At 43.9% G+C, this 72089-nt stretch overlaps 1 pseudogene and 1 gene segment (V, D, J or C); both read right to left on the bottom strand.

The window, feature by feature from the left end:
* Positions 1–25225: 25225 nt before the first annotated feature.
* On the bottom strand, positions 25226–61214 carry LOC106802492 (immunoglobulin heavy variable 4-61-like). The segment is given in 6 exon segments: positions 25226–25273; positions 29835–30090; positions 43369–43373; positions 51625–51651; positions 60724–61037; positions 61123–61214. Coding segments are annotated over 6 exon segments (696 nt in total).
* Positions 61215–67475: 6261 nt separating this feature from the next.
* LOC147913787 (immunoglobulin heavy variable 4-38-2 pseudogene) lies at positions 67476–69580 on the bottom strand (annotated as a pseudogene).
* Between the last annotated feature and the right edge of the window lie 2509 nt (positions 69581–72089).

The following is a 72089-nucleotide window of genomic DNA, read 5'->3' as shown; positions in this document are numbered from 1 at the left end:
CATAAGACGTGTGCATAGGTAGAGGTGTCCTGATGTCAGTTGCCAATGGTGACCCCACCTGACACAGGCCTGGTCTGCACTAGAGCTTTCGTGACCTGAAATTCCATGTGTGCATGACTCGGGGGCTCAGCAGGAGGCTGAGGTCAGCTTCAGACCACCTCTCTGTGACCTGCCCTGGTGTGTCCGTGGATGGACACATGAGATGGACATTAGGGGATGAAGGGGGTCAGGTGCATTGATTGTCACACATTACTGAGCCTCCACTCTGTGCCTCCCACTGTGGAGAGAGCTGGGAAGAGTGAGCAGCTTTCTGCTGGATGGAGCTCATGTTCTAGGTCAGGTTTTGTGAGATTTCAGACAGTAGAAGGAGAGGGTCATGGTGGCTGGGTTTCTGTGGGATACTCGAAGGATAGCACAGGGTGGGCAGGATCTGGACTCTGTCCAGCTGGTTTTCCATGTGGAAGCGGAGAAGTATGTGTTACAATGCTGCCACTAGGGCTGCATTCAGAGACCCCCACCCAAAATTCTTCCCAGCAGGGTTGTAATGGACTTTCATCTCTGGCCTTGTTCCTGTCTGCTCCATGTGGAATCTGACAGCTGTGTCTGGCCCTCAGGCAGGCTGCTTCTCCATCCTGGAGGCTGACGGATGGGGAAAGACTGGGAACAACTCTGAAAACCAAAGTCCTGCAGAGTGGATGAGGAGTGAGAGGATCAGCTGTTCCAGGGAGAGCAGGACTCTTAGGGGGCAGAGTCCTGGTTACACTATGTGGGCACAGATGTGTGCCTGTCTGAGGGAAGAGGCTCATGTAGGGACAGAACTTTGCCTGTCTGAGGGAAGGGGCTCATGTGGGGACACAGCTGTGCCTGTCTGAGGGAAAGGGCTCCTGTGGGGACATAAGTGTGCCTGTATCAGGTAAGGGGCCCATGTGGGGACACAGCTGTGCCTGTCTCAGTGAAGGGGCTCATATGGTGACAGATATGTGCGTGTCTGAGCTAAGGGGCTCATGTGGGGACAGATGTGTGCCTGTCTGAGGTAAGGGGCTCATGTGGGGACAGATGTGTGCCTGTCTGAGGGAAGAGGCTCATGTGGGGACAGATGTGTGCCTGTCTGAGGGAAGGGGCTCATGTGGGGACATAAGTGTGCCTGTCTGAGGGAAGGGGCTCCAGTGGGGACAGATGTGTGCCTGTCTGAGGGAAAGGGCTCATGTGGGGACACATGTGTGCCTGTCTGAGGGAAAGGGCTCGTGTAGGGACAGATCTGTGCCTGTCTGAGAGCAGAAAGGATGAGGACATCACATGGGGAATGTGGGTTTCCTGGATGCTTCTCTTGGAGGGAAATTCTTCCCAATCACAGAGTTGGAGAGAAGCCTCAGGATGATGTCTTTTCTAAAGAAAGAAGTTGTGTCACATGGGCACCTGGTGAAGTATTGATCCCCAGTGACTGGAAACATCTTGTGTGGAAAAACAGAATTTATTTACTTCTTCTTCTCTTGCAGTGAGAATGTGAGAACACAGAGCCACAAATAACAAGGCAAAAGTGTCTCTGGGGACATCAGACAGCTAGAAGAGGAGAGAAAATCCACGATCACAACAGGAAGCCTTTTGTCAGCCGCTCTGTGCACCTGCTCCTGGGGTAATTTCCCTCATTCACTATGTCCTGGGCGCCCCCTTGTGGTCCTGAGCCCCTCCTGCAGGGAGGTTAGTATCTGGGCTCACACTGACTTCCCCTCACTGTGTCTCGGGCCCAATAATACCAGGTCGTGTCCTAGGTTCTCAGGCTGTTCATTTACAGATACAGCGTGTTCTTGGAGTTGTCACTGGGGATGGTGAATCGGCCCTTCACGGAGTCAGCGTAGTTTGTGCTGTCAACAATACTAATAATGGATGAGACCCACTCCAGCCCGTTCCCTGGAGCCAGGTGGACCCAGCTCATGGCATAGCTACTGAAGGTGAATCTCCTGTTCTCCATAAATTACCTCCTAAAATAGCAACAAGGAAAACCCAGCTCAGCCCAAACTCCATGGTGAGTGGTCTGCATTCAGTCCTGATCACCGAATGGAACACCTGGGAATCCCGTGGCTGGGGCTCCTCTCCAGAGCTGCAGGGTCAGGGCTGGGCTGGTTTTCATCAGCTGAGGGAGGGCCCTATCTGCATGTCCTCTGACTGTATAGCAGGCTCTGGGGTTGGACGTCTTAGAGAGGACAGTGCCCAGAGAAGATGAGCGAGTCCTGGGAGAGTTTGGTGGCAATTACAGTGTTCAGGAAAATGTGAGCTTAGTTATGTGATTGTAACACAATGAACACGCTGTTGGTTATATTGTTTTATGTTTACATATGTACACAAATCATGTGCTGTGTCAATTTTAATTCTATTGTGAAGATACAAAAGTACAAAGAAGCACACGTGGGCTGTGCAGTGTGTTGATGAGCACACACCTGAAATGTTTCTGGGCCTGTGCTCCTCACTGACTTGACTGACCCCCTGAACCAGTGCAGGACAGAGCTGGATGTGCCCAGTGAGGGTTGCAGACCTCCTTTCTGTAAGGAGAACACGTGTGATCTGGCTGTATTGTGGTGTTACCTAGAGGCTGTATGGAGAGCAGAGTTCACGCAGATGCGTGGGAGTCTGACATTTCCCATAGCGTATCTGTGTTTCTAACTCTCCTTGTCTTCCAGTGTATGCATTTGTTTATTTGTAACAAACGTACCGTGTATAACTGACACATAATGAACTGCACGTATTTACATGTATATTTTAAAAGTATTGACATATGTGTACACCTGTGCAACCATCAGCACAACTAAACATGGGCAAATCTTTCACACTGAACCATTTCCTATTGTTCCTCTATTGTTCCTCCCTCCCACTCTGTCTCTCTTCCCACCCAGACCCCAGGCAATGCATCCATGTTGGGTGAATCAGGCAGGCACTGATTTTAACGCTGAGCAGTATTCCAATGTATGGATACACCTCAAATTTATTTCCCTTTTGAGTGGCATCTGGATGGTTCTCAGTGACTGGCTATAAAAAGAAATAAGCTACTCAACATGAAGCTGCAGAGAGCTGAGAGAAAGTTGGTTTTATTCTTTTTTATCATATAAGTTTCAGGTACATGACATTATAATCTCACATCTGTATACACTACAAAGTGATCCCCCCAAAACTCTAGTTACCATCTATCACTCGACAATTGACCCCCTTCAGCCCCTACAACTTCTTCTTCCTGTTAAACACTGAGGTCTTCTCTGTATCTATGAGTTTGTTTTTCTTTTGCTTTGTCTGTTCATTTGTTTTTTTAGATTCCAATTTTGCAAAATCATACAGCACTTGTGTTTGTCCTTCTGGCTTATTTCCCTTAGCAGAATTCCCTCAACATCGATTCCTGTTCTTACAAATGGCAGGATTTCATTGTTTTTCATGCCTGGGTAGTATTTCTTTGTATATATACCATATCTTCTTTATCCATTCATGCATTCATGGGTACTTAGATTGTTTCCATATCTTGGCTACTGTGAATAATGCTGCCATGAACATAAAGGTATGTATATCTTTCTGAATTAGTGTTTTCATATTGGTAGGAATGTAAATTGGTACAGCCACTATGGAAACAGTGTGAGTTTCCTCAAAAAAATAAAGATAAAACTACCATATGATGCATTCCACTATTCCACTACTGGGTATTTGTCTTAAGAATACCAAAACACTAATTCAGAAAGTTTTTCTTATTCTTAAAACAAAAACAAAAAAATCAAAAAAGCTGGAAAATCTGCAAAGTAACATTATCTTCAACACATCAGAGAATTGAATACACAGAGCAAACAACAAAGAAGAAATCTGGAAATACAGGTGCCTGCAGTGAGAAACAGGACATGTCCATTAGCTCACCTGGGTCAGAGATGGCCAGATGTCATATGATAAAGAAAGAAGATGAAACTAGTAAGATTTAATGAATTGCTAGAAGACAAGTATATTGATCACGGTTCTTCAGAGAAAGAACAACTAGGAGACATATATCCACCTGAGAGCCTCAACAGGAAACCCCTGATCCAACAGGAAGCCCCTTTTCCACCCCTCTCTGCACCTGCTCCTGGGTCTGGTCTCTGTGCTCTGTGCATCTTGAAAGCCCCCTGGTGGTCCTGAGCGCCCTCTTCAGCCCAGCGCCTCCTGTCTCCCTGCAGGGAGGTTTGTACCTGGGCTCATACAGGCTCTCACACAGTAATACACAGCTGTGTCCTCAAGGGTTCTGAAGACCAGCTGCAGGGAGAACTGGTTCTTGGATGTGTCTCTGGAGATGGAGATGAGGTTCTTGAGGAATGGGATATGTGCTGTGCTACCATCAGCATTTCTACACCCCATCCACTCCAAGCCCTTCCCTGGGGGGTGGCAGATCCACATCCCTTCATACCCACTGGTGATGGAGGATCCAGAGACAGCCCAGGTGAGAGAGAGGGTCTGCGAGGGCTTCACCAGTCCTGGCCCAGACTCCCGTAGGGTCAGTTCAGACAGGACACCTGGGGACAAGGAGGATCAGTCCTTGTCAGTCATGTGCAGTCACATCCATCCCCAGTGAATCAGGTCTTACTTCTGAGTCACTCACCTTGGGGAGCCATTACCACGTAAAGGAGAAGACCCAAGAGTCTCATCTTCTTCTAGACCACAGCTCTGCCTTCCCCAAAGACCTCGGCCCTGTCTGAGGAGAGAGCTGTGAGCTCCCACAGTCCAAGAGTGGATTTTACCTCGAGCTTAAAGATAAATTTGCATGTGGGGAGCCCTATCCTTATAAGTGGGGAGGGACAGAGGTCAGGCTGTCCCTGGACCTTCCTGTATTCTTTATCTTCTCTCCTGGGATGTGGATCTCATAACCCCTGAGAGCTCTCTACATGGTTACATTCCATAACTTGAGTTTCAGACCCCTTCGTGCTCCCTCCATCCTGGGCCTTTGTGGTGGGGAAGGATGTCATATGGTGAAAGCATCAGGTGGGCCCACAGGTAGTTTCTTTCTACCACACGCACCATGTCCCACCATTTCTTCCTCACACCCTGTCCTTCATCTGCATCATCTTCCCTCTAATCTTATATGTATGGCTCCATTAGTGAGAGTGGAGGAAAAAGCACTTTCCAGGTCAATCTCAGTAACACCAGGTACCGCGCTTGTGTTAATTTGCTCAGCACTGAAGCCATATCTCATCCAGCAGCTGCATTTGGAGTCACCACCCGGTTAATCTTACACTAACCCACTGTCATCCTCTAATATCGATTTCTCAGGTACAGGCCACACAGGTGAGTTGAGTGAGGATATGGGAGGAATCACCCTGGATCTTTAGAGTCCTGATTGTGACACGAGTCTCTGAATGCCCTCTTTTGGTGTCCTGAGTAGAGACAGTTTTAGTGACTTCCACTTGGTCTTTTCTCCCATTATAGTCCTCACTCCACAGGTAGGGGAAACAAGGGGAGGATTCTGTGAGTTTTGGATTATGTCTCATGAAGATCTTATGAACACCAATTGTGCAATCTGTAACTGGAGAAGGAACCACAGGATGAGTCCAAAGACCCTCTGGGTCCACTGTGAGAAAGACCTAAGCTGAAACTCCATTGAGCCCCTGATCTTGATAAGCCCGTATTTTGACTGGTGGACCACGGTGATATTTCAGATATTCTGAAAATAGTGTGAGTTCAGAGACAATGATTAGTAATCCTTGAAAGTCTGAATATGTCCTGTTCTTTGTGCACAGTCACCGTGGTAAAGCCCACAGTTTCTTTGAGGAAGACTGGAAGAAAATTAATGGCACACCTTTCTAGTAGTGTAGCAGCATCGTCCCTCAGGGAACCTGGCCTCCTCTTCATTCCAGGTTTGCTTGGTCTGCAAACATTCCCATTCCTATCTTGAAATTTAGATTGACTTCATAAAGTATGTCATATACTTTAGCTCATGAGATCATTATAAGCATGGAGGGACTGAGGTCAGTGTCCACTGTCCTTCCAGGGCCTCTGGGGGCATTTCTTCTCCTGACTGTAGGTGTTTTTTCAGTCTGTGTTGGGGACGGGGGACATTGTCTTTGAGCCTCTTTTTAAACAGATTTGAGGATTCTCCAATTTTCTGAGACCAGAGTTACCTTCCTTCAGGCGTCCACCCCTCCATCCCCACCTTGGCCCCAGCCTAAGTCTCCACCATCCACTCAGGATCCCCATCTTGACTCCTCCATGCTGAGCCCTGCACAGCTCCTGCTCTCTTTCCTGTAATTTCTTCTGTAATGTGGTTCTTATCACACTGAGTGTTTGTTACCTTGTTATATTGTTGTGATATGTGAGTTACAGGTGGGCTTGTGCTCCATCCATCTTGTGCACTTGTGATTGGAGAAGACGCCATATTTTGAAAACTTCAAGTGGTCCCACAGGTATCTTTGATCCATCACTCACCTGAACCCAGCATATATTCATTACACACTCGGGATATGCCCCACCCAGGGTCAGCATTTATTCACCAGTAGCCACATGAGCAGGAATGTGAAATCCTAGCTCCCTTATCTCTGGTGTGTAAACTGTCAGCCCTGTTCACCCCCCAGAGTCCCTCTGCAGGGCGGGCTGAGGCTCCTATCTGGGGATTTGTAGACATGAGACCTGTGCTCATCTCCTTCCACTCACCTGCCCTGTTGACCTCACACTCTTGATTGTTTCTAGTGGGAATAAGTCTTAATAAATTATTAGTACAAGAACCCATTTCTCCAATTCTGCATCTCAGAATTGTCCCAAGAAACAAGGCGATTAACAGAGTGAAGGGAATGTGGCCTGGAGGGAATTGTTTGATAGAAAAATGTCATAACAATTATGTTGACACAGCACAGAGTCCTTTGATAAATACGTGAGGAGATGATTATATTCAAACAACCACCTTGTCAACAATGAATGGCCGCTACCCTGGAAGGTAGTGGAATCTAAGTTTAGGTCTCTAATAATCAATTGTGAAGACGACATTCATAGTTCTGAAAGGCACAGACTGAAAAAATAAATGCTAAGCTGGATGAGTAGACTCCACATACATATGAAGGTACATTCAGGGGTCATTGCAAAGATGGTTCAGTGGTTTGGCATCATGGTTAATCATTTCACCAAATCATAGAAATGCATAAAGCTATCTATGTAATTAAAAGTCCTATTTTTAGGACTATCATGTACTATGCAAACAGATGTTTTGATGCCAAAGTTGGCATATATATATATATAAATTATATATATTATATTTTATATAATATAATTTATATATTTATATATAAATTATATTATATATCATATAGTTATATATGTTAAACATATATATCTATATATATATAACTGTAAAGAAAAGGAGAGCCCTCATGACCGTATTCACCTCATATTGAGTACTGTGACTTTAATTTTATCTGAGTAGCTACATTTTTTGTATAGGCAGCTGGGAGAAACCTCATTCTAGAAGTTGGAGGATGTGTAAATTTGTCTAAGGCTCTGTGCGCACATTTCCCTTTTGACAAGCCTACCACATATGTCAGAGAACCCAAAATAGTGTTGTCAGAGAGAATCACACTTTTAAGTGGAGAAGACATGAGAATAAAAACAAGGACTATTGTAAAACTGAGCATCTTCCTAACATTGAAGTGATAATGGTACGGGAGTAATTGTCTCATATCCTGAGTATCTGCTGTTATATGAGACATTGTGGCTCAGAGGGAGGAGAATAGACACAGGCTCAAGGCATCGATTTGTTCATAGGAAAGGAAACTGCAGACCCTGACAGCAAACCCCTCACACTCCAGCCTCCCTCTTCACCTGCCCCACAGTCAGGGTCCTGTGGTCAGAGTGAAGTGCCTCCTGCAGACCAGTGCCCCCCTCTCCAAGGTTCTTCCTGCTGCCTCTTCCAGGTGGTCTCAAGGTCCTACATCTCAGGGTGTCCTTGTTCTGGGGTGTTCAGGAGCAAGAGCTCTGTCCTCGTGTGTCATTATCAGTGTCCCTCTACTTGAATATTTACGGCTACTTTAAAACTCATGCCAGGCAACTCTTCTGCCAACCAAGACCATCTTTGTCTCCATCATCTGTGGTCCTCCTTCACATAAATCCCTGTCATTCCTTGAGGAATTACCAAGGAGTTTACTGTCCTTTGGAGACAATACTCTTAATAATTTGTAAAGACTCAAGAACCTATGTCGATCAAACTTCCCTAAATCTATCCATCAATAAGGTTGATTTCAGTCTCTTAATGACTGTAACATTCAATCCATCTCAGCCACTCAACCCTATAGTCCTACATTAGAAATTGTGGTTTTCATTAACAGTATATATCTATGAATTTATCTGTCCATTATCTAAGTATTTATAGAAAAATACACTATCTACAGTCACTGAAATATCACAGTTAAGACTGACCAGAAGACATTGTGCTGAGCCAAAATATTTGAACTTAATTTTATTAATAGTTACATATAAGGAGATAATTAGATTTTATGGAAGTATAATATAAATATGGTAAGCAAAAACAGTCATATAAGCATAGCAAAAATCTAGTTAGACAATACTTCCACCGCCCCAAAGAAATACATCATTTCCACTTCTAGTCAATTCCTTCTCAATTCCACAGCCCTTGGCAACCACTGATAATCTGTATGTCCATTTAGTTTTGCAGATTCCATTGTATATGGATGGAGACAAACAATGTGTAGACGCTGGAATTGGATTCCTTCATGTAGGGAAATGCACGTGAGAATCATCCGTGCTCATGAATGTATCATCTTCTGCTGATTTTTAGTACTAAATAGCACCCCATTGTTTATTCACTCATGCATTGGAAGACACTTGGTTTCTTCTACTCTGTGTTGCTTATAAATAAGGCTACCATAAACATCTGCATACAGGTTTCTGTGTAAACATAATTTGTAAGTTTTTTTAGTGAGATTTGCTTAACTTTCCAAAAATTGTACATACTTAAAGTATACACCTTGATGAGTTTGGAGATGAGTATACACTCATGAAACCATCACCACACCAATAACATTAACATAATAATCACCTCCAAAAGTGTCCTCCCTCCCTCTTTTTAGTGATAACAACAGTTAATGTAAGACTTATCCTCTTAAGGAAATTGTAAATATACCGTGCAGTATTGTTAACCATAGACACTGATGTCAGTTCTTATCTCCTCAGATATGTAACAACAATTGGAACGGTTGGGAAGCATGGAATTTGTGTGTTAGATCTTATTAGAAAGCGGCAGACTTTCCCAAAGTGCGGGGGCCTCTTTGCATTCCCACCAGCAGCACCTCACCCCTTACCAGCCCTCAGTTGACATGGGGGAAATGATTACGTCCTTTATCCTCTGCTACAAATCATGTGGATCCCTGGAAAACACAGTCGTGCCTCAGGGAGCTCCTTGTTCAGAGCTCCTGAGCAACCAGGACACGAGCACCAAGATTCCTCTCTAGACTCTGGGTTCAGCTACCACTATTATTGGATCATGCTTCAGGCTTTGATTTGGGAGGGTTGTCACACTCTGAGCTGTGTGACGGCATCTATAAATGAGTGGATCTAGTGTGTGAATTCTTCTGGACATTCCGCATGGTCTGTTGTTATCTCATCACACAGATAATCCCATATTTGTCCAGGACACCATGTGGGCTGACTAGAGGAGGCTAGCTTCTATAGAAAACAGATCTAAACAGGTGAAATGGCTTACACGACAGAGTGAATTACTCCTGTTCACCCTGGAGTAGGGATCCTGGCCCATCCCCACGAGTACTGAATATAGAAATGTACTTCAGAATAAAAGAGGAGGCTCCTTTTTGGGAAGTTCAAAATGCTCCTTATTCTATGTAACCCAGAGAGAAATCCAAACGCATGGGATTACCTAAACTGTAAATTTCTATCCTTCTCATCCTACCTACCCGCTCTCTACCCATTTTAAAACATATATCCCCAAATATGTCAAGGCATTACATCAAAGACTGAAGCCACCAGAAGAACCAACTATGTAGTATCAGGACCCAGAGTAAAATAAATAGGAAAAGTCCATTCTTAAAAATTAAGAATTTACTGACAGTGAGAGCAGAGCATTACACTTCTAAGTAAGGCAAAATTCCTCTTTCTGAGTTCTCTTCAGTTGAATGGCTTTAAAACACTCCCAGATCTTTAGCCCAATTCTGAAACAAGAAAGTCTGTTCTTTTTCTCTTGTAATAACAAATCGGGCCTTATCCCGTCAGATGTCCTGGTTAGGGATTGTGGAAGTGGTGTGTTCCCTAGTGGTCACTGGAGCCACTCAGGCTAAATGATTGTGGCATATACATCAAGATTTCCTGCCACCCACCTAAGACTTTGGGAGGAAAGACCTCACATTTAAGGTGAGTGCTTTGGGAATGTGAAGACAGACAATGAGAACACCTTGCAGCATTTACAATGTCCTTTTTAATTACAATAATTGGGGTATAGCATGTTGATACAATTTGTGAAAGTTTTTTTGTTGTTAGCTCTTTTAATTAATAATCAACTCGATTGGCACTGTTAGATAATATGAGTATAAAGAAAAGACAAAAATAGTATTTTAAAATATTTATATAAAAATAATAGTTATTTTTTATTCATTATCCAACTTTTTTTTTCAGTTTAACTGACTTTTTTTTTAAATTTTTTGTTTATTGCAGTAACATTGGTTTATAACATTGTATACATTTCAGGTATACGTCATTATACTTCTATTCCTGCATAGAGTACATCATGTTAACCACCCAAATATTAATTACAACCCATCACCACACACATGTACCGAATTATCCCTTTCGCCCTCCTCCCTCCCCCCTTCACCTCTGGTCACCACCAATCCAATCTCTGTCTCTATGTGTTTGTTTATTGTTGTTATCTACTACTTAATGAAGGAAATCATATGGTATTTGACCTTCTCCCTCTGACTTATTTCACTTGGCATAATACCCTCAATGTCCATCCGTGTTGTCACAAATGGCTGGATTTCATCATTTCTTATGGCTGAGTAGTATTCCATTGTGTATAGATACCACATCTTCTTTATCCATCCGTCCCTTGATGGGCACTTAGGTTGCTTCCAAGTCTTGGCTATTGTGAATAACGCTGCAATGAACACAGGGGTGCAAGTATCTTTACGCATTGCTATTTTCAAGTTCTTTGGATAAATACTCAGCAGTGGAATAGCTGGATCATATGGTAGTTCTATCCTTGATTTTTTGAGGAATCTCCATACTGTTTTCCATAGTGGCTGCACCAGTTTGCACTCCCACCAGCAGTGTATGAGAGTTCCCTTCTCTCCACATCCTCTCCAACACATGTTGTTTCCTGTCTTGTTAATTATAGCCATTCTGACGGGCGTGAGGTGATATCTCATTGTAGTTTTGATTTGCATTTCCCTGATAGTTAATGATTTTGAACATCATTTCATGTGCCTGTTGGCCTTCTGTATGTCTTCTTTGGAGAAATGTCTGTTCAGGTCTTTTGCCCATTTTTTAATTGGGCTGTAATTTTTTTTGTTGTTGAGATGCATCAGTTATTTGTATATTTTGGAGATTAAGCCCTTATCAGATGTATGGTTTGCAAATATCTTCTCCCAATTGTTAGGTTGTCTTTTCGTTTTGTTGATGGTTTCCTTTGCTGTGCAGAAGCTTTGTAATTTGATGTAGTCCCATTTGTTTATTTTTTGTATGTTTCACTTTCCCGGTCAGACATGGTGCTTGAAAATATGTTGCTAAGACCGATGTCAAAGAGCGTACTGCCTATGTTTTCTTCTAGAATTTTCATAGTTTCAGGTCTTACATTCAAGTATTTAATGCATTTTGAGTTAATTTTTGTGTATGGTGTAAGGTAAGGGTCTACTTTCTTTTTTTTTTTGCATGTGGCTGTCCAGTTTTCCCAACACCATTTGTTGAAGAGACTTTCTTTTCTCCATTGTATGTTCTTTGTTCCTTTGTCAAAGATTAGCTGACCATAGATGTGTGGGTTTATTTCTGGGCTTTCAATTCTATTCCATTGATCTGTGTGTCTGTTTTTGTGCCAGTACCATGCTGTTTTGGTTACTATAGCTTTGTAGTATATTTTGAAATCAGGGAATGTGATACTTCCAGCTTTGATCTTTTTTCTCAGGATTCCTTTAGCTATTCAGGGTCTTTTGTTGTTCCAAATAAATTTTAGGATTCTTTGCTCGATTTCTGTGAAAAATGTTATTGGAACTTTGATAGGGATTGCATTGAATCTATAGATGTCTTTAGGAAGTATGAACATCTTAACTATGTTAATTGTTCCAACCCAAGAGCATGGAATATCTTTCCATTTCTTTGTGTCTTCTTCAATTTCTTTCAGCAAGGTTTTATAGTTTTCTGTGTACAGCTCTTTCACCTCTTTGGTTAAGTTTTTTCCTAGGTATTTTATTCTTTTTGTTGCCATTGTAAATGGGATTGTATTCTTAATTTCTATTTCTGCTACTTCGTTGTTAGTGTATAGAAATGCAACTGATTTTTGTGTGTTGATTTTGTATCCTGCAACTTTACCATATTCGTTTATTACTTCTAAAAGTTTTCTGGTGGATTCTTTAGGGTTTTCTATATATAAAATCATGTCATCTGCAAATAGTGACAGTTTCACTTCTTCCTTTCCAATTTGGATCCCTTTTATTTCTTTCTCTTTCCGGCTTACTCTGGCTAGGACTTCCAGTACTATGTTAAATAGCAGTGGTGACAGTGGGCATCCTTGTCTGGTTCCTGTTCTTAGAGGGATAGCTTTCGGTTTTTCACCATTGAGGATGATATTAGCTGTGGGTTTCTCATATATGGTCTTTATTATGTTGAGGTACTTTCCTTATATACACATTTTATTTAGAGTTTTTATAATAAATGGATGCTGTATCTTGTCAAATGCTTTCTCTGCATCTATTGAGATGATCATGTGATTTTTATTCTTCATTTTATTAATGTGGTGTATCACGTTGATTGATTTGCGAATGTTAAACCATCCCTGCATACCTGGAATAAATCCCACTTTATCAGGGTGTATAATCTTTTTAACGTATTGTTGTATGTGATTTGCTAGTATTTTGTTGAAGATTTTTGCATCGATTTTCTTCAGTGATATTGGCCTGTAGTTTTCTTATTTTGTGTTGTCCTTGTCTGGTTTTGGTATCAGGGTAATGTCAGCTTCGTAGAATGAGTTAGGGAGCATCCCCCCCCCTCAATATTTTTGAAGAGTTTGAGAAGGATAGGTATTAAGTCTTCTTTGAATGTTTGGTAGAATTCACAGGGAAGCTATCTGGTCCTGGACTTTTATTTTTGGGGAGGCTTTTGATTACTGTTTCGATCTCCTTACTGGTGATTGGTCTATTCAAATTCTCTACTTCTTCTTGATCCAGTTTTGGAAGCTTGTATGATTCTAAGAATTTATCCATTTCTTCCAGATTGTCGAATTGGTTGGCATATAGCTTTTCACAGTATTCTCTTATAATCTTTTGTATTTCTGAGGGGTCTGTTGTAATTTCTCCTCTTTCATTTCTGATTTTACTTATTTGTGCCTTCTCTCTTTTTTTCTTGGTGTGTCTAGTTAAAGATTTGTCAATTTTGTTTATCTACTCAAAGAACCAGCTCTTGGTTTTATTAATATTTCTATTGTTTTTTGTCTCTATTTCATTTATTTCTGCTCTGATTTTTATTATTTCCCTTCTTCTATTGATTTTGGGCTTGGTTTGTTCTTCTTTTTCCATTTCCTTTAGGTGCATTGTTGGATTGTTTATTTGAGATTTTTCTTGTTTGTTGAGATAGGCCTGTATTGCTATAAACTTCCCTCTTAGAACCGCTTTTACTGTATCCCATAAATTCTGGCATGTCGTATTTTCATTTTCATTTGTCTCCAGGTATTTTTTGATTTCTTCTTTGATTTCTTGGTTGACCCAGTCATTGTTCAGTAGCACTTTGTTTAATCTCCACTTTTTTTTGGCTTTTCTGATTTTCTTCCTATAGTTGATTTCCAGTTTCACACCGTTGTGGTCAGAAAAGATGCTTGGTATTATTTCAATCTTCTTACATTTATGGAGACTTGTTTTGTGGCCTAATATGTGATCAGTCCTGGAGAATGTTCCATCTGCATTTGAAAAGAATGTGCATTCTTCGGTTTTTGGATGGAATGCTCTGTATATATCTGCTAGGTCCATCAGTTCTAGTGTATCATTTAAGGCCAATGTATCTTTATTGATCTTCTGTTTGGATGATCTATAGTTGGTGTAAGTGGAGTGTTAAAGTCCCCTACTATTATTGTGTTACTATTTCTGTTTTTATGTCTGTTAATAATTGCTTTATATTTTTAGGTGCACAGACATAGGGTGCAAGACATTTACAAGTGTTATATCCTCTTGTTGGATTGTTCCCTTGATCATTATGTAATGCCCTTCTTTGTCTCTTTTTACAGTTTTTGTTTTAAAGTCTGTTTTGTCTGATATGAGTACTACTACCCCAGCTTTCTTTTCATTGCCATTTGCATGGAGTATCTTTTTCCATCCCTTCACTTTCAGTTTGTGAGTGTCTTTAGGTCTGAAGTGTGTCTCTTGTATGCAGCATATATATGGGTCTTGTTTTTTTATCCAGTCAGCCACCCTATGCCTTTTAATTGGAGCATTTAGTCCATTGACGTTTAAAGTAGCTATTGATAAGTATGTACTTACTGCCATTTTTTAACTTTTTTTTTCCTCCGTGTTTTAGTAGTCCTTCTCTGTTCCTTTCTTCTTCTATACAGAATTGATGGTCTCTTTAGTTTGACCTCTGTCTGCAAGCTCTACTCATTAACTCCTCTCCTCCCTCCTTTTATGTTTTTGATATCATATCTAACCTCTTTTTTGTGCATTTGTATCCTTTGCCCTCTTATCATGGAAATAGATAATTTTTCCTATTTGTGGCCTTCTCTTTTCCCCTTAAATCAGCCCCATTTAACATTTCTTGTAGCACTGGTTTCTTGGTGACAAACTCCTTTAATTTTTGCTTGTCTTGGAAATTTTTTATCTCTCCTTCCATTTTGAATGATAACCTTGCTGGGTATAGTATTCTTGGCTGTAAGTTTTTTCCTTTTAGCTCTTTAAATATATCATGCCATTCTCTTCTAGCCTGTAAAGTTTCTGCTGAGAAGTCAGCTGATAGCCTTATGGGGTTTCCTTTGTATGTAACTTGACTTTCTCTTGGGCCTTTTAGGATTCTCTCTTTATCTTTAATTCTAGACATTTTGATTATGATGTGTATTGGTGTGGGCCTCTTTGTGTTTATCTTGTTTGGGGCTCTCTGTGCGTCCTGTACCTGGATGTCTGTTTCCTTCCTTAGGTTAGGGAAGTTTTCATCTATTATTTCTTGAAATAGATTCTCTGCCCTTTTATCTCGCTCTTCTCCTTCAGGGACACCTGTAACACGGATGTTAGTGCCCTTGATGTTGTCCCAGTGGTCCCTTAGACTGTCCTCACTCTTTTTAATTATTTTCTGTTTTACCTGTTCAGCTTGGGTAATTTCTTATAGCCTTTCGTCCAGCTCACAGATCCATTCCTCTGTATCCTCTACTCTGTTTTTGAGTCCCTCTAGTGAATTTTTCATTTCCAGTATTGTATTCTTCATTTCTGCTTAGTTCTTTTTTATATCTTCCTTTTCTTTGTTGACATTCTCACTGAGGTCATCTATTCTTCTCCCCACATCAGTAAGCATCCTTAACACTATTTGTTTGAACTCTCTGTCAGGTAGGTCGCTCATTTCTGTTTCACTTAGTTCCTTTTCTGGGGTTTTGTCCTGTTCCCTTACTTGAAATGTATTCCTTTGCCTCCTCATTTTGCCTCTTTCCCTGTGCTTGTGACTACATATTAGGTAGGTCGGCTACGTCTCCTGCTCTTGGATAGGTGATCTTATGTAAGTGATGGCTTAGGAGGCCTGTCGTGTGCTTCCCTCAGTTCTCAATGTTCCAGGGGTGACCCCTATGTGGGCTACATGTCTCCTTCTGTTGTGGCCTGTTTGCTCTCCCTGTAGGCACCCAGGGAGGCTGAGTTATGCTCCTGGCCAGCTGTTGTAATGCTCAGCTCCTTGTAGTTGTTGTGAGCCCTTCAGTCTCTTTATCATGCGTGGGGAGCCCCAGCACAGTTGGCTGCAAGCTCTAATACCACATTTGTCTTGCAGTGTTTCTTTTAAGTGAGTAGACCCCCAGCATGGCAGGTTGTTAGGCTGAGGGCCTTACACTTGCCGTAAGCCCCTAGGCTTTAAGTCTCTTGTCAGCTCTCTGAGGATTGCAGCTGGGTGTGTCTGGCCTTGGGCACAGGAACACCCAATTGTTTCATGCTTTGGAAGGTGGGGCAAACCCCTTATGTGGGTCTTTGAGGAGCATAAGTCTTCTGCAGCTGACAAGCCCTGCCGCCCACAGGTCCACATACACAGTCAACACAGTCCTGCTCTGTGTGCACACCCTGACCTCCCGAAGCAGACCCAGTCTCTCCATGGTGGGAGCCCCACACACTCCACCACAGCAACACACTCTCAACTTGCTCCTTGTGCACGCCCTGCCCCACTGAAGGCAACTCAGTTGCCAGGCTGCAGAGAATCCAGTCACCAATATGCAGACCCACAAGTTGCCTAAATGCTTGTTGTTGGGTGGGGCCAGTCTCTAGGGTGGGCTGCCTGCACTGGCTGAGCTGGATTAAATGGGTGCTCTAGCGGGTGGGGCAGACCCTGGGCTAGCAGGCCCCAGGGAGAACTCCAATGGCATCCGTGTCAACATGCCCACACCAGGCCACAACAATGGTCGCTGCTAATGTCCCAGTCCCTGGAGATGTCTCACCTCTCACGGAGATGCACTCAGGGCCTACCAGGTGTGTCTCTTTTCACTGAAACACTGTGAACCTTTCTTTCTGTTGATTTTAGGTTGCTTTCTGAAACAGTTGAGTTTGCCTGTGGGCCCTTTAAGAGCCGATTTTAATGTCTTTGTGAACCAGCTCTTCTGCGGGTACTCCCCAATGTTTTAGTAGCAGGCAAAATCAGATATTATGCCACTCATCTCGATCGGGCTGGGTCCACAAAATGGCCACAGCAGGGTTGCTCCCTGGCTCAGGGCCCCGCTCCTCCAGGGAGGGCTGCATACCTGTGGGCTGCTCCCGGGCGGCCATGAGGCGCTGCTTGTCAAGGTGGCGTTTCTCTTCTCCAGAAGGGAGTTTCTGCCTCTTCTACCTCAGTTATGATTGTCCTTTGTTGCAGAAGTTCCTCTTATCCAGTTTTCAGTTCTGTCTCAGTGGTAATTTTTCCACGAGTAGTTGTAAATTGGCTCTGTCCGTGGGAGGAGGTGAGTTCAGAGTCTGCCTACACCACCATCTTGACTTCTCCTCCTCTCCAACTTTTTAAATATGTACTGAGCTCATTTGTTTTTGCTGTATTTAAACATTTTCTCCTAAACATACTCAGTCATGGATTCAATCCCAGTCCTGCTGCATGTTTTTTTTCCACAACTTTAACTCACAAGCATCTGACCTTATTGGGGAAGCACTATGTGTAGAGATCTCTGAATATATGGAAAACGTGAAGATTGGGTGTCCCAGGTGAATGCTCATTAAAGGTGAACTTAGCAGAGAAGTGTTTTATTCATCCAGTGGGTAGGATGACTAGTGCTGTAGATAGCAGTAAGCCTCTTTCCCCAGCCACCCCTGCCATTGTCCCATGGGCTCATGAACAAAGTGTCCAGAGAGGCAGGATGGAGGTTATGCGTGGGCTCAGCAACATGGACTTCCACTCACCAAGTCCCCCTGCATAGGATCATAGTTGAGTGACCAATCTGCCAGCAACAGAAACCAACACTGGGTCCCTGGTTTGTCACCATTTCCTGGGGTGGTCAACCAGATGCCTCGTAGCAAGTCGAATAAATTGTATTGTGTCCATTATGGAAGGGGCTGTGTTTTCTGTCTACTGGAATAGACACTTGTTCTGGACATGGATTTGCCTTCCTTGCTTGTAATATTTTGGTAAAACTATAAGCCTTTAACTTCAGGAAAGCAATATCTATCATGTGGAATGCATATTGCACACATATTACATCTCAATAAGGAGCTACCTTCACAGCAGCAGACGTGTGACAATGGGCTCATGTTCATGGCATTCACTGCATGGATGAGTAATAATCATACAAGAAAAGGGACCACCTCATGTTTTCTGCCGTTGGCAACCAAAACTCTCAGCAATAGAACCATATGTAAACTACAGGCCTTTACTTATGGCAGAACTTGCCATCAGCCAGTTGCTCCCCTCTGCTCACCATGACCCGGGACAGGCTCTGGGCTGTTGGTGTGGAGGAATCACAGTGGAGCAGCTTGCTGACAGCAAGTTCAGGCCCAGCCTGTGTTTCAAAGGGATGGCTGTGTGCCAGGACAAGGCCTGAATCAATGAATTTCCCCATTAGTACTGCTTTTTTTTTGCATCCCATAAGTTTTGCTGTGTTCTGTTTTCATATTCTTTTGTTTCCAGGCACCTTTTGATTTCTCCTTTGATTTCTTCATTGATCCAACAGTAATTTAGTAGAATATTTTTAGTCTCCACATATTTGTGACTTTCTCAGTTTTTTCTTGTAGCTGATTTCTAGTTTCATACAATTTTGGTCAGAAAAGATGCTTTATGTGATTTCAATATTAATTTTATTGAGGCTTACTTTGTTTCCCAGTATATGGTCTATCTTTGAGATTGTTCCATAGGCACTTGAGAAGAATGTGTATTCTGCTGTTTTGGGATAGAATGTTTTATATATATTTAATAAGTGTATTTGTTCTAGTGTTTCATTTAAGGCGCTGTTTCCTTGTTGACTTTCTGTCTGGATGATTTATCCATTGACATAACTGGGGTGTTGAGGTCTCATACTATTATTGTGTTGCTGTCACTTTGTCCCTTTAGGTCTGTTAATAGTTGTTATATATACTTTAGTGCTCCTGTATCAAGTCCATATATATTAATAAATGTTACATCTTTTTGGTGGAATATCCGTTTTATCATTATATACATCCCCTCTTAGTCTCTCATTCTCTTTTTTATCTAGTAGTCTGCTTTGTCTCATATGCATATGGCTATGCTTGCTTTCTTTGCTTACCATTTCCTTGGAGTATCATCTTCCATCAATTCATTCTGACCCTATGTTGATGTTTAGAGCTGAGATGTATTTCCTGGGGACAACATATTGCTGGGTCTTATTGTTTAATCCATCCAGCCACTCTGTGTCTTTTTATTGGAATATTCAATCAATTTATATTTAGAGGGATAATTTATATATGCAGTTTTAATACTGCCATTTTATCTTTTATTTTCCGGTTGTTCAATATTTCCATTGTTTCTTTTCCTTTGTATTTCTGTCTACCATTTCAGTTTGATTGTTTTCTGTGACATTTTTCTGTTTATTTATGACTTGTGTATCTGCGTTGATATTTGGTTTTGTGGTTACTGTAAGGTTTGTATAAAAGATCTCATATATGAGATAGTCCATTTTCTGATAGCCTCTTATCTCTGTTAGCCTATGCAGTTTCCATCTTATCTCCCACCTCTTTCCCTTCTATGTCTTTGTAATCACAAATTATTATTTTTTGTGTTGTGAGTTTGTGACCAAATTGAAGTGGTTGTAGTTAATTTTTATGCTTTCTTTCAGTTTACCCTTTATTTCATAATTATGTGTTTACTAATCCGTTCTGCTATAGAGTTTCAGTTTTCTGAATATGTCTGTCATTTTAACTCCTTGCTCCAAGTTTGTAAACTTTTGCTTTTTTGTTTCAGGTGTGAGGGCTCCCTTCATCATTTCTTGTAAGACAGGTCTAGTGGTCATGACCTCCCTCAGCTTTCCTTGTCTGGGAAAGCTTTTATTTCACCATCATATCTGAAGGATAATTGTGCTGGACAGACTATTCTTCAATGGTAGTTTTTCCCTTTCAGTATTTTGGATATGCCATTCCATTCTTTCCTAGTCTGTAAGGTTTCTGCAGAGAAATCTGCTGAAAGACAGATGGAGGTTCCTTAGGAGGTTATTTTCTTCTCTTTTGCTGCCCTTAATATTTTTTATTTGTCATTGACTTTTGAAAGTTTTAATATTATATGCATTGGACAAGCTTTTTGTGCACTGAGGTATTTAGCTGTTCTCTTAGCTTCATACACTTGATGTCCCTTTCATTCCTCTGGTTTGGGAAGAGCTCAGCTATTATTTCTTTGAATAAGCTCTCTGCTACTTTGTCTCTCTTTTCTCCTTCTGGGATACCTATAATCCTTTTGTTGCTTTTCCTAATTGAATCAGATACTTCTCAAAGAATTTCTTCATTTTTTTCTTTGTCACAATGTCTACCCACATGACAAGGCTCATCATCTTGGAGTCAGCCCAGGACCCCACAGCATCCTATACAATGATGACTTTACCTAGTGAGGGCTCCCCAAGACCTGCTGGCATCTTTCATGGGTTTTATATGAATGAAATGTGTTTTAATTCTGAAAAACAAAATTAAGTGAAAAATAAAAGATTGCAAGCAGCCAAACAGAACAAAAACGTCTGGAAAAGCCTTATTGAAATTTGGCCCTAAGGTGCCCTCTTCTGTCCCTCCTAACCTGTGACACACAATGAGGCACCATCAGTCATTACCATGGTTCTCAGGACATCACACCTGCAGAGCTCGTGGAGGACAGCAGAGCCTCATACATAGTTAATCCAGGATTTTCTCCTTGAAATTAGGACACTTGTGTGTCTCCAGTCAGAGGCTGCAGTTCCTCAAGAATGGACACCTCTCCACGATGTGAATGATTTGACTCATTTCCGCACAAATCCCCCATGATGGAGGACTATAAATCTGGAAGAAACATTTCTTAAGCGCATGTGGCTTACACACAAATGCTTGTTCAATAAGTGAAATGTGTTCCTTCCTCATAGTGATGGCATAACATGAACAATTAGTGGTTTCATCGTCAGGGATGGAGGGACTGTACATAAGAAGAGAGTCCGGGAGAGCAGTGGAGGGAGGACCAGCCAGCTCTTGGACAAATGGTCATCTGGGGCAGTCACCTCATGCAGCAGTGAGTCAGCCCCAGGGTGCTGTGTCATCATGCTGGAGCCACAAGGACACAGTCCACAGAGACCTGGACGCCATCCCACAGAGCTCAGAGCACAGGGTGTCCATCCTCAGCTCTCCCCAAAACCACAGGTGAGGGAGGTGACACTGTGACAGTGGGAGTAGAACAGGATCAGTTCTATGTCCACCTTCCTTTGACCAAACACACATAATATCCAAGCTACTCACATGCACTTGCATTTCCCAGAGGAGTCCAAGCACACAGGACAGTGGGACGGTCCTGGTCAGTGGAGACTGAGAAAGTCCCATCAACTTTTCCCAGGTGCTGCTGGAGCCACAGCCTGAGACACACCTGAGCTCCAGGTAAAGGGTCTGCCCCCAGGAATTAGACCACAGAAACCACGTCCCCCATTTGGTGAAGCAGAAGAAGTAAAGTGAGATGTGAGAAAAAAGCCCAAGGAGTTAGAGAATGGACTAGCAGAATAGGCGTGATCGAGATCAGTTCTGAGTCTGATGTGCACGGTTGAACATGGGGAGCAGGGTCAGATATGAAATACATTAGGTTTTGTAGGTCACTGACCCTGGTCCAGACTGTCTCTTGGCTGTAACCTGACACCCACAGACCATTCTCTTCAGGGAACCCCACTGAGGTCTCTGTTCTGAGTCTCCATGAGAAAGAATGAGCAGGTCCCCTGAGCGTTCTCAGGACTCTGCTCCTGGTGACCACTGACAGAGTCATTTCTGCCTCCACAGGTGACACTCTGCATTTGTGCAGATGATACAGTTTTTCTCATATTACAACAAACTTCTGTAATTGAAGGATAAGTGTCAAGCACAGAGGAATGATTTCAGAGAGGTTCCCTGAGAATCTATAAGAAGAAGCCCCAGACCCTGACAGGAAAACAGCCCTGAACTGTGAGCCTGCGCCTGCGGCTGACTCTGTGTCTGGAGGCCCCGAGCGCCCCCTGCAGCCCAGCCCCTCCTGAATCCCTGCAGGAACGTTTGTGTCTGAGCCCGCACTGACTGTCATTGGGGGATTGAAACCACACGAGCCCCTCCTGTATGTGGAATCAGTCACCCTGAACCCACCACTGAACCATAATTAAAACCATAAGCAGGCCTCCTTTCCAGGCTTTATCAATGCATTTCCCACTTGTGGAAAGGCCTTCCCGCACTTCCCAGAGACTGCAATCATGAACCTAACAGATGTTTCAGATTCCCTTAGTGTGTGTGTTTGTCATCAGCCTGGACATACACACCAAGCCCTGGTGGCAGTACCTCTGCCTTGGCATGGTGTCAACTGCTGTTGGTGCCATGAGCGTGGTGTCAAGTCAGTGACCACCACTGAGAGTCTTTCTTCTCTGGCTTTGGATTCATAATGTCTCTGTTGCCTGATGTCCAGACTGCACTTTATGCTGCTGCTTGCTGGCTGGTTGTGCACTGAGCTGTGCTGTGCTGCATTGTGGAATTAACACAAACTCTTTCATAGATTTACCTGACTTACTTCAGAAGCTTTGATAATTGATTGGAGTTTAGGCACAAGTGTGTCTGTAAGAGACTCTGCCTTTTGCCAACGTGAGAATGTTTTCCTTCTATTACAACAGACTTTTCTAACCAGAGAACACAGAGGTAAGCACAAAATCACACATCCAGAGAGACTGTCTTGAGGAAACTGTTATATGAAAAGGAAGCCACGACAGGAAACCAGCCCTTAACTTCCATGTGTAACTGCCTCTGTGATGGTCCCTGAGCTCAGGGCCATGAGCGCCCCCTGGTGGTCTTGAGCCCTTCCTGCAGGGAGGTTTGTGTCTGGTCTCACAATGACTTCTCCTCACTGTGTGTGTTGCACAGTAATACACTGCTGTGTCCTTGGTTCTCAGGCTGTTCCTTTGCAGACACAGCGTGTTCTTGGAGTTGTCTCTGGAGATGGTGAATCGGCCCTTGACCGAGTCTGCATAGTATGTGCTACCAACAATACTAATAATGGATGAGACCCACTCTAGCTGCTTCCCTGGAGCCTGGCGGACCCAGCTCATGGCATTGTCATCAAAGGTGAATCCAGAGGCTGCACAGGAGAGTCTCAGAGACCCCCCAGGCTGCACCAAGCCTCCCCCAGACTCCACCAGCTGCACTTCACACTGGACACCTGCAAACACAAAGACATCCTGGTCAGGAAACTCTCACACAGCCACTGATTCTCTGACTCATATCCTCTCTCATACTCAATGTCTCTTGTTCTCCATAAACTACCTCATAAAATAGCAACAAGGAAAACCCAGCTCAGCTCAAACTCCATGCTGAGTGGTCTGTGTTCAGTTCTGATCCCTGAATGGGAACAACTGGGAATCCCGGGGCTGGGGCTCCTCTCCAGAGCTACAGTGTCGGGGCTGGGCTGGTTTTCATAAGCAGAGGGAGGGCCCTATTTGCATGTCCTCTGACTATGCAGCAGGCTCTGTGTTGAGCACCCTAAGGGAGGACAGTGCTCCACAGTGGAAGCTAGTGTCTTTGGGCAGTTTGGTGGCAATGAGAGTGTTTGAGAAAATATGATATTTTGATATGAGATTCTTCTGTGATAGACTCTTAGAACCCATCATTTTAATCATTTTTGTATATCCACACAAAGCATGTGATGTAGCTATCAACTTTACCTCCCTTTCACAGATGAAAAACTGCAAAGGGAGCCATAGGGGGTTTGTGTGATGTGTCTGAGAGCATATTTCAGGTGAGAGTGAGCCCAATATCTGGGCCTGTGGTCCTAACTGGGCCTGACTGCCACCCTGAACCAGCTCCATGACAGAGCGGGATGTGCCTGGTGAGGTTTGCAGAACCGCCTTCTAGTGATCAGAACATGGCAAAATAAATTTGCCATTATAGTGCTCACTGAAAGAATGTAGAGAGTCTCTAATGTATCTGGTGTCACTCTATGACTCTATCTAATTATTCATTCATTTATTTGTAATAATTTTAAGGCGGTATAATTGACGTACAATAACCCACACCTATGTTAAGGATACAATTTGGTGAGTATTGACATATGTGTACACCTGTGTGACCATCACCATAATCAAGGTTGTGAAGGAATCCATCACCATTGAAATTCTCTCCTTGTTCCTCTGTAATTCCTCCCTCTCGCAACTTCGCTTAACCCAACTTGTAGACAGCCAACTCCTGTTCTTTGTGTTACATTAGATTACTTTTCCTTTACTAAAATGTATATAAATGGACCATATGTATTTTGTGAATTCATAGGTATTAATTAATAGGTTTTCATTAATACATATATCAGTTCACATCTATTGATATGGCATCTCTTTGTTATGCTTATAGTGTGAAGTAAAGTTCCAAAATTATTTTCTCCATGTGTATTTCCATCTATTCCAATCCCAATAAACAGGTATATTTAAGGTTTATGTAGCACAATTGAATGTCAATGTCATTCTTTCCAAATATACTATTTCAATGTGAGAGGGTATTTATTTCTATGCTGTGTTGGTTAATTTCACATTAAAGCCATAACAATAGTTTTCAAGTATACGTGATGCTAATAAATTTAATAAATGATGAGATAAATATTCACTTTTAGGTTTTTATTCTTTATTAGTTGAATAAGCACATTGTAAATTTCATAAATTGATAATAGAATATTTCCAAGTCAAAAAGTTTCTTTTCTTTTGTTTTTTTGGATAGACTCACCCTGAACTAACGTCTGTTGCTATTCTTCCTCTTTTCTTTTATTTCCCAGGGCCCCAGTGCGTGGTTGCTTATCCTAGTTGTGAGTCCTTCTATTTCTCATATGTGTGTCACCAGGACAGCGTGGCAACTGACAGAGGGGTGGTGTGGTTCTGAGATCTGGAAATGAACCGGGGACACCAAGCAGTGAGAGCATCTGGGCTGGCTCTAAAAGGTTTATTTTCAGATGGAATTCTTATACAGTCGTTTTCAAAACAAACTCTAGAAGTTATGAGGTTATCAGCAGTCCCGAGGGCTGTAGAATGTCCAGCAACAGGGAACTGGAATCAATCTAGGATTTCCAGGACACATTCACTCTTGAGACCTGCTAGAGCGAGGTCTGAAAGTTTAAAAGAACACGAGGGGTTTCTACTTCAGGATCAGATCACTAGGGCGCCCCACATTGCATATCGGGGGCAGCATGTACAGCAGATGCCCACCCTGCTCTACAAGGAGAAGGGTGTGGGTGAGGTGGAAAGTCCCGTCTGCAGCACCTAGAAAAGGCGCCAGAGGGTGGGTGGTTTGCAGCTGCAGCAGGGTGCTCTAAGGAGCACCGAGAGCTGCCTGGGCGTGGCTGAGGGCAGTGAGAACGAAGAGAAGTGAACCCATTGACCGACATGGAGAGGATGACACGGATTGAAAGACTTGCTGCTCCACTGCGTGGACAACAGAGAAGATAAAATACTCTGAGAAAAGACTGATGGAGGAGAAACTGTCTGAGGTGTAGACCACCAGGAGCCAACACGAGCCTTTAACGTGGTGTTTCGTCTCCAAGCAAAGGACTATAAATGAATGTCTTGTTCCTGGGATCAGTGTGTCTCCCAAAATGCTGCTCTCAGTGAATTCATAAAAACTTCTCCGGGGCCGGTCCCGTGGCTTAGTGGTTAAGTGCTCACGCTCCACTGCTGGCGGCCCGGGTTCAGATCCAGGGCTCGCGCTGATGCACCACTTCTCCGGCCATGCTGAGGCTGCGTCCCACATACAGCAACTAGAAGGACGTGCATCTATGACATACAACTATCTACTGGGGCTTTGGGGAAAAAAATAAATAAAAAAAAATTAAAAATAAATAAAATAAAATAAACTTCTCCGACCTCCAGGTTCTCACTATTAACGAGTCCTGGAAACCTCCTTTTAAATGTGGTTTTGACTTCCTTGAGTTAGATGAATTCTCTAAATAGATTAGGATAATGAAAGAAACCATAGCAGTACTTGTCCACCTCCTAATTAACATTGTTTCTTGAAAAAGAGAGACTAAGACCTTCAGAGGAAGCCCCTTCCCTGCCCCCTCTGCACGTGCTCCTGGCCTGGAACCCTGTGCTGGGTGGTCCTGAGCGCCCCCTGCAGTGCAGCCCCAGCCCTGCAGGGAGGGCCCTGTCTGGACTCACAGGGCATTTCCCTCCCAGTGTCTCTAGTCCAGTATGAAATGGCTGTGCCCCGGCTTCAGAACGTGCTGCTCAGGACACTGTTGACACCACCAGGAGTGTGAGCCTGGTACTAGGGCTGAGGACACACATGGAAATAGTTACCCCCTAACTACACTTAAGCCTGCAACTGGGGGTCCCCTGGAGACACTCCACCTGCTGGAGGGGGGACCGCTGAGAAAAGAGAGGAGGTGTTGTCAGCTGACTATGGCGAGGCAGCAGTTGCAGGTGTATGAAGAAATGCAAAAAAGGAAAAAAACAACACCACTGATGAAAGATAAAAAAAAATGACAAATAACAACGAGTCATTCTGAATCTCTGCACTGGAAGACTAAATAAAGATAATATACCTATTTTATTCTGTTTAATACTTTTACACCCAGAAGAATGATGGTGATATGTCTTATTTGTCTGTGAATAGCACACTGCGTCATGCTGACTGTGCAGGGTCTATATTTTCTCCATTGTAACTGGAGAGTTGTCTCAGCCTTCAGTTGTGAGTGTTTATCCTTGTACACTGATAGTGGGCTGACTGTACAATGCAGGGTCCCATGGCCTTGTGGGAGCAGCTCTTAGAAATTTCTTCCCAGAGGATTTCTTCTGTATAAATGCAAACTGAAAAATAGAAGCCATGCGAGTTAAAGGATGCTGGCACATTGCTAGAATTCCCCTCAGTCATCACACATTGATCTAATTAATCATCATTAATATGACCAAAATTTCGCCCAGAGGAAAACCAGTCAGGTTTGCTGGTTTCCAGTCAGCCTCATCAGGTTCTAAAAGCAGTGAGGGTCTTGGCAAAATATGAATTCACTGGGCAGGTATCAGCTTCACTTGTGCTAAGAGACAGTGTATTCCTGCTCTGTGCCTCTCTCAATGCACCAACATAGCACTGGGTCTCCCTCCTTGTGTAACACATCCACTCATGTGTCCACCCTCAGCCACCATTTCCCCTTCTCTTGATTTGACACTGATTTTAACCCTAAGTTTCCAACTTTGGAAGAGGTGGTACAGATACCCACTGGAAGCAATTCCACTCTAGCAAGGCCATTCCCCTCTGTCCACTCCATCCTCATGGGGTAGACTTACACAGATACAGAACAAGTGGGATATCTTGACCACCAGGCAGTGGAGCTGCATTCACTGGTGACCTCGCTTCTGTCAGATAGTGTGAAGGAGCAACACCTCCCCTGAGAAGCTTAGGACTTCTGACATGAAGGTTTAAAAAGCATATTACAGCTTCTTGCTTAGGAACCATCCTTTTACTTGGCAGCCACATCAGAGAACAGGAGGTAAAGTTGAAGTGGTGAGGGGAGAATTGTGCAGTCATACCAGCATCCTCCCCCACAGCTCCTTCCCCAAATACCCCTAAAGAGTGGGGGAGTCTATTGAGTGGGAACCCTCTCGTGCCCTCCCTCATATTGAGTGTGAAGAAGATATCATGGGTCATTATCCACATCTCTATCACTCTTTGCCTCCTAATTATCCATTTGTTTATTCGTAATAGTTTTAAGAAGGTATGATTCCCACGTCTTCCCTTAGCCCAACTTGTAGACAGTCCACTCCTGAAATTTGTCTTTCTTTAGTTTAGTTTTAACTTACTGAAATGTATAGAAATGGACCACACAGTGTGTATTTTATTTGTCTGTATTCTGTCACACAACATCATGCTGGTGAATGCAACCATTGTGTTGTGTGTGTGAGGCATTCATAGATTGTAGTGATGGGAAGTATTCCAACAAATGATTACAGCACAATGTGTTTATCTATTAAACTTCTGATTGGGATTGGGATTGTTTCCAGAATCTGAGAAGTACAAGCATAGCTGTTGCTCAGCTCTGGGATGTTCACAACTGAGGAAAAGTTGTTCCTCTTATTACAGCAACAACAACAACTATACTGGATAAAGTACAAATTAGTGACCTAATTGAACACACCAGATAATTGACGTTATAGTGCAAACAACAAACCTTACATCTGGAGAGAATCAATTAGTTTCCAGGAGAAACAGTATGGGAATAACAACTTTTCTGCTGCAGAGACCACCAGATGTCTTACAAACTAGTACAAGAATAAATGAGAAATATTTAATGGATTACTCGAAGCAGAGTGTGGTGAAGGTGCTATTTTGTGATAGTCTCAGGTCCACATAATTAGAGAGATATCTATTCCCTTTAAAGCCTGTTCCTCCAGGATTGAGGACACAAGCCAAGAGCTCTTCCCCCAAGATTGTTCTGTCTGGGAGAGAGGAACAGCACCTACTGCTGAGATGCACCCAGACCCACCTCTTCGATCACCGCTAAGTACTAAGTAATTAATCTGCAGGGAGAAAAGCACCAAAACTAGTATCCTAAGGATCTAGTGGAAACCAATAGGAACTGGGAGAGGAACAGAGGCACCTCCCACAGAGGACATTTCAGCTCAGACTATGGTGTGTCTTTTCATCCTCTTTACCGTGTCTTTTATGGAGCAACAGCTTTAACTAAGTCCAACTTAACGTTGCTTTCAAGGTTCATGCTTTTGCATCATCATATTTCTGTTTGATATTCCATTTTTCTTCTGAAACCTCTTAAAGTCTCATATTCCCCTTTCAGTCCCACTTCAGGTCTCTGGCATCATTGTTGAGCTCTGTTACTGAGCCTCATTCTGTGTCAGCACTTGGTGGGGGATCTGGGAAGAGTGATCAGGGCTCCATCCTGATGGAATCAGGGTCTAGGACACTGGTAGAATTGAGGAATATAAAACAAGGGTGAAGGTTGGGTGGGTTTCTGTGGCAAACTGGAGGGAAGCAGACAGTGGGCAAGGATCAGGTCTCTGTCCAGCTGGTTCTCATTATCCATGTGGATTCTCCTGTGGAAACTGAGAGACATGGCCCAAGGGCGGCTTTCACAAACCTACCCAGAACATGACCCAACATGTCTGTGATGGGTTCCTACAATTTTGCATATCTTCCTCCCTGTTTCATGGGAAAATGTGAGAGCTTCTTCCCCTCAGGTGGGCTGCTTATCCATCCAGGAGACTGAGGGGCAGCTCTAGAATGAGATAATCCCTGATCATCAATGTCCACCCAAGTGGATCGTGAGTGAAAGCATAAACTGTGGCAGGGAGAACAAAGAACCCCACGGGGCAGATGTCCTAAGGGGATGCTCACGACATGTGGAGTCAGTGTGTGCCTGTCTGAGGGCAGAGAAGATGCGCTCAGCACACAGACTGCCTGGACTTTGCTGGTGTTTCTCAGGGACGATGAGAATCCCTCAGGGTGTTGTCTTTGTAAAGATAGAACAACAGGACCTATAGGAAGTTGATGAAAATGTCCATCATCACTGGTGATATCGCATCTGCAAACAGACAATGTTATTTTCTTATTTGCTGGCTGCACTGAGAATATGAAAAAGTAGAGCCAGGGGAACAAAACATGAATTGTCCCTGGGGGCAGCTGAGAGCTTGGAGAGGAAATCCCTGATCCCACAGGAAGCCCCTTTCACACCATCCTCTGCATCTGGCCCTGGGTCTAGTCTCTGTGCTCTGTGGGTTCTGAGTGCCCCCAGTGTCCTGAGTGCCCTCTGCAGCCCAGCACCTCGTGTCTCCTGCAGGGAGGTTTGTGTCTGGGATCACAGTGACTTCCCCTCACTGTGTCTCCTGCACAGTAATACACGGCTGTGTCCTCAGTGGTCATGAAACTCAGCTGCAGGGAGAACTGGTTCTTGGACGTGTCTCTGGAGATGGAGGTGCGGCTCTTGAGGTATGGGTTGTAGTAAGTGCTACCACTATAGCTTATGTACCCCATATACTACAGGCCCTTCCCTGGGGGCTGGCAGATCCAGTTCCACTCATAACCACTGGTTGTGATGGAGACTCCAGTGACAGCACAGATGAGGAGCAGGGTCCTCGAGGGCTTCACCAGTCCTGGGCCTGACTCCTGCAGCTGCACCTGGGACAGGGCACTTGGAGGCAAGGAGAACTCGTCTCTGTCAGTCACATGCAGTCACAACCATCCCCACATACCCAGGTTTGACTTCTGAGACACTCACCTTGGGGAGCCATCACCAGGCAAAGGAGAAGACCCAACAGTCTCATCTTCTTCTAGACCACAGCTCTGCCTTCCCCAGAGACGTCAGCCCTGTCTGAGGAGAGAGCTGTGAGCTCCCCCAGCCCGAGAGTGGATTTTACCCTCGAGCATGACGAGAAATTTGCATGTGGGGAGACTTGTCCTTATAAGTGGGGAGGCACTGAGGTCAGTGTCCACAGTCCTTCCAGGGACTCTGTGGGCATCTCTTCTCCTGATTTTATGTGTTTTTTGTGTCTCGGATGGGAGGAAACTTGGTCATTGAGGTTCTTTTTAAACAGATTTGAGGAGACCCCCACCTTTCCAAGGCCAGAGCTGCCTTGTTTCATGCCTCTGCCCCTCCATCTTCACCTTGGCCCCTGCCTAACCCTCCGCCATCCACTCAGGATCCATGTCTCAACTCCCCCATGCTGAGCCCAGCACAGCTCCTGCTTTCTTTCCCTGGAATCTCTTCTGTGATGTGGTTCTCGTCACACTGAAAGTTTGTTACCTTGCTGTATTGTTGTGACATGTGAGTTCCAGGTGGGCCTTGTGCTCCATCCGTCTTGTGCACTTGTGAGTGGAGAAGACGCCACATGTTGCAAATTTCAGGTGGACCCGCGGGTATCCTCAATCCATCACTCACCTGAGCCCAGTGTATGTTCTTTACACACTCACTGGGATATGCCCCACCCAGGGTCAGCATTCATTCACTATTAGCCACATGAGCAGCAATGTGAATCCCCAGCTCCCTTGTCTCAGGCATGGAAACCCTGAGCCCTCCTCACCCCCAGAGCCCCTCTGCAGGGCAGGCTGAGGCTCCTCTCTGGGGATTTGTAGACATGACACCTGTGTTCATCTCCCTCCACTCACCTGCCTTGTTGGCCTCACATCCTTGACTGTTTCTACTGGGAGCGATCTTTATAAATTGGTTGGACAAGAATCAATTTCTCCTATTCTGCAACTCAGAATTGTCCCAAGACACAAGGCTATTAACAGAGGGCGGGGAAGTGGGCTGGAGGGAATTGTTCAGTAGGAAATCTTCATAACGATTATTTTGATGCAACACAGGCCTTTGGTAACTATGCAGGGAGGGGATGATTTTCAAACAACTGCCTTGTCAAAGATGAATGGGGACTACACTGAAAGGTATTGCAATATAACTTTAGGTGTCTAATGAGAAATTGCCCAGACAACATTCATAGTCCTGAAGGGCACAGGCTCATAAGGTAAATGCTGAGCTAGATATGTAGAATCCACATACTCGTGAAAGCACATTTAAGGGTCATTGCAAAGACAGTTCAGGGGTTTGGTATTATGATTCATCACTTCATCAAAATCATAGAAATGCATAAAGATATCCACAATCACTACATTTTTCAAAGTCATATTTTCACACAGAAATGGATGCTTCAATATCATCTTTGGCAAATATGTACACATAATTGTGAAAAAGCAGAGAGTCCTCATGACTGTATTCCCCTCATATTGAGTACTGTGACAGTAATTTTATCTGTGCAGCTACATTTTCCACATAGGCGACTGGGAGATGCCTTGTTCTAGAAGTTGGAGTCTGTATAACTTTGTCTAAGGCTCTGTGCACACACTTCCCTTAAGACAACCCACACCATATGTCAGGGAACCCTAACTAGTTTTGTCAGAAAGAATCACACTTTTTTAAATGGAGAACAGATAAAAATAAAAACAAGGATATAAAAATAAAAACAAGTAGTATTCCATTGTATTGTACTACTCAGCCATAAAAAAAGACAAAATTATCCCATTTGCAACAACATGGATGGGCCTGAAGTGTATTATGTTAAGTGAAATTAGCCAGAAAGAGAAAGACAAACACTGTATGATCTCACTCATATGTGGAATATAAACCAACACATGGACAGAGACAACTGTACTGTGGTTACCAGGGGCAGTGGGGGTGAGGGGTGGGGGCTGGGCACAAGGGGTGAAGGGAGTCATATATATGGTGATGGACAAACAAAAATGCCCAACCCAAAATTTCACAATGTTAAAAACCATTAAAACATCAATAAAAAAATAAAAATAAAAACAAGGACTATTGTAAAACTGAACATCTTCCTAAAATTGAATGATGATGGCACGGTAGTAATTGTCCCATATCCTCAGTTTCTAGTGTTATATGAGAGATTGTGGTTCTGAGGCAGGAAAGTAGAGACAGGCTCAAGGCGTTGATTTGCTTATAAGAAAGGAGACTGCAGACCCTGACAGCAGACCACTCACTCCCCTGCTTCCCTTTGCAGCTGCCCTTCAGTCAGATCCCTGTGGTCAGAGAGTCAGGTGTCTCCTGCACATGACTCACCTCCCACCCTCCAAGTTTCTTGCTGCTTCCTCTGCTAGGTGGCCTCAGGGTCCTACATCTCAGGGTATCCTGGGCTCTGGGATGTTCCAGAACAAGAGCTCTGTCCTTGTGCGTCCTTATCACTGTCCCTCTACTTGAATATTACAGCTCCTTTAAATCTCATGCCAGGCGACCCTCTGCCAACCAGGAGCATCCTTGTGTCCATCATCCGTGGTCCTCCTTCAGGTAAGTCCCTGTCATTCCTTGAGGATTTACCAACGAGTCCGCTGTCCTTTGGTCAACAATACTCCTAATAATTTGTAAAGACTAAAGAAACTACACAGATAAAATTTTTCAAAATATAGCCATCAATAACCTTGATTACATTTTCTTAATGATTGTAAGTTCTAACCATCTCACCCACTCAACCCTATAGTCCTACATAAGAAATTGTTGTTTTCATTAACTGAAGTAAATATGTGTCTATTTATAGAAGAATACAGTATCCATAGTCATTGAAAAATCACCAAGGTAATACTGACAAGAATATTGTGTTGAGACAAAACATATTTATCGTATAAACAAGATAATTAGTCCTTTAGGAAAGTATAACAATAATATGGTAAGTAAAAGCAGTCATGTAACCGACGTCACAATGAAGTTAGAGGGTCCTTCCATCACCCCAACAAATACATTATTTCCACTCCTAGTCAATCACTTTTCAATTCAACGATCCTTGGCAACCACCGATGATCTGTATATCCCTTTAGTTTTGCAGATCCCATAGTGTATGGATGGAGACACACAGTGTGTAGACTCTGAACTCGGATTCCTTCATGTAGGGTACTGCACATGAGATTCATCCATGCTCTTGCATGCATCATTTTTTTCTTAAGACAGCTGTTAATATCTGCATACAGGTTTTTGTTTAAACATAATTTTTAAGTTTTTTTATTGAGGTATGATTGAATTACTCCAAAATTTACATAGTTAATGTGTACACCTTGATGGGTTGGAGGTAAGTATACACCATGGAACCATCACCTCCACCAAAAACATCAAGAAAATCATCACTTCCAAAAGTTTCCTCCTTCTCTCCTTTTTTTGTGATAGGAACATTTAACATAAGACCTATCCTCTTAAGGAAAATTTAGCTATAGAGTGCAGTATTGTTAACTATATGCACAATAGTCCTTATTTCCCAGTTATGTAACAAGAATAACAATGGCTGTGTCACATAGAATATGCATGTTATATCTTATTAGAAAGGGGCAGACTTTCCTAAAGTGGGGGCCTCTTTGCATGCCCACCAGCGACACCTTGCCATATTCTAGTCCCTAATTTATATGAGGGAAATGATTACATCCTTTATCCTCTTGTACAAATCATGGGGATGCCTGTAAAACATCGTCCTACCTCAGGGAGCTCCTTGTTCAGAACTCCTGAGCAACCAGGACACGAGTACCAACATTGCTCTCTAGACTCTGGGTTCAGCTACTATCTATTATTGGATCAGGCTTCAGGCTTTGATTTTGGGGAACTGTATCACTGTGTGCTGTCTGATGGCATCTATAAATTAGTGGATCTAGTCTGAATTCTTCTAGACTTCCATATGATCGTTTTTCATTTGATACCATAGATAAACTCATATTTATCTAAGACATAATGTGAGCAGACTAGAGTATGCTAGCTTCTATAAAAAACTTCTAAACAGGTGATATGGCTTACATGATATAGTGAATTACCCTGTTCATCTTGGATTAGGGATCCCGGACCATCCCCACAAGCAGTGGATATAACAATGTTCTTCAGAATAAAAGAGGAGGGAGGGCGGAGTCAAGATGGCAGCGTAGGCAGACTCTGAACTCACCTCCTCCTGTGGACACAGCCAATTTACAACTACTCGTGGAAAAATTAACCCTGAGACAGAACTGAAAACTGGATAAGAGGAACTCCTGCAACAATGGACAATCCTAACTGGGGTAGAAGAGGCAGAGACTCCCTTCCGGAGAGGAAAAACGCCGCCTTCACAAGCCGCCAGCTTCACGGCCGCCTGGAGCAGCGCACAGGTATGCAGCCTCCCTGGAGGCGCGGGGTCCTGAGCCGGGGAGCGCCCCCGCTGTGGGCATTTTGTGGACCCAGCACAATTGACACCAGTGGCATAATATCTGACTTTGCCTGCTACTAAAGCATTGGGTACCACCCCCGGAAAACCCGGTTCACAAAGAAACTAAAACTGGCTCTTAAAGGGCCCACGCACAAACTCACCGGTTCCAGAAAGCATCCTAAAATCACCAGAAAGAAAGGTGCACAGTGCTTCAGTGACAAGAGACTCACCTAATAGGCCCTGAGTGCATCTCGGTGAGGGGTGAGACCTCTCCGGGGACTGGGACATTGGCGGCGGCCATTATTGTGGCCTGGTGTGAGCCTGCTGACACAGATGCCATCGGAGTTCTCCCTGAGACCTGCTAGCCCAGGGTCTGCTCCACCCGCTAGAGCACGGATTTAATCCAGCTCAGCCAGGGCAGGCAGCCCACCCTAGAGACTGGCCCCACCCAACAACAAGCCCTCAGGCAACGTGTGGGCATGCATAGATTGGTCACTGGATTCTCTGCAGCCTGGCAACTGAGCTGACTTGAGCGGGGCAGGGTGTGCACAAGGAGCTGGTGGAGAGTGTGGGGTGGTGGCAGAGTGTGTGGGGCTCCCGCCTTGGAGAGACTGGGTCTGCTTGGGGAGGTCGGGACGCTCACATGGGGCAGGACTGTGTTGACTGTGTATGTGGACCTGTGGGCAACAGGGCTTGTCAGCTGCAGAAGACTTGGGCTCCTCAAAGACCCACATAGGGGGTTTGCCCCACCTTCCAAAGCCTGAAACAATTGGGTGCTCCTGTGCCTGAGGGCAGCCCCACCAAGCTGCAATCCTCAGAGAGCTGACAACAGACCTAATAGGCTAGAGTTTTACAGCAATTGTAAGGCCCTGAGCCTAACAACCTGCCACACTGGGGGCCTACTCACTTAAAAGAAATACTGCAACACAAATGTGGTATTAGAACTTACAGCCAACTGTGCAGGGGCTCCCCACACCTGATAAAGAGACTGAAGGACCCACAACAACTACAAGCAGCTGAGCATTACAACAGCTGGCCAGGAGCATAACTCAGCCTCCCTGGGCGCCTATAGGGAGAGCTAACAGGCCACAATAGAAGGACAGACGTAGCCCACATAGGGGCCACCCCTAGAACATTGACAACTGAGGGAAGCACACTGGAAGCCTCCTAAGGCATCACTTACATAAGGTCACCTATCCAAGAGCAGGAGACGTAGCTGACCTACCTAATACGTAGACACAAGCACAGGGAAAGAGGCAAAATGAGGAGGCAAAAGAATACATTCCAAGTAAGGGAACAGGACAAAACCCCAGAAAAGGAACTAAGTGAAACAGAAATGAGCAACCTAGCCGACAGAGAGTTAAAACTAAGAGTGTTAAGGATGCTCACTGATCTGGGGAGAAGAATAGATGAACTCAGTGAGAATGTCAACAAAGAAATGGAAGATATAAAAAAGAACCAATCAGAAATGAAGAATACAATACTGGAAATGAAAAATTCATTAGAGGGACTCAAAAGCAGAGTAGAGGATACAGAAGAACGGATCTGTGAGCTGGAAGAAAGACTAGAAGAAATTACCCAAGGTGAACAGGTAAAAGAAAAAAGAATTAAAAAGAGTGAGGACAGTCTAAGGGACCTCTGGGACAACATCAAGCGCACTAACATCCGTGTTATAGGTGTCCCGGAAGGAGAAGAGCGAGACAAGGGGGCAGAGAATTTATTTCAAGAAATAATAGATGAAAACTTCCCTAACCTAAGGAAGGAAACAGACATCCAGGTACAGGATGCACAGAGAGCCCCAAACAAGATAAACCCAAAGAGGCCCACACCAAGACACATCATAATCAAAATGTCCAGAATTAAAGATAAAGAGAGAATCCTAAAAGCCGCAAGAGAATGTCAAGTTACATACAAAGGAAACCCCATAAGTCTATCAGCTGACTTCTCAGCAGAAACCTTACAGGCTAGAAGAGAATGGCATGATATATTTAAAGTGCTAAAAGGAAAAAACTTACAGCCAAGAATACTCTATCCTGCAAGCTTATCGTTCAAAATGGAAGGAGAGATCAAAATTTTCCCAGATAAGCAAAAATTAAAGGAGTTTGTCACCAAGAAACCAGTGTTACAAGAAATGTTAAAGGGACTGATTTAAGGGGAAAAGAGAAGACCACAAATAGGAAAAATTATCTATTTCCAAGATTAGAACGTAATGGACACAAATGCACAAAAAAGAGGTTAGATATGATATCAAAAACATAAAAGGAGGGAGGAGGGTAGTTAAAGAGTACAGGTTTCAGACAGAGGTCAAACTAAGGTGACCATCAATTCTGTATAGAAGATGTAAGGAACAGAGAAGGACTACTAAAACACTGAGAAAAACAAAAAAAAGTTAAAAAATGGCAGTAAGTACATACTTATCAATAGCTACTTTAAACGTCAATGGACTAAATGCTCCAATTAAAAGGCATAGGGTGGCTGACTGGATAAAAAAACAAGACCCATATATATGCTGCATACAAGAGACACACTTCAGACCTAAAGACACTCACAAACTGAAAGTGAAGGGATGGAAAAAGATACTCCATGCAAATGGCAATGAAAAGAAAGCTGGGGTAGCAGTACTTATATCAGACAAAATATACTTTAAAACAAAAACTGTAAAAAGAGACAAAGAAGGGCATTACATAATGGTCAAGGGAGCAATCCAACAAGAGGATATAACACTTGTAAATATCTACGCACCCAATGTAGGTGCACCTAAATATATAAAGCAATTATTAACAGACATAAAAACAGAAATAGACAGTAACACAATAATAGCAGGGGACTTTAACACTCCACTTACACCAATGGATAGATCCTCCAAACAGAAGATCAATAAGGAAACATTGGCCTTAAACGACACACTAGAACAGATGGACCTAGTAGATATATACAGAGCATTCCATCCAAAAACCGAAGAATACATGTTCTTTTCAAATGCACATGGAACATTCTCCAGGATTGATCACATATTAGGCCACAAAACAAGTCTCCATAAATGTAAGAAGATTGAAATAATACCAAGCATCTTTTCTGACCACAACGGTATGAAACTGGAAATCAACTATAGGAAGAAAATCAGAAAAGCCACAAATACATGGAGATTAAACAAAATGCTACTGAACAATGACTGGGTTAACGAAGAAATCAAAGAAGAAATCAAAAAATACATGGAGACAAATGAAAATGAAAATACGACATGCCAGAATTTATGGGATACAGCAAAAGCGGTTCTAAGAGGGAAGTTTATAGCGATACAGGCCTATCTCAACAAACAAGAAAAATCTCAAATAAACAATCTAACAATGCACCTAAAGGAACTGGAAAAAGAAGAACAAAGTCCAAAATCAGTAGAAGAAGGGAAATAATAAAAATCAGAGCAGAAATAAATGAAATAGAGACCAAAAAAACAATAGAAAAAATTAATAAAACCAAGAGCTGGTTCTTTGAAAAGATCAACAAAATAGACAAACCTTTAGCTAGACTCACCAAGAGAAAAAGAGAGAAGGCAAAAATAAGTAAAATCAGAAATGAAAGAGGAGAGGTTACAACAGACACCTCAGAAATACAAAAGATTATAAGAGAATACTATGAAAAACTATATGCCAACCAATTCGACAATCTGGAAGAAATGGATAAATTCTTAGAATCATACAACCTTTCAAAACTGGATCAAGAAGAAGTAGAGAATTTGAATAGACCAATCACCAGTAAGGAGATCGAAACAGTAATCAAAAACCTCCCCAAAAATAAAAGTCCAGGACCAGACGGCTTCCCTGGTGAATTCTACCAAACATTCAAAGAAGACTTAATACCTATCCTTCTCAAACTCTTCCAAAAAATTAAGGAGGGGGGGAAGCTCCCTAACTCATTCTACGAAGCTGACATTACCCTGATACCAAAACCAGACAAGGACAACACAAAAAAAGAAAATTACAGGCCAATATCACTGATGAACATCGATGCGAAAATCCTCAACAAAATACTAGCAAGTCGCATACAACAATACGTTAAAAAGATTATACACCATGATCAAGTGGGATTTATTCCAGGTATGCAGGGATGGTTTAACATTCGCAAATCAATCAACGTAATACACCACATTAACAAAATGAAGAACAAAAATCACATGATCATCTCAATAGATGCAGAGAAAGGATTTGACAGGATCCAGCATCCATTTATGATAAAAACTCTGAATAAAATGTGTATATAAGGAAAGTACCTCAACATAATAAAGACCATATATGAGAAACCCACAGCTAATATCATCCTCAATGGTGAAAAACTGAAAGCTATCCCTCTAAGAACAGGAACCAGACAAGGATGCCCACTGTCACCACTCCGATTTAACATAATATTGGAAGTCCTAGCCAGAGCAATCAGGCAAGAGAAAGAAATAAAAGGGAACCAAATTGGAAAGTAAGAAGTGAAACTGTCACTATTTGCAGATGACATGATTTTATATATAGAAAACCCTAAAGAATCCACCAGAAAACTTTTAGAAGTAATAAACGAATATGGTAAAGTTGCAGGATACAAAATCAACATACAAAAATCAGTTGCATTTCTATACACTAACAACGAAGTAGCAGAAAGAGAAATTAAGAATACCATCCCATTTACAATTCCACCAAAATAATAAAATACCTAGGAATAAACTTAACCAAAGAGGTGAAAAATCTGTACACCGAAAACTATAAAACATTGCTGAAGGAAATTGAAGAAGACACAAAGAAATGGAAAGATATTCCGTGCTCTTGGATTGGAAGAATTAACATAGTTAAGATGTCCATACTTCCTAAAGCCATCTATAGATGCAATGCAATCCCTATCAAAGTTCCAACAACATTTTTCACAGAAATAGAACAAAGAATCCTAAAATTTATATGGAACAGCAGAAGACCCCGAATAGCTAAAGGAATCCTGAGAAAAAAAGAACAAAGCTGAAGGTATCACACTCCCTGATTTCAAAATATACTACAAAGCTATAGTAACCAAAACAGCATGGTACTGTCACAAAAACAGACACACAGATCAATGGAATAGAATCGAAAACCCAGAAATAAACCCACACATCTATGGACAGCTAATCTTTGACAAAGGAGCCAAGAACATAGATCGGGGAAAAGAAAGTCTCTTCAACAAATGGTGTTGGGAAAACTGGATAGCCATATGCAAAAAAATGAAAGTAGACCCTTACCTTACACCATACACAAAAATTTACTCAAAATGCATTAAATACTTGAATGTAAGACCTGAAACTGTGAAAGTTCTAGAAGAAAACATAGGCAGTACGCTCTTCGACATCGGTCTTAGCAACATCTTTTCAAACACCACATCTGACCGGGCAAGAGAAACAATAGAAAAAATAAACAAATGGGACTACATCAAACTAAAAATCTTCTGCACAGCAAAGGAAACCATCAACAAAATGAAAAGACAACCTAACAATTGGGAGAAGATATTTGCAAACCATACATCTGATAAGGGCTTAATCTCCAAAATATATAAAGAACTCATGCATCTCAACAACAAAAAAACTACCAACCCAATTTAAAAATGGGCAAAAGACCTGAACAGACATTTCTCCAAAGAAGATATACAGATGGCCAACAGACACATGAAAAGATGTTCAAAATCACTAACTATCAGGGAAATGCAAATCAAAACTACAATGAGATATCACCTCACGCCCGTCAGAATGGCTATAATTAACAAGACAGGAAACAACATGTGTTGGAGAGGATGTGGAGAGAAGGGAACTCTCATACACTGCTGGTGGGAGTGCAAACTGGTGCAGCCACTATGGAAAACAGTATGGAGATTCCTCAAAAAATCAACGATAGAACTACCATATGATCCAGCTATTCCACTGTTGGGCATTTATCCAAAGAACTTGAAAACACCAATTTGCAACGGTACATGCACCCCTGTGTTCATTGCAGCCTTATTCACGATAGCCAAGACTTGGAAGCAACCTAAGTGCCCATCAAGGGACGAATGGATAAAGAAGCTGTGGTATATATACACAATGGAATACTACTCAGCCATAAGAAACGACGAAATCCAGCCATTTGTGACAACATGGATGGACATTGAGGGTATAATGCAAAGTGAAATAAGTCAGAGGGAGAAGGTCAAATACCGTATGATTTCCTTCATTAAGTAGTAGATAATAACAACAATAAACAAACACATAGGGACAGAGATTGGATTGGTGGTTACCAGAGGGGAAGGGGGGAGGGAGGAGGGTGAAAGGGATAATTCGGTACATGTGTGTGGTGATGGGTTGTAATTAGTATTTTGGTGGTGAACATGATGTAGTCCATGCAGAAATAGAAGTACAATGATGTACACCTGAAATTTTTACAATGTTATAAACCAACGTTACCGCAATAAACAAAAAATTAAAAAAAAAAAAAGAATAAAAGAGGAGTCTGCTTTTGTGGGAAGTTCAAGAAGCTCCTAATTCTTTCCAACCCGGAGAGAATTCCACACACATGGGGTTACCTAAACTATAAATCTCAAGCCTTCTCATCACACATACTTGTTCTAACTCTTTGAATGCATATATCCTCAAATACAGCAAGGCATTACATCAAAGACTCTTTTAACGGATCTGAAGCTAAAACTGCAAGAAGAACTGACTATGCAATTTCAGGGCCCTGTGTAAAATAAATAGGAAAGGTGCATACTTTTTTTTTTTTTTCGTAAGGAAATTGGGCCTGAGCTAACATCCATGCCCATCTTCCTCCATCTCAAATGCGGGACGCCACCACAGCATGGCTTGAGGACTGGTGTGCAGGTCCGTGCCCAGGATCCAAACCTGAGAACCCCGGGCTGCAGAAGCAGAGCACATGAACCCACACCACCACACCACCGGGCCTGTCCAGAGGGTCCATTCTAAAAAATTAAGAATTTAATGACAGTAAGAGCAGAACATCACACTTCTAAGTAAGGCACAGTTCCTGTTTTTGAATTCTCTTTGATTGAATGGCCTTAAAAGACTTCCAAGTCTTTAGCCTAATTCTGCAACAAGAAAGTGTTTTCTTCTTCTCTTGTAATACCAAATTGGGCCTCATCCCATCAGATGTCCTGGTGAGGGATTGTGGAAGTGCTGTGTTCCCTAGTGGTCACTCGGAGCCACTCAGGCTGCATGACTGGCACATTCATCAAGATTTCCTTCCATCCATCAAAGACTTGGGGAGGAAAGAGCTCATATTTAAGGTCAGTGTTTTGCTCTAAGAAGAGAACAGGAACGTGAGGACGTATAATGCGAACACCTTGCAGCATTTACAACATCCTTTTTAGTTGGAAAAATTTGAGGATAGCTGGTTGATTCAACATGTGCAAGTTTTTGTGCAGTTAGCTCCTTATGGGTACCATCAAATTGATTAATACTTTTTGAGCATGTTAGTGAGCATAAAGAAAAGGAAGAAAATAATATTTTTAAAATATTTCTATAAGAATAGTAATCAGTTATTTTTTATTCGCTATCCAACTTCCTAAATGCACTTAGCTCAATTGTTTTTACTGTATTTAATAAATTTTCTGATAAAGATACATTCAGTCGTGGATTCCAGTCTCAGTCCTGCTTCATGTTTCTTTACATAACTTTAGCTCACACACATCTGACCATATTTAGGGAATAGATATGTGGAGAGATCTCTGAATACACAGAAAACGTGAAGATATGGGTGTCCCGTGAGAATGCTCTTTAAAGGGCAACCACAAGAAGGGAGTATTTTATTAATCAAATGGGTAGGATGACCAGTTCTGAAGATAGCAGTCAGCCTCTTTCCCCAGCCACCCCTGCCATTGTCCAATGGGCTCATGAACACAGTGGCCATGGTGGCGGGGATGCAGGTTATGTGTGGGCTCAGCAACATGGACTTCCACTGACTAAGTCCTCCTACATATGACCATGGCTGAGGGCCCAATCTACCAACAACAGAGACCAACTCTGGGTCCCTGGTTTGCTGCCATTTCCTGGGGTGGTCAAGCAGCTGTCTAGTTGCAGGCTGATTACACTGGACTGTGTCCATCATGGAAGGGGAAGTGTTTTCCTTTTATTGGAATAGATATTTACTATGGATATGGATTTGCCTTCCTTGCTTGTAATGCTTTTGCTAAAACTATTAGCCCTGAACTTAGACAATTCATTATCCACCATGTGCAATATGTACTGCACACATATCACATCTCATCAAGGAACTACCTTCACAGCAGAAGAAATGTGGTAATGGGTCCATGGTCATGGCACTCACTGGTCTTACCATGTTCTCCACCATCGTGAAGCAGTAGGCTTGATGGAACTTTGAAATGGCCCTTTGGAGACTCAGTTACAGTGACCACAAAGTGAGAAAAGCTTGCATGGCTGGGGCAAGGTTCTCCAGAGGCTGCACATGCTCTAAGTCAGTGTCCAATATATAGTGCTCTTTCTCCCATAGGGGGGATTCACAGGCCAAGGAATCAAGGGGTGGCCATGGGAAAGGAAACCCTCACTATCACCCCTTGTGGACATTTAGCATAATGCTTGCTTCCTGTCTCTGCAGACTTTTGTTCTGCTGATCTAGAGTTCTTAGTTCCAAAGGGAGAGAGATTTCCACCTGGACACACAACAATAATTCCGTGTAACTGGAAGTTAAGACTGCCACTTTGAGCTCCTAGTGTCTGTGAATGAACAAGAAAAGAATGGGGTTACAGTGTTGGCAGGAGTAATTGATTCTATTTATCAAGAGAGAATCGGACCATTTTTCCACCATGAAGGTAAGAAAGAGTGTGTCTGGAATACAGGAGATCTCTCAGGGCATCTATTAGTATCACTGTGCCCTGTAGTTAAAGTCAATGGAAAACCATGACAACCTAATTCAGGCAGGATGAGTTATGGCCTAGACCCTACAGATAAAGAGCCAAGACACTGAGGTGTCTGCTGAGGGCAGAGAGAACATGGATTGAATAGTGAAAGGAGGTAGTTATCCATACAAGTTACAACCATGTGACCAGTTATAGAAATGAGGATTGTAACTGATAGGAATATATTTTCTTATTTTGTTACTAATATGCTCATATACATAAACAACTCTTCTCAAACTATATTTATCAATTCTTAATGAATAGGAAGATAAATCTGTATTTCCTTCCTTCTCTTATTTACTTACCACCTAACAGAAGTTGCATTAAAAGCAGTTAAGGGGCCGGCCCCGTGGCTTAGTGGTTAAGTGTGTGTGCTCTGCTACTGGCAGCCCGGGATTCGGATCCCGGGCGCGCACCGAAGCACTGCTTCTCCGGCCATGCTGAGGCCACGTCCCACATACAGCAACTAGAAGTATGTGCAACTGTGACATACAACTATCTACTGGGGCTTTTGGGGAAAAAAAAAGGAGGAGGATTGGCAATAGATGTTAGCTCAGAGCCGGTCTTCCTCAGTAAAAAGAGGAGGATTAGCATGGATGTTAGCTCAGGTCTGATCTCCCTCACAAATAAATAAATAAATAAATAAATAAACAAATAAATAAATAAAAGCTGTTAAGCTCACATCACAGTGAGTAAGTGACAAAATATCAAGGAGAATAGTGGTCACACCCACGGAATTTACATCCTTTTATTGGGAAAGTTTTAGCATATCTTTGCTTGTATGGTGGATGGCTCTATCATGTTAGGCAGAAGTAAAACTTTGTTATTGTGTTTATCAGGATGTTAGGTGTAATTTAGGGACAAGTATATGGGTCCCCAGTCGACAAGGGGTGCATCTTGATGGTCACTTCTACGAGTCAGCTGTTGGGCTGTAGTACCTAGTTATTCAACTATCCACTAGTCTAGGTCTTTCTGTCAAGACCTTTTGTGGTGTGGTTAACACCTACATCAGCTGACCTTGAATGAAGGAGATTCTTTTGGGTTATGTGGCTGGATCTCATCCCATTAGGTAAAAGGTCTCAGGGGAATGGCTGAAGTTTCTCTGGAGAGGGAGAAATATGTCTCAAGACTGCACCATCAGCGACTGCCTGAGAATTTCCAGCTCGCTGGCCTGACCTACGGATTCTGAACTATCCAGACCTCACAAGTATCTAAGCCAACTCATTGAAAAATACATATAGTTATGTAGTGCATATGTCTCCTATTGATTCTGTTTCCCTGCAGAAACTTGAATGAAAAAATAAGAATTTTTAAAACTTGAAAAAATACGGATTTTACAAAATGTCACAATATTTTATATTTTATTCAATTTACCACATTTGACTAAGGCACCTATTATTTCTAAACTCCATTCGTACCTTTCCCTACAGAAACTTGTTCCAGGGCAGTCTGTGCCTCATTCCATCCAGATATCTAGAGTTCACCATCCCCACTTCCTCATTCTTTTCCAACCAACAGTTTAGCCATGTTTCAGGAAGTCAGGATGTTTCTACAATCACCGCTTCTGATGTAACTGAGGTGATGGATCAAGACAAAACTCAGGCTCAAGAACTAATAGAAACACACACAGAATTCATGCAGTGTTGTTATTTTTAGGGCTATAGTGTGTTACAGAAAAATGACACAATTAAACCAGAAATGAGAAAAGACACAGGGGGTGAAATCCAGGAGAAAAAAGGCACAAGCTTCCAGGTCTCCTCTCCCAGTGGAGTCTCATGGACGTGTTTTAATCTCCCAGCAATGACAGGTGATGACACGTGCAGAGAGCAGTCCTGCAGGGGGAGTGATGTCATTAGAGTGGCAGATTGTGGAGTCCTAACCCTTGCTTCTCACAGAAACACTGATATAAAAAACAAACACTTACATAAAAAACTCAGAACAAAATACCTTTATGATAAATCCAGATTCCAGTTAAAAAAATTGCAGCAGCCAGGATGAGTACAAAGTATAGAAAATGAACACCAATATAGGTGAGAGGAGAAAATTCACTTTGTCCACATCAGACTCTGCTCCAAACTAGCTTAGCTCAGAGCCAAGAGTGTCATCTTGACCCACGGCCTCATCTGTGGTCTGGGATTGTTCATCTGTCTGCCCATCCTCTTGACCTATTGATGTGCTCCCTGAGGGGCTGCATCATCTCTCATCTCGTACTGAAAGACTGCTGGACTCTGGATGCCTGGGTCAGATAAGAACAAAGAAAAGGCTTGGAGGCCCTTCTACCCTGACACTGCTCTGTGAGACTGGAAAGGAGAGGAAGACAGGGAGGGAAGTGACAGTGCCTGACCTGCACCCTCCCAGTGAGCTACGAGCAGGGCCAGTAGCTATATCTCACCATATGGACCAGCAGAGCCCAGAGGCCTGGGAAACCTGGGGGCAAAGGAGGGGAGGCCATCCTCCTAAAACCAGCACTGAGGCTGGGAAAGGGGCTGTTTCTTCACATACACTGGCACCCAGGCAGCCAACAAGGAACACGAGGAATCAAGAAGACATGACACAAGCAAAGGAAAAATACAAACCTACAAGGCCGACCCTGAAATGGCGATTATGATTTGCTTGATAGGAAATCAAAGTAAGCATTTAGAGAACCTCGGTGAGTTACAAGTGAACACTGATAGACAACTAAGCCAAATCCTGAAAACGATACAGAAACAAAATGAGAATTTCAACAAAGATAAAAAATATGAAAAGAGAACAAAACAATAATACTATAACTGAAGAATACCATAACCAAAGTGAAAACTTGAGAAGGGGGGTTCAAATGAAAACATTATCATGCAGAAAAGAGAATAAGTAGATTTGAAGAGAAGTGATGTAAATTATTCCATCAGAAAAGAAAAGAAAAAAACAAAACAAAACACTGAAGAGGAGTGAAGAAAGTCTAAGGGGATTATGAGACACCATCTAGCAAATCAACCCACACATTAAGGGGGTCTCAAAGGAGAAGAGAAAGGGAAAGTGACACAAAGCCTACTTAAACACATCTGAGGAGGGGAGTGGACATAAGGAACAGGAAGGCCAGAGATTCCCAAATGAGATGGATATCAAGAAGTCTCCAATGAGACACATTATAATCGAATTGTCAGAAATCCAAGACAAAACGAGGATTTTTAAAGAAGCAAGAGGAGGTCAGGTCATCACGCAGAGGGATTCCCCGTAAGTGGAACAGCAGAGTTCTCTGCAGATGCCTGCAGACCAGGAGGGAGTGGGATGATATATCCAAGACACTGAAAGAAAAATACTGCCAACTGTAAATACTACACCCAGCCTCAGTGACCTTCAGAAATGAAGGAGAGACAAAGAGTTTCCCAGATAAACAAAGCTGAGGGGGTTCGTCATTCCTGGATCTGTCTGACAAGAAATGCCAAAGGAGTTCTTCAAGTTGAAACAAAAGGTTCCTAATATCAACATAGCATGTGAAAGTACCCAACTCACTGGTTAAGGCAAATATGTAAATAATACACAGTATCTTGTTATTGTAATAATTATGCACAGATCAATTTTAACCCTAGTACAAATGTTAAAAAACTTAGGTACTAAGAATAGCAACAACTACAATAATTAGTTAATGGATAAACAATACAAAAATGTAAATTATGACATCAGTAACACAATGGGGTGAAATTACAGTTATTGTATGCAAGTGAGGTTAAATCGTTATCAGCTTAAAATAGACTGTTATTGCTAAAGATGCTTTATGTAAGCCTCATGGCAATCACAAATAAAAACTGTGAATTCAATACACAAAAGAGTAAACAGAAAGGAATCAAAGCATACCACTCCAAAAAAAAATCGTCATTCCTCAGAGGAAGACAGCAAGAGAGGTAGAGTGAAACAAAGAAACACATTTTTTCTTTGTTGGGGGCAGATAGATCAGCCCTGAGTTAACATCCATTGCCAAGCCTCCTCTTTTTGCTGAGGAAGATTGGTCCTGGGCTAACATCCGTGCCCATCTTTCTCTACTTTATGTGGGACGCTGCCACAGCATGGCTTGACCTGTGTTGCATCAGTCTGAAGCCGGGATCTGAACCTGCAAACACTGGTCCACTGAAGCGGAGCAAGTGAACTTAACCGCTATGCTACCGGGCTGGCCCTCAAAATAAATTCAAAACAGACAGAAAACAATTAAGAAAATGGCAAGAGTAAGTCCTTATATGTCAATGATTGCTTCAAATAGAAATGGATTAAATTCCCCAATCAGGGAACATGGAGTGTCCAAATTGATTAAAAACAACAAGAAAACGAAAAACACAAGATCCAATCATATGCTGTCTACAAGAGACTCACATCCGATTTAAGGATACAGCTAAACTGAAATTCAAGGAATAGAAAAAGATATTCCGTGTAAATGGTATTCAAAGGAGAGCAGGGTTGTCTATAATTAGACAAAAATTTTAGCCAAAACTGTCACAAGAGACAAAGATGATCATTATATAATGAAAAAATAATCAATCAATGAGGAAGACATACTAATTACAAATATATATGAGCCCAACATTGCAGCACCTAAAGATATAAAGTGAATATTAACACAATAGAAGGTAGAAATAGACAGTAATATAGTAATAAAAGGAGAATTCAATGGCCCACCATCAACAATGGATACACCATCCAGACACAAAGTCAACAAGGGAACCTTGGACTTGAACTATTCTTGAGACCAGGTGGCCTAACAGACATTTACACATTCTTCTTAAGCACACATGGAACATCCCCAGCCTAGATCACGTCTTAGGGCACAGAACCAATCCTAACACATTTAAGAAGATTGAAATCATATCAAGTACCTTTTCCAACCACAATGGTGTGAGACTAGTAATTAATAACAGGAGAAAAGTTGGAAAATTCACAAATATGTGGAAATTAAACAACACACCCTGAAAATCAAGAGGTCAAAGAACAAATAAAAATGAAAAATGAAAAAAAATTCTGGATACAAAAGAAAATAAAACACCATATACCAAAACTTTTCTGATGAAGTAAGAGCAGAACAATGAGTTAAATTTTGTGAAAACTAACTGCATTAAGAAAGAAGGAATATCTCAAATACTTACACCTAACTTTGCACTTCAAGGACTTAGAAGAAAAACATTTGCCCAACGTTAGCAAAAGGAAAGAAATAATCATTTCAAATTCTCAAACTCATAGAAGCAGAGAATAGAATGGTGGTTGCCTGGGGCTAGGCAGAAGGGAAAATGCAGAATTGTTGCTCATTGTGGATAAACATTCAGTCATGAAATATAAATCCATTCTTGGGATCTGCTGTATAACATGGTACCTATAGTTAATTACATGGTATTGAGCAGTTTAAAATATGTTGAGAGGATAAATCTCGTGTTAAGTGTTATTACCCCCCCACACACATACTCACCAAAGAACATAAGGACATTTTTGAAGTTATGCTTATATTTAGTATCTTGTTTGTGGTGATGGTATCACAGGTGTATGCTTATGTGTAAACTCATAAAATTGCATAAATTAAATATAAGCATTTTTGGTATATCACTTACAGCCAACCATAGCCTTGATTTCCAGGGTCATGTAGGCATTTAGAGACTGTATGATGCCCTCTGATAATCAGATTCAAGCTCCCTAGAGAATAATCAGGTATTCATTATAGAGCACCGTAGGATCATACTGGTACAAAATGCCCCAAGGCATCAGCATTAAACAATCCTTAAAAGGCAGCTGTTCCGAGGCTTCAGAGGTCACGTCCCAGGAGCTGACCAAGGGCCAGAAGTGAAGACAAACCTTTCTTTGGAATTTTTACAGTTAGAACAATGCAGGGCTGCTGTGTTAAGACTCTCCCACATGAAAGTCCAGATGACATGACAGTGCGTCTGTCAGAGTGGGGCCTGTCTCAGGAGAGAGGAGAGAGAAGAGATGGGCAAGGGTGGAATTCAAGAGCGCCCCTCATGGAGTGGAGGAGGTCGACTGACAGCCTGTGGAGGGACCAGCACACAGACCAGAGCCATGAGATCAACCAGGACAGTGGTGTTCCCAAGAGCCAAAGCAGAAGGGGCCACGCTGGGGTGTGTGGGGCAGTGGCCATGCACCACCAGTGGGCCGGGTGCAGTGGGAGGGAGAGTGACAGGTGTGTAGACTCGGGACGGGGCAGGGAATGTGGGCATTCCCACAGGAAGCTGCTTCAGAAACAAGCTTTCCCATGTCTCCTGCCTGGGCTTCCATCAATGCCGCAAAGAACAATTTGAGTGATTTTTCCCACCCTAACAAATTGACTGAATCCCAGAGTGAGGAAGATGTGGGGGGTTCCTAGGAGAGAAAACAGTGACATGACACTAACACCTCCTCGCCCTCACGCTGCCCTGCCTGTTCTCTGTCCTCAAAGCTTGGAGGATCCAGTCCTTGTTTTGTAGTGGGAGCTGTGCACAGTTCACAGGATCCTAAGATGTCCTGACTCACTTAGTGAAATCTGCAATGAATCTGGCATTTCCTAACAAGCTCTCCGTCTACTTCTCAACAATGTATTCACGAGATTTATACAGTAAATGAAGGAAATCAAAGGCATTACCAGTTTTTGAAAGGGAAATCTCACAACCTTAGCCATGTTGAGAAGGCTTTCTCTAGTTTCATCACCAAAGGAGTAGAGAGACAACACGACTGTCGGCATTCGAGTTCTGGACACGAGATTAAAATTCCCACATTGGCATATTACAGTAAAAATGAGGAACCCTACAATTTTCCATTTCCTGAGTTTCCTAGATAAATTCAGCAAAATGCAAAAATAGATTGTGACACATAAAAGGCAGCACTTTTCTCTGAACAATGTTAAAACTGAAGAGATGAGAAAATATATCAGGAGAACATAGACTGAATTGTTACACACATTGATGATGATGGTGAGGTGGAGAATGGAGCTGATAATGAGAGAATAACGGTATCCTAACTCTGCACCCATGTTCAGACCTGAGCAGCATTCACCGGTAAGGAGGCAGCTCAAGGTCTCCCCACTCCAGGGAAATCCTGACTCTATAAAACTGCAGCTGGGGTCTGTGCAGGCTCTGAGGGTCCAGGACCAGCTACCACCTCCCATTCTGCAGTCATGTGCATCTCAGTTCTTCCAACATGGGGACAAGGAAAAGTGCGGGTGAGGTCCAGTACTGTTCTACTCAAGGTCTCTGCATATGAGAGAAACCAATGAGTGTGCGGAAGGAGAATTATCACCCCACACTTACAGCTCCTCATGAGAAAGGCAACTCCGGGCCAGGACATGGCACAGATTAACGAGTAATGCATTTGAGGTTAATGTGGAAATTACAATTGTTTGCAGTCTTTGTGTTTACCTCTTTATGCCAAGAGAATCAAGTAGAAGCATGTTTTCTTATATAAAACCCATAAGCAGTGTGTCAGCCCTGAGAATGCACCTCCCTCACCTCCAACTGCAGGGCCACCATGGACCAGGCTCCCAGCTGATGCACGCTGATCCATCACCTGTTTTGATCTGAAGATGGGCATCCTAGAGGGAGCCCCAGACAGTGACTGAGCTCAGCAGGGATACTGAGGCAGGTCATTGCTGGTAGATGTGGGGCCCCTTGTTGGGCACCTTTGTCTCCATGGCAATCCCATGGTCATGCTGTACCTTCCTTGGTCAGCATGGAAGTTTCAGAATGTTCCACCCAACCTTCTGTCCCTCTCTCCTTCAATAGGGTCAGACTTGCATCTTGAATAACAGCTTCCACAGCTGCACCTGGCCTCTTCTATTTGCTCTCACAAAAATGAATGTATTCCTGGGGCTGGCCCGGTGGCATAGTGGTTTAAGTTCGTGTGCTCCACTTTAGCAGCCCGGGGTTCCCAGGTTCAGATCCTGAGTGTGGACCTAAGCACTGCTTATCAAGCCATGCTGTGGCAGGTTTCCCACATATAAAGTAGAGGAAGATGGGCATGGATGTTATCCCAGGGCCAATCTTCCTCAGCAAAAAGAGGAGGAATACCAACAGATGTTAGCTCACGGCTAATCTTAATCACACACGCACATACACAAAAAAATAATAGGTGTATTCCTTAAAAAAAATCCAAAGAGACTTAATACAGTCCCCATGTCTGCTTCTCCAGAAGCCCCTAATGGAGGCAACATTTCAGCAGAGTTGTTGATAGTGTGAACTTGCCTCTATCGGCAAATTTGAAGTACAAAATAATGTTGCCACTGGTCAGTTTCATGTGTCAATGGCAGGGCGATAGTCTACAGTTGTTCAGTAAAACACTAATCTAGGGGTTACCCTGAAGATATTCTGAAGATGCTAGCAAAGTATCTCATCAGGTGACTTCATGTCAGGAAAATTGTCCCACTAACCTGGCTGGGCCTGATTCAATCAGAGAACAGGAGAAGATGGAATTACATGGTGGACAGCAGATTCAGCTATTCCCAAATTTCCAGCCTCACCTCCATGATGGCCGACTCTGTGGACATTGGAGATGACTGGCCAGCCCTACAGTCATCTCCCCCAGTGCTCACAGCCCTCTGGAGTGCCTGTCAACAGCCCTCCCCAAAGTTAGAGGTGAGGGAGATGACTCTGTGACAATGTGAGCAAAGCAAGATCAGTTCTACATCCACACCCCATTCTGAACAAACGTTGTCCCTGGCCTACTCATGTGCACTTGCATTTCCCAGAGGAGTCCACACACAGAGGACAGGGGGAGGGTCCAGGTCAATGGTGAGAGAGAAAAATCCCATCAGCCTTTCCCAGGTGCTGCAGGAGCCACAGCCTGAGCCACACCTGAGCTCCAGGTAAAGGACCTGAGACCTGGGATTTAGATGATAGAAACCACATCCTCCCTTTTCTGAAAGCATAAGAAGTAAAGGGAGGAGAGAGAATAAAGCCTTGGGAGAAAGCAAGAATATGAATTTGCAAAAACAGAGGACTGATCAGTGCTGAGTGTGACATGCACAGTTTTGCATGAGAAGGAGGGACAGATGTGGAGTCACTAGGCATTACGGGTTGTCACCATCCTGGTCTCTCCCTTAGTTCCAGCCTGAATCCCAGTGAGTGTCCTAACAGAGAATCCCACTGAGGTCTCTGTCCTGAGTCAGGCTCGAAGAGACTCACCATTGTACTCCCTGTCCTCAAGATTCAGATCCTGGGGACCACTGGCAGAGTCACTTCTGTCCCCACAGGGGACACTCTGCATTTTGTGCAGGTGAGAAGGTGTCTTCCAATTACAATAACAACAGAAAAAAATTTGTATTCAGAGACTTCAAGGGTAGGCACAGAATCACAAACATAGAGAAGTTCCCTGAAGAAGCTGTAATGCGGGGAGGAAGCCGAAGACCACAACAGAGCCCAGCCCTTAACCTCCTGCACCTGCTCCTGGGGCTGGTCATGTGCTCAGTGAGTCCTGAGTGCCCCCTGCAGCCCAGCCCCTCCTGTCTCCTGCAGGGAGGTTTTGGTCTGGGCTCTCACTGACTTCCTCTCACTGTGTCTGTTGCACAGTAATACACGGCCGTGTCCTCGGTTCTCAGGCTGTTCATTTGCAGATTCAGCGTGTTCTTGGAGTTGTCTCTGGAGATGGTGAATCGGCCCTTCATGGAGTCTGCATAGTATGTGCTACTACCATCATAGTTAATAACTGAGACCCACTCCAGCCCCTTCCCGGGAGACTGGCGGACCCAGTACATAGCATAGCTGCTGAAAGTGAATCCAGAGGCTGCACAGGAGAGTCTCAGAGACCCCCCAGGCTTCACCAAGCCTCCCCCAGACTCCACCAGCTGCACCTCACACTGGACACCTGCAAACACAAAGGCATCCTGGTCAGGAAACTCTCACATAGCCACTGAATCTCTCACTCACATCCTCTCACATGGTCAATGTCTCTCGTTCTTCATAAATTACCTCTTAAAATAGCAACAAGGAAAACCCAGCTCAGCCCAAACTCCATGGTGAGTGGTCTGTGTTCAGCCCTGATCACCAAATGGGAACACCTGGGAATCCCGGGGCTGGGGCTCCTCTCCAGAGCTGCAGGGTCAGGGCTGGGCTGGTTTTCATCAGCAGAGGAAGGCCCCTATTTGCATGTCCTCTGACTATGTAGCAGGCTCTGCATGTGGACACCCACATAAAGGGCAGAGTCCCAGAGTGTGGAGTGTCTAAGGCCGATGCTTTAATATAAGCAGGTGAACCTCCTTCACTTTAACTTGGTCACACTTGGCAGGGGGAATTCAATGAGTGTGTGTTTAGATGTGAAGGGAGAAGTGGAAATTACCAAATGCTAAGCTTGTGCTCACATTGTCTTATCTTCGTTAGGGGACATTCTGCATATCCTTCAAATCTATTAGAGATGCCCATTGACAACCTTGACCTAAAGTTATGTTTTATGGCTCATACCTCAGAATTGAAAGTAAAAGTTATCAATTATGAGTCATTCAGGTTTTCATTTGTGCACAGTCCTTGACCTGACGTAAAGTGCCCCAGACTGCAGGACTTATTGCATTTACTAGAGCTTGAATGTAGCTAAAGACCAAACAGTGAACATGTATGGTGAGAGCAGGTACATTTTGGAGGAGTGCATGGCATTGTGGTGTTTTCTAAACAAAGTGATATCTCACCTCTTCTGGAACACACACAGTGATGGAAAACAAGTTAAGAAGCTTTTAGATGCGTGCCTGCTTCCTAGAGATGTGGCTCATATGCAAGAGGACACCCACGCTAAAAGAGCCAACGTGGAAGCTAAGGAAACGCTGCAGCACATCCTGAGCCCAAACACGCAGCCCTGACATGGAAATAGAGCCGTCTACACCCTCAAGGGGTAAATCTCTGGGGAGATGCACAGAAGCCATTGCCAAATACAAGCATTTAGTTCTTTGTTTTGAATTAAAAAGGAATGAAAAAACCTGAAGTGCCCCCTGGTGGTCCTGAGCACCACTTGGAGATCCTGATTGCCCTGCTCTAGACTTCCAGCTAACCCTTCCAGTCCATTTCCCTTCACTATTATCTCATATCTAAAGTATGGGATATTCAAAAGTTTTAGGGCAGCAGCTAAATGTAAAAATTGCATTGAATTCAGACAAAGCTGGGCCACTCCACTGTTTTTGGTGATTCAGAACAGCTTTACTGTGTCACTTAACTTGAGTGAACTCTTCTTCACTGAAACAGCTTCACGATCAGTTATGTTCAATGCTGCCATGAACTTGGATTTACTGTGTCAACCTGTCATACAGTTTATTTTGGGGACAAGGAAGCCATTTCTGTTGAAGGGTAATAATTTTTATCATTGTTGAAATGCCTGGCAGACCCTAATCTTGCTTCTTTCTGTACACATCTGAGTGTCTGCAAGAACACTCTGGACTCAGGACTCTCTCCTTGAGGGACAACATTCAGAAATGCAAACTCCACTCAGGACCACAAACAGAGACAGCTAGTTGGGGTCCTCAGCTCCCCAATATGCTGAGTCATCTGATATGTGGGGTCACTGTGTGACTGTGACGATGTGGCCTCCCACCTTGTGTTTCTGTCTGAAATGGTATAGATTGGAGATTACAGTGGAAACTTTATACGTAAACTGTGTAATAGGACGGCAGTGCTGTTAGATGTTGTCATCACTGCAATTACTGTTCCCTCCCTGGGAGCCAGAAAGGACCTGTGTGAGTCCTCATCTCTGATGGACACATTTGCACAAGGAACACGTGCTCTGCTCTTGCCCCACATGTCACACCTGTGTGACTGGGGCAGGTCACCCTTTCTCCATGCAGTGTCCTCAGCACTGTGTTTACTGACTTAGATCCACTTGTCTTTTTTTTGTTTTGTGAGGAAGATCAGCCCTGAGCTAACATCCGTGCTAATCCTCCTCTTTTTTTTTTTTTTTTTTTGCTGAGGAAGACCGGCTCTGAGCTAACATCTCTGGCCAATCCTCGTCCCTTTTTTTTCCCCCAAAGCCCCAGTAAATAGTTGTATGTCATTGTTTCACATCCTTTTAGTTGCTGTATGTGGGACACTGCCTCAGCATGGCCGGAGAAGCAGTTCGTCGCTGTGCGCCTGGATCTGAACCCAGGCTGCCAGTAGCAGAGCGCGTGCACTTAACCGCTAAGCCACAGCGCCGGCCCGATACACTTGTCTTTGAGACCTTCCATATGCTTCATGTGGATCCTTGAATGCAGCATACTCTCTCCCAGCTATTCCATATTTTATTCGAGTGAATTAAATAATAAATCACTTATATGCCTGTATGTAGATGATAGGAGAGTCATCAGAAGTTGGGAATGCTGAATTAACAGGATACATATGGACCCTCTGGTTAGGGTCTAGAAAAGTGGGCTGAGCTGCTCTGGGACAGCAGAGGGGTGGAGACAGCACCCAACCTCCTGGAACAGGTGTGTCTGTTTCTCACCAGGGGTTCTCTGGTCCTTTAACCTGAGCAGAGAGATGAGAAGGGTCCGTCCTGGCCTTCAGAGGGCGTGTGGACCTGGATAGAGGCTGATATACATTATTGCTCACAGAGAATAAAATATAATAGGTTTGCATAGGTTTCTGTGGGTGTAGGTGGGTTGCTAGGGGTTGCCTATCCCCAGGAAAGAAAGAAATAGGTATGTGGGGCCAAAAGGAGTTTGTGACATTTGTGGACACTATGAATGACAACTGTGGCTGGACACTGGATTGATTCCCCTGTGAAGCGTTCAGAGGATAAACTCAGAACAGAGTGTGAACTTAGAGCATGTGGAGGCTACATATTTGAGGAGAGTGGAGGGTCTGTGTTGAGTCATTGTGGAAATAGAAGCCTGATCTGAACCGAGAAACAGAGCAGTGCTCCTGGGCTACATTTAGTTCAGATGAGTTTGCTGTAAGGAATATAAAGGAGTTTCATTGCACTGATTTTTTAGTTTTCATTCTCTAGTATCTCTTGGATGATCAGTTTCAAATATTGGGACTATAGAAGAAACTCAGTTAAGACTAGGCATTTTTCACTAAATATGTGAATAAAGATTTGGGAGTAATTAATTTTAGGTTACGGAAATTTTGTTTTTGACAACCTTCATGGCAATCACTACTAATTACAGCAATCATTGTAAAATAGCTCTCTAAGGTGTTAACTACGACTCAAATACCACACTGTCATTGCCTTCTGCAATCCTCTAGAAGGGCTGAAAAAACAGCATTCCTAAATTAGAATTATCAGAGCCTTCAGAAATCCTTGAACTCCCTTGTCCAGTGGAATTTCCACCAGCACTTCTGTCATTTGGGTCCCTCAAGAACACATCAGTTGTCTCCCAATGACATGGTGACTGGAAGGACCACGCATTAGAGATGTCTCCTCCAATACTAGCCTCTGCCCTATTGCCTTAAGACAAGGCAAATACTGAAAAGGATTCAGGGATTACCTCACTCCTATCACCAAGTGATTAAGACTGCCATTATACTACATCTGTGTAACAGCTTCCTATGGTAATCAGTTAATTCTGTCTATTGAAGAAACACAGGGAAAAACTGCCCTTGAACATCACTGAAGAACTCTCATCAGGAACATTTGACAAAAAATGCAGGAGGGCAAACTCCAGAGAGTCAGCGTTGGGCTGGTGTTTCACAAAGTCTGTTCCAGCTGCTCTAACAGAGTACTGTAGGGCGGGTGGTTGATGAACAACTGAACTTGTTTCTCACAGCTCTGAAGCTGGAAGTCCCCAGATCAAGGTACCGGCAGATTTGGTGTCTGGTGAGAGCCCTCCTCATAGACAGCTGTGCTTTTGTTGTAACCTCACATGGCACCGGGGGCAACAGAGTGTCCTCAGTCCCCTTCTATAAGGGCACTAATCCCGTTCATCAGGGCTCCCCTGTCACGACCCAGCACTTCCCAAAGGACTCACCTCCTGACACCATCACACTGGGCATTAGGTTTCAACACATGAGTTTTGGAGAAAAACAAACATTCAGCCATTGCAGCAACCAAATAGTCAGTCCATAATTCTACACTTGGAAGGCTACTGTAACAGAGAACCTCAAACTGAGGACTCTCACAGATCCTGGAGAAGCTTCTGATCCTTAGAAGCAGAAATGTGACCCAAGACTATCAGAAAAAGCTTATGATCTGGATAGTGGGCATCTTCTATCCAAGACATTGGACTAAGACCTCTGTCTAATTCTATGTTTTGTTGTTATTATTATATTTGTTGCTTGCTTACATATAAGCATTCTTCTCATTTTCTATGGATTTGAATTGTTATCTACCCATAATGTCCATTTACTCTTTTTCCACTCATTTTTTACAGTTGTTAAGTGGAATAAGTAGCCACACACTATTTTTGACGTTTGGCTGCTGACGCCTTAAGGCTCATTCCCCCTCTTCTCCTTCTGCCCACACCTGGGAAATCTGATAGGAAAGCTTGGGTTCTCCCTCCTTTAATGCTGATGGGAGATGCAAACCAGACAAGCCCCTTCTGTGAGCAGGACAGTCACCCCTCCCGCACCAGGAACCACAGTAAAAACCCTGAGCCAGTCAGCTTCAAGGCTCCATCAAGCCATTTCTGACGTGCTTGAGAGGGCTGTCCTGATCTCGGAAGACACCTCAGTAAGGGAGGTGATGAAACGTTTTCTATTCTCTATGTATGTTTGTGTCATTCTCAGCCTGGACATGCATGCCAAATTTTGGTGGGGGTCCCTCTGCCTTTGCACGGTGTCAACTGGTGTTGGTGCCATGAGCATGGTGTCACGCCAGTGACCCCCACCACTGGGGTCTTAGTTCTCTTACTTTGGATTCATGATGCCTCTGCAGCCTGATGTGCAGCCTGCACTTTATGCTGCTGCTTGCTGGCTGGTTGTGCACTGAGCTGTGCTCTGCTGCACTGTGGAATCAACAGAGTCACTGTTATAGATTTGGCTGACTGACATCAGAAGCTGTCATAACTGGCATTTGTGGACAGGAGTTATCAACGGTAAGTGACTCTCTGCCTTTTCTGTGTGTGATTATGTTTTCTCCTATTACAACATATATTTCTAATTCAGAGACTGAAGATGTAAACACAGAATCATGAGTACAGACAAGTTCCTCCGTGGAAACTGCTATATGGAGAGGAAAATCCAGACCCTGACAGGAACCCTGCCCTTAACCACCATCTGCTCCTGCTCCTGGGGAGAAACACAGAATTGGTGGGTCCTGTGCACCCTCTGGTGTACTGAAGACTCCTTGCAGCCCAGCGCCTCCTGTCTCCTGTGGGAAGTTTATATCTGAGCTCACACTGATGTCCCCTCATTGTGTCTCACACAGTAATAAACGGCCATGTCCTTGGTTCTCAGACTGCTCAGCATTAAACAAACCTGGTTCTTGGAGATGTCTCTGATGTTGCTGACTCAGGATTTAAGAGTTGGGTTACAGTTTGTGCTTCCATCGCCTTATATCATACCTACTGACTCCAGCCAATTTCCTGGACCCTGAATGGTCCAGCTCACACCATAGCTGATTAAAGAGAATCCAGAAACAGAGCAGGAGAGGAAGAGGGTCTGTGAGAGCTTCACCTGGTTGGGTCCCAACTCCTGCAGCTGCTCCTGGGGACATGGGGGATCATCTTCAGTAAAACACACCATGAACCACCTGACCAGGTCCCATTCCTGAAATCCCTGAGACACTCCCAGCTGGGAGCTGCCACCAGGCAGAGGAGCACCCCAGCACAGCCAAGCTCCTGTGAAGGGCTCTTGTGGGAAGGAGATGGGCAACTCAGCCCAGGGCAGGCCTTTCAGCCTGAGACTGGGGTCTGCTTTGCATGCAGGAGGCGCTGAGGACATACATGGGAGAGCGTAGGGAAGGTGTCTATCTGCCCTTCCCCAGGGGAGAGTGTTTTTCTTATTCGCCTTAGGGGACAAAGCTTCCGTGACAGTCTCTGCCTGGTCTTCCAATTTCCAGACAAGCAGGAGGAGTGGTGGGTCTACAGAGGGAAGAGCAGGGGAGCAGAGAGCAGGCAGACTTGTTGTAAATGGAATGACTTCACGTTCATCCAGAGAGTAGAGACCAGGACTGTTACCCCAGGGTGTCTGCTCTTTCCTGCACAGACCAGTGGGGATCTCAGTGTGTGGCAGGGTGGAACTTGTGAGGAGGGGCCTGTATTGGTGATGGGAAATGTATTATTCAGAAATGGCCTGGATTGCTCATCTTCCCATGCAAGATTCGTCCTCGACTCAAGGATATTTTTCTGACCTTGAACTCCATTTCTTGGGTCTAGGGCATGGCGACTAGCTCTATGCATTGTTCTCTCATAACTTCCTGGGGACATATATTTGCCTGTCTGAGGGGAGAGGCCCAGTAGGGACACTGTGTGTCTGAACTGAGCTAGTGTTTGGGGGAGACCTTTCCCAATTGTATTAGTCAGCTCAGGCCGCCCTAACAAGACATCACAGACTCAGTGGCTGGAATGTCATTTATCTTCTCACTGTTCTGGAGGCTGAAGTTCCAAGTCTAGGTCCTGGCAGGGTCGGTGTCTGGTGAGACCTTTCTCCCTGGTGTGTGGATGGCTAGCTTCTTGTGGTGTCCTCACATGGACTTTCTTCTTTGTGCAGATGGAAAGAGAGAGAAAGAGATCTTGTGTCTCTTCCTCTGCTTGTATGGACAACAGTCCTATCGAATTAGGACCCCAATCTCATGACCGCTTTTAGCTTTATTTCTCTCTTTAAAGGCTTTATCTCCAAATAGTGTCACATGGGGGTTTGAAATGTCAACATATGCATTTGAGTGTGGGACCCAATTCAATCAAGAACACAAATCAAGGGATGACGAGAATCCTTAGGATATTTTGTTTTTCAAAATGGACAAATAAGTCAAATAGAAACTCGATGAAGAAAAGGTCCTAGTGACTGGTTGCACCTCATTTGCAAACAAAGAAATGTACTCCCTCCTCTCTCACCTGCAGTGAGAATGTGAAAAATTAGAGCCACAGAGAACAAATTGATACCTGTTCCTGGAGGCACTAGAGACTTTGAGAGGAGAGGAAATTCCTGATCACAACAGGAAGCTCCTCCCCATTCCAACCCTGAACCTGCTTCTGAGCCTGGCCCTGTGGTCTGTGGGTCCTGTCAGACCCCTGGTGGTCCTGAGCACCCACTGCAGCCCAGTTCCTCCTGTCTCCTGCAGGGAGGTTTATGTCTGGGCTCACACTGACTCCCCCTCACTGTGTCTCCTGCACAGTAATACACGGCTGTGTCATCAGTGGTCACCGAATTCAGCTGCAGGGAGAGCTGGTTCTTGGACGTGTCTCTGGAGATGGAAGTGCGGCTCTTGAGGGACGGGTTGTAGGAAGTGCTACCACTATAACTTATTACACCTATCCACTCCAGACCCTTCCCTGGAGGCTGGCGGATCCAGCTCCAACCATAATAGCTGCTTGTAATGGAACCTCCAGAGACAGTGCAGGTGAGGGACAGTGTCTGCGAGGGCTTCACCAGTCCTGGGCCCGACTCCTGCAGCTGCACCTGGGACAGGACACCTGGGGACAGGAGAATCAGTCCCTGTCAGTCACGAGCAGTCACAACCATCCCCATAGACCCAGGTCTGACATCTGAGACACTCACCTTGGGGAGCCATCACCAGGCAAAGGAGAAGACCCAACAGTTTCATCTTCTTCTAGACCACAGCTCTAACTTCCCCAGAGACCTCAGCCCTGTCTGAGGAGAGAGTCGTGAGCTCCCACAGCCAAAGAGAGGATTTTACCCTCGAGCCTGAAGAGAAATTTGCATGTGGGGAGACTTGTCCTTATAAATGGGGCAAGACTGAGGTTAGTGTCCACAGTCCTTCTAGGGACGCTGTAGGCCTCTCTTCTCCTGACTGTAGGTGACTTTTGAGTCTGTGATGTGAGGACACTTGGGATTTGAGGCTCTTTTTAAACCGATTTGAGGACTCCCCATTTTTCTGAGACCAGAGTTACCTTCCTCCAGGCCTGCACCCCTCCTTCCCCACCTTGGCCCCAGCCTAACTCTCCACCATCCACTCAGGATCTGAGTCTTGACTTCTCCCATACTGAGCCCAGCACAGCTCCTGCTCTCTTTCCCTGTAATCTCTTCTCTGATGTGGTTCCCATCACACTGAGAGTTTGTTACCTTGTTGTATTGTTGTGATACATGAGTTCCAGGTGGGTCTTGTGCTCCATCCATCTTGTGCTCTTGGTATCAGAGAAGACACCATATGTTGAAAACTTCAGGTGGGCCCACAGGTGTCCTTGATCCATCACTCACCTGAAGCCAGCATATCATTACACACTCGATGAAATGTGCCCCACCCATGGTCAGCATTTATTTACCATTAGCCACAGGAGCAGGAATGTGAAATCCCAGCTGCCTTGTCTCAGGGGTGACAATTCTGAGCCATGTCCACCCCGCAGATTCCCTCTGCAGGGCAGAGTGAGGCTCCTCTCCGGGGATTTGTAGTCATGACACCTGTGCTCATCTCCTCCCATTTACCTGCCCTGTTGACCTCACACCATTGATTTTTTCTACTGGGAACAAGTCCTACCAAGTTGCTAGTACAAGAATCCATTTCTCCAATTCTGCAACTCAGAGTTGTACTAAGACATAGGCAGAGGAAGGGATTGTGGCCAGAGGGAATTGTTTTATAGAAAAATGTTATAACGATTATTTTAATATAGCACAGAATCCTTTTGTAACTAGGCAAGGAGTGGACAACATTCAAACAACCACCTTGTCAAAAATGACGGGGGCTTCCCTGGAAGGTATTGGGGTCTTACTTCAGTTGTCTGATTGGAAATTGCACAGACAACATTAACAGTCCTGAAGGCACAGGCTGATAAAGTAAACGTTGAGTGAGACAAGTAGACTCCACAGACAAATGAAAGAACGTTGAGGGACCACTGCAGAGACATGTCATGGGTTTTGCATCATGGTTAATCACCTCATCAAAATCATAGAAATGCATAAAAATGCCCAGAATCACTACCTTTTTTGAACTTATACTTTCATACAGAAATCCATGTTTTCATAGCAACTTTGGCATATATGTATATATAATTGTGGTAAAAGGGAGAGTCCTCATGACCGTATTCTTCTCCCATTGAGCGCTGTGGCGTTGATTTTATCTGAGTAGCTACGTTTTCCACATAGGCAGCTAGGAGATACCTCGTGGTAGAAGTTGGAGACTGTGCAATTTTGTCCAAAGCTCTGTGCACACACTTCCCCTTAAGACAGCCTACAATATAGGTCAGAGAACCCTAATTTCATCAGAAAGACACTTTTAAATGGAGAAAATGTAAAATTAAAAACAAAGGCTATGTATTGTAAAACTGAGCATCTTCCAAAATGGAAATGAGGATGGCAGAGGAGAAATTGTCCTATTTTCTCAGTATCTGGTGTTATATGAGAATTGGGGCTCAGAGGCAGGAGAGTAAAGATGGGACCAAGACATTGATTTGCTCGTAGGAAAGGAGAATGCAGACTCCCAGAGGAAACTCCTCACTCCCCAGCCCACCTCTGCACCTGCCCCTAAGTCTGGGTCCTATGTTCAGAGCGTCCAGAGAACCCCCTGCGGACCACACACCCCTCAATGGTCTTGATGCTCCCTCTTCCTGGTGGTCTCAGGGCCCTACCTCTCAAGGTGTCTTAGGGTCTGGGATGTTGAGCAACAAGAGGTCTGTCCTGGTGTGTCCTTATCACTGTTCCTCTACTCAAATATTTGTGATTGTTGAAATCTCATGTAGTGACCCTTCTGCCTTCCAGGATCATCCTCGTGTCCATCATCCGCGGTCCTCCTTCAGGTAAATCCCTGTCTTTCCGTGAGGATTTACCAACGAGTCTGCTGTCCTTTGGTCAACAATACTCAGTACAATTTGTATTGACTAAAGAACCTACAAACATTAACTTCCCAAACTTGAGACATCTACTACCTTGATTTCATTCTTTAAAGATTGTAACCTCTAATCCACCCCAGCCACTCAACCCAGGAGTCCTACATTAGATTTTCAGTTTCATTAGCTACACTAAGTTATCTGTCTATTTTTAGAAAGTATCCGCTACCCATAGCCATTGAAAAATCACAAAGCTAAGACTGACTAGAATACATAGTTTTGAGACAAAACTTTTTGAACACAATTTTATTAATATTAACATACAAGCATGACAATGAGACTTGCGGAAGTATAATATTAATATGGTCGGCAAAAACAGTTATGTGAGCAATGTCATAGTCAAGTTAGAGGATACTTCATTCACCGCAAAGAAACACACTGTTTCCACTTCTCGCCAATCCCTTTTCAGTTCCACAGCCCTCGGCAACTCCTGCTTGTCTAGATGCCCCTTCAGTTTCGCAGATCCCACAGTGTGTGGATGGAAACAACCAGTGTGTAGACTCTGGGGTTGGATTCCCTCAGGTAGGGTAATGCACGTAAGAGTCACCCATAGTCTTGCATGTATTGTCTTTTGCTTAAGGCAGCTGTAAATATCTGGGTGTTTGCGTAAACATATCTTTTAAGTTTTTTGATTGAGATATTATTGGCTTGCCAATAATTATGCATACTTAATGTGTACACCTTGATGAGTTTGGAGATAAGTAAGCACCCATGAAACCATCACCACAACCAGTAACATCAACGTAATCATCACCTCCAAAAGTTTCCTCCCTCTCTCCCTTTTCATGATAAGAACATTTAACATAAGACCTATCCTCTTAAAGAAACTTGATGTAAACAGTACAGTCCTGTTAAGTGTATGCACTGAACATCAGGTCTTCTCTCCCCAGTTATGTAACAAGAATTGGAGTTGTTGGGTCATGTGGCAAGTGTATGTTATACCTTACCAGAAAGGGGCAGAATTTCACAGAGTGGGGGGCATCTTTGCATTCCCAGCAGCAGCACCTTGCTCCATTCTAGTTCCCAATTAATATAGGGGAATTGATTACATCCTTTATCCTCTGGTACAAATCATGGGGATGCCTTGAAAACATCGTCATACCACAGGGAGCTCCTTGTTCAGAATTCCTGAGCAACCAGGACATGAGAACCGAGATTCCTCTCTAGACCCTGGGTTGAGCTACTGTCTGTTATTGGCTCAGGCTTTAGGCTTTGATTTTGGGAGGCTGTATCACTGTGTGCTGTGTGACAGCATCTATAAATTAGTGGATCTAGTTTGTGAATTCTTCTGGACAATTCACTTGAGCTGTTTTTATTCGTTCACATAGTAGATAAACTCATGTTTATCCAGGATAAAATGTGGGTTGACTAGGGTATTGCTAGCTTCATAAAACACAGATCTAAATGGGTGAAGTAGCTTACATGATATAGTGAATTAATCCTGTTCACCTTTGAGTAGGGATCCTGGACCATCCCCATGAGTAGTGGATATACAAATGTTCTTCCGGGGCTGGCCCGGTGGCGCAAGCGGTTAAGTGTGCACACTGTGCTGTGGTGACCCGGGGTTCACTGGTTCAGATCCCGGGCGTACACCGACGCACCACTTGTCAAGCCATGCTGTGGCGGCGTCCCATATAAAGTGGAGGAAGATGGGCATGGATGTTAGCCCAGGGCCAGTCTTCCTCAGCAAAAATAGAAGGATGGGCCGATGTTAGCTCAGGGCCGATCTTCCTCACAAAAATAAATAAATAAATAAAATGGTCTTCAGAATAAAATAAGAGGCTACTTTTGTGGGAAGATCAAAATGCTCATTATTCTATTCAACCCAGACAGAAATCCCAACACATGAGGTTACCAAACTAAAATCTCTAATCTTCTCATCGCATCTACTCTGTTTCTAATTCTTTTAATGCATATATCCTCAAATATGGAAAGGCATTACATCAAAGACCACTTACATGGGTCTAAAGCTAAAGTCACCCGCAGAACCGACTACACAATTTCAGGGCCCCATGTAAAATTAATCCGGGGTCTACTTTTACAAATTAAGAATTTAATGACTGTAAGAACAGAGCATTACACTTCTAAGTAAGGCACAATTCCTGTTTTTCAATTCTTTCCTGTTGAATAGCTTTAAAAGACTCCCAAATTAGGCTAAAGAGCCTAATTCTGCAACAAGAAAGTGTCTATTTTTTCTTGTAATACCCATTGGGTCTGATTCCATCAGATGTCCTGGTAAGCGATGTGGAGGTGACATGTCCCCTAGTGGTCACTCTGAGCCATGCAGGCTGCATGACATGGGCACATTATCAAGGTTTCTTTCCACTCTCCAATGACTTCAGGAGGAAGAGCTCTTATTTAAGGTCAGTGCTTTGTTCTAAGATGAGAACAGAAAGATGAGGACAGACAATGAGAGCACCGTGCAGTGCTTATAATGTCTTTTTTAAGTGTAAATATCAGAATATAGCTTGCTGATTACGTGTGCAAGTTTTTATGTGGTTAGTTTCTTAAGTGTACATTCAAATTAATACTTTTTAGACAATTTGTGTATAAAGAAAATAATATTTTTTAAATGTTTATACTGAGAGTAACACTCTATTACTCTCTATTCTTTATCTGATATCTTAAGTAGTACACCTAACTCTTTTACTTTTACTATATTATTTTTTTTTCCTAAATATATTCCAGTTGTAGATCCCTCCGTCAGTTTTACTTCATGTCTTTTCCATAAATTTGGCCCACAAATACTTGATTGTACATCGGAGCTGGGCACTGAGACACGAGTGGTGACCAGCACACCCACTCCATTCCCTGACCTTTCTCACCACGTCCACTCATGTGGTGTCAAAGACGATGCTCTGTACCTGGTGAGTCCCCTGGACATCCTCTGTCATAAGGTACATGAGCAGACGGTGTGCCCCCCCGATACTGGCCTGTCTTGCAGTGGTGCCTGTGTGACCTTGAATCATGGTATGTGACACACGGACTCAGCAGGGCAGATGAGGCCAGCCTCATGCCACCCAAGTGCAGCCTGCACTGGGCATCCACGAACGGACAGAGTCATTAGACAGGTGCTAGGAGAGGAATGGGGCACGTTAATGCCCAGATCTCTATTGATCCTCCCTTCTGAGCCCGGTGCTGTGGGGAGAGCTGGGAAGAGAGAGCAGGGCTCCAGCCCCATGGAGCTCAGGGTATAGGACAGACTTAGCGAGGATTTAGACAGTAGAAAGCTGAGGGTGAGGTTAGGGTGGGTTTCCACAACCACCCGAGTAAATGAGGAGCAAGGGGTTAGTGTTGTGGGAGAGACAGAGACCCTGTGGGTCAGAGGTCCTGGGGGACCCTGATCATAACCCCGTGGGGTCAATAGGTGCCCCTCTGCAGGAAGGGCCCATGTGGAGACAGCGTGTGCACATGGGAGTAGAGAAACTGAGCTCAGCACACAGGTGTATGGTCTGTGCTGGTGCCGCTGGTTGTGGGAAATGCTGCCCAATCACAGGGAAGACGCGAGTCCTCAGAATGTTTCATTGTCAGAAAGAAACACAGGACTTACAGGAAGTTGGGGAAGGAGAGGTCCCCAGTCCCTGGTGATGTCTCATCAGCACTGTTACTTCCTCGTTTGGCGACAGCAGTGATAGAATGAGAAATTAGAGGAAGAGCTAAACACGCATCATCCCTGGGGGCAACTGAGAGCTTGGAGAAGAAATCGCTGATTCCAGGAAGAATTCCCTTCACATCTGATTCCTGCACCTGATCTGTGTGCTCGCTGTGTCCTGAGCGCCCCCTGCTGGTCCTGTGCTCCCGCTGTTGGTCCTGAGCGCCCCCTTTGGCCCAGCCCCTCCTCCAGGGAGGTTTGTGTCTGGGCTCCCACTGACTTCCCTTCTCTGTGTCTCTTGCACAGTAATACACAGCCGTGTCCTTGGTGGTCACAGAGCTCAGCTGCAGGGAGAACTGGTTCTTGGACGTGTCTCTGGAGATGGAGATGTGGCTCCTGAGAGATGGGCAGTACTATGTGCTACCACCATAACTTATATAGTCCCATCCATTTCAGCCCTTTCCCCAGGGCTAGGGGATTTAGTTCCAATCATAACCACTGGTGATAGAGAATCCAGTGACAGAGCAGGTGAGGGAGAGGGTCTGCGAGGGCTTCACCAGTCTTGGGCCCGACTCCTGCAGCTGCATCTGGGACAGGACTCCCGGGAACAAGGAGAATCTGTCGCTGTCAGTCACGTGCAGTCACCACCATCCCCATAGACCCAGGTCTGACATCTGAGACACTAACCTTGAGGAGCCGTCACCAGGCAAAGGGGAAAACCCAACAGTCTCATCTTCTTCTGGATCACAGCTCTGCCTTCCCCAGAGACCTCAGCCCTGTCTGAGGAGAGAGCTGTGAGCTTCCACAGCCCGAGAGTGGACTTTTCCCTAGAAATTGAATGTAAATTTGCATGTAGGGAGCCCTGTTCTTATAAGTGAGGAGGGACCGATGTCAAGCTCACCCTGGTCTTCCCAGAGCCCCTGCATGTGTCTCTTCTCTTTTGTTCATGTTCTGTGTAACCCAGAGAAAGGAGAGTCCTTGGTATTTGGTATTTGAGCATCCTTGGAAACAAGTCAATTTTGGTCCCACTTTCTGAGCCCAGAGCTTCTGTCCTTCCAGACCCTCCTCCCTCCTGCCCTTCCTTGATCTCAGCTCGACTCTCCCCCATCCACTCAGGCCCTGGGTCTCACTTCCTCAGTGCTGAGCCCAGCACAGCTCCTGCCTTCTTTGCCGGTACACTCTCCTGTGGTGGGGACCTCATCCCCTCTAGGCGTTGTTACATTGTTACATTGTGGTTGTTCTGTGAGATATGGGCCAGCTTTGTGCTCCACCCATTCTGAGCATTTGTGATTTGAGCTGGACTTTATAGCACCTCAATCACCACCAGCACACAGCATCTGCCGTGAATTCTGGGTTAGCTGTTGTTTCCAGCCTGTCTTATCTTCTCTCTTTTGCTCACAGAGGCAGAGAATGGAGCTCAAGGGAGGCCTTTGTGGGGTCAGACACGACATCCACGTACACACTGTGTCCTGGACATTTCTCCACAGCAGGTCTGTGCTTTTCATAGATAGTCTCTCCTGTGGGTAGACATAGCAGGAGGGAAGGCAAGATTCTAGAATGAATATGGAGTCAACAAACATGATCTAGGTGTGAATATCAAGGATTCATAGTGCCTCTGTTGCCGGATGTCCAGCCTACACTTCATTCTCCTGCTTGCTAGCTGGCTCGTACACTGAACTGAGCTGTGCTGTGCTGTGCTGTGCTGTGCTGCATTGTTGAGTCCAACGGAGTCTCTTTTATACATTTAGCTGGCTGATATAAGGAGCTGTGATAAATGGCATCTATGGGCAGGAGTAATCAACTCCTGTAAGTGAGTCTCTGCCTTTTCTGCATGTGAGTAGAGTTTTCTCCTGTTACAACAGATGTTTCTTAGTCAGAGACTGAAGAGGTAAACATAGAATCATGAGTCCAGAGAAGTTCCCAGGAGAAATTGCTATACAGTGATGAAGTCCCAAACCCTGACAGGAAAGCAGCACTTAACCTCTATCTGCTCCTGATCCTGGGGCTGAAACACAGAATTGGTGGGTCCTGTGATCCCCCTGGTATAGGGAACAGCCCCTGCAGCCCAGCCCCTCCTGTTTCTTGCAGGAGGTTTGTGTCTGGGCTCACACTGACTTCCCCTCACTGTGTCTCTTGCACAGTAATACACGGCTGTGTCATCGCCTGTCACACTGCTCAGTGTTAAATAAACTCGGCTCTTGGAGGTGTCCCTGGTGATGCTGAGTCGTGACTTCAGAGTCGGGCTGTAGTATGTGCTTCCACTGTTCCATATAACATCGATGAACTCCAGCCCCTTTCCTGGAGCCTGGCGGATCCAGCCCACATTATAGCTGGTTAAGGAGAAACCAGAGACAGTGCAGGTGAGAGAGAGGGTCTGTGAGGGCTTCACCAGGCCAGGTCCCGACTCCTGCAGCTGCACCTGGGACAGGACACCTGGGGACAGAGAGAAACACAGTGATTCAAGTGCTCAGATGCAGCGTCGCCATATCTCCATGTCTGAGTCCCGGAGTCACTCACATCTGGGAGCTGCCTCCAGAAAGAGGAAGAACCACAAGTGATTCACGTTCCTGCAGAGGAGATCCATGACTCCAGACAATATGTTCAAGGTGAGGAGGAGCCCGAATTTAAGTGACTGTGTACTTTGTTTTCATCTGATGACAGAGTGGAGATTTCCATAAGGGAGTGCCTTTCTATGAAAAGGAGAAAGAATCTAGGAGAGTCCTTGTCTCTGGGGCTCTGCTGGGAGGGGGATGCTGACTCTGCCTCAGAGAACTCAGTCCTCTCTGGGCTCCCCTCACCATGCCCGGGGCCTCTCCTTCCAGGCCAGGGAATGTGCTGAAGGAGCTGCTCAGGAGATCGGATGAGGTCAGGGGTGAACGGCAGCTTTGGGAACAGAGTCACTGTGCCCCTACTCCATGGAGATGTGTGTATTTTCATTTATCAAATACCCACCTCACGTCCAGGGTTATTGAAATTGTCAGGCTTCCATTCCAATCCACTTCCCCTCTGCCTTATCTCGTGTTTCTTTAATGGATATTCAAAATTCAGGGATATCAGCTAAATGTAATTATCACATTGTATTCACACAAAGCTGGGTAGATTCCAATGTTTATTGTAATTCACAACAGCTTTATTGGCTCTTTTAACTGGGGTGAACATTTCTTCAGCTGAAACAGCTTCACTCCTAGGTATATTTCATTGTTGCTATGGAGGTGGATTTATTCATAACACTAACCATGCAGTTTATTATTGGGACAAGGTACACATGTCTGCTGAGATGGTCATCTTTCCCAGCACTGTTGTCATGGCCAGTAGGGACCCAATCCTGCTTTTTTCCTGTGCACAACTGAGTGTCTGCAAGAACTCTGTGAGCCTAAGGACTCTGTCCCTTGGGGTGGACACTGAGGAATTCCCAGCCCTCTCAGGACCACACAAACAGCTGGCGGAAGCTCCTCAGCACTCTCTATGTTGGGCCAGCACCTGGTCTCAGGGGACAGTCTCATGTATTCTAGAAGTATCTATTGCTTGCTCTCTGTGTCACTGCCAGTGAATTCTGAATTCAGTGAAGATGGTTCCCACTACATTGGGTGAGAGAACACGCATGATCCTCAGAAATTCACCCTCACCGTGACTGGCTTACAGAAGGGAAAGGCTCATATGGCCAGAATTATCAAGCAAGCAGTTTTTCTCAACCAAGTTCTTTGAAAACTCCACCTGAGAGCGGCTTGCCCAAGTCCCTGGGTCATATAAGTAAATAGTATGTGACCCAGCTGCGATCACATAAGTAACTAATAGTGAGCAGAAAGGCCCTAGATAACAGCTGAGTGCTCTGGTCTCCGTTTGAGGACCTCACATCAGCTCTGCCTGCAGGGCCCATGGCCGTGTGGGGACAACCAGGCATGTGACTCACTTCCTTCTGCTCACCCTTCCTGCTTCACAGAAAATTGCAAATGGGGAGCTTGACTTTACTAATTATATAAAAGAATTTGATGATTTTAGAGAATAAAGAATATAGAGATACGGATTGGTTAATTCAGAAATGATAAAATTTAAATAAATAGAAATGACCTCAGGAGTTCTCCTTGGAAAATAAAAAAGCAAACACTGACAGCCTGCTAATTTCTATCCTCATGAGAATAGATCTCGTGCTGACATATATATTGAAACCCGTGTGTGTGTGAGAGAGAGAAACAATGATGACATTTACATAGTGTATTCATAATTCATAAAGTCTTTAAATCAGTACAGGAACCTGGTACTTGATGACCACGCAGGATGGAGAAAGCAGCGTGAAGAACTGAGGCCGTGTCTGCCTCCCCTTTCCTCCTCCCTCCCGTGAGGAATGGGGGTCTGCATGGTGGGGTTTGATCCTGGGCACGGGGACCCCTGAAAAAGCCTGTGTGATGATGGATCTATAGGTCCTCAGGTCCTGTGGGAAAAGAATGCCAGGGATTTAATTTCCCACTCACCATTTATTCTTCCATAAAGCAATCTGTCCTCCTGGTGAATAAAGGAGCAGGTGGGGTTTGACTTCAGGTGTCTTTATTGTGTTTAATATTGTTGTCATTTCCATTGTGCCTGGCTCTTATGACAGCAGCGATCTCAGATCAAAAAGTTGTCATCATAACATCAGTTGTGTGTGGGTTCAGTTCACAATTCCAGCCACATTCAGCAGATGAAGAAAATACACATGTTCCTGGGTGAGGAGGACCCTGAGTGGGAGTAACTGAGAGCTGTGGTTTCATCAGGCTGCCCAAGTGGGGACTTCCATGTGGGAGCCGACTTTCACGTAAATGGGGAAACGTGCACGGGGCTCCTTATTCCTGCGGCTCCCCCTGGGAAGAGGGTCCTGTCTGTGCCCCTGGAGAACTCAGCTTCTCTCTGGGGCTCCCCTTGAACAAGACCAGAGTCCTCTTCTTCCCATACAGGAAACGTGCTGAAGGAGCTGGTGAGGGAGCCCGATGTGGGCAGGATGGGGACTGCTTTGAGAACAGCCCCATCCTCCCTCTACTCACAGGGATGTTGATACATTTATCAAACACCCGCCACAAACCCAGGGGCTCCAAACTCTTACACAAACATTCTAGTCCATT

The sequence above is a fragment of the Ceratotherium simum genome, chromosome 24 (assembly GCF_057802395.1).
Source record: "Ceratotherium simum simum isolate JZ-2026a chromosome 24, ASM5780239v1, whole genome shotgun sequence".
NCBI lineage: Eukaryota > Metazoa > Chordata > Mammalia > Perissodactyla > Rhinocerotidae > Ceratotherium > Ceratotherium simum.
The sequence above is the reverse complement of the archived record's forward strand: the minus strand, read 5'-3'. Positions and strand labels throughout refer to the sequence as shown.